This window comes from Heptranchias perlo, chromosome 36, assembly GCF_035084215.1.
Source record: "Heptranchias perlo isolate sHepPer1 chromosome 36, sHepPer1.hap1, whole genome shotgun sequence".
NCBI lineage: Eukaryota > Metazoa > Chordata > Chondrichthyes > Hexanchiformes > Hexanchidae > Heptranchias > Heptranchias perlo.
The window spans coordinates 24,295,635-24,359,549 of NC_090360.1; the positions used below are offsets into that span (position 1 = coordinate 24,295,635).

At 43.6% G+C, this 63,915-nt stretch overlaps 1 protein-coding gene across 1 annotated transcript; it reads left to right on the top strand.

The window, feature by feature from the left end:
• Window positions 1-11,562: 11,562 nt before the first annotated feature.
• Window positions 11,563-41,575, top strand: dnajc9 (DnaJ (Hsp40) homolog, subfamily C, member 9). The gene is made up of 6 exons (XM_067972771.1): window positions 11,563-11,649; window positions 23,306-23,506; window positions 29,520-29,660; window positions 33,083-33,337; window positions 38,935-39,021; window positions 39,733-41,575. Exons 2-6 carry the CDS (start codon window positions 23,327-23,329, stop codon window positions 39,847-39,849), a joined length of 780 nt encoding a protein of 259 aa, XP_067828872.1. The 5' UTR covers window positions 11,563-11,649; window positions 23,306-23,326; the 3' UTR covers window positions 39,850-41,575.
• The last annotated feature ends 22,340 nt before the right edge of the window (window positions 41,576-63,915 follow it).

The window sequence follows — 63,915 nt, forward strand, 5'->3', positions numbered from 1 at the left end:
GATTGTAATAAACTGCACACTGTGGATTGTAATAAACTGTACACTGTGGATTGTAATAAACTGTACACTGTGGATTATAATAAACTGCACACTGTGGATTATAATAAACTGCACACTGTGGATTGTAATAAACTGCACACTGTGGATTGTAATAAACTGTACACTGTGGATTATAATAAACTGTACACTGTGGATTATAATAAACTGCACACTGTGGATTGTAATAAACTGCACACTGTGGATTGTAATAAACTGCACACTGTGGATTGTAATAAACTGCACACTGTGGATTGTAATAAACTGCACACTGTGGATTGTAATAAACTGCACACTGTGGATTGTAATAAACTGCACACTGTGGATTGTAATAAACTGCACACTGTGGATTGTAATAAACTGCACACTGTGGATTGTAATAAACTGCACACTGTGGATTGTAATAAACTGCACACTGTGGATTATAATAAACTGCACACTGTGGATTGTAATAAACTGCACACTGTGGATTATAATAAACTGCACACTGTGGATTATAATAAACTGCACACTGTGGATTATAATAAACTGCACACTGTGGATTATAATAAACTGCACACTGTGGATTATAATAAACTGCACACTGTGGATTATAATAAACTGCACACTGTGGATTATAATAAACTGCACACTGTGGATTATAATAAACTGCACACTGTGGATTGTAATAAACTGCACATTGTGGATTATAATAAACTGCACACTGTGGATTATAATAAACTGCACACTGTGGATTATAATAAACTGCACACTGTGGATTATAATAAACTGCACACTGTGGACTATAATAAACTGTACACTGTGGATTATAATAAACTGTACACTGTGGATTGTAATAAACTGTACACTGTGGATTATAATAAACTGCACACTGTGGATTATAATAAACTGCACACTGTGGATTATAATAAACTGCACACTGTGGATTATAATAAACTGCACACTGTGGATTATAATAAACTGCACACTGTGGATTATAATAAACTGTACACTGTGGATTATAATAAACTGCACACTGTGGATTATAATAAACTGCACACTGTGGATTATAATAAACTGCACACTGTGGATTATAATAAACTGCACACTGTGGATTATAATAAACTGCACACTGTGGATTATAATAAACTGTACACTGTGGATTATAATAAACTGTACACTGTGGATTATAATAAACTGTACACTGTGGATTATAATAAACTGTACACTGTGGATTATAATAAACTGTACACTGTGGATTATAATAAACTGCACACTGTGGATTATAATAAACTGTACACTGTGGATTATAATAAACTGTACACTGTGGATTATAATAAACTGCACACTGTGGATTATAATAAACTGCACACTGTGGATTATAATAAACTGCACACTGTGGATTATAATAAACTGCACACTGTGGATTATAATAAACTGCACACTGTGGATTATAATAAACTGCACACTGTGGATTATAATAAACTGCACACTGTGGATTATAATAAACTGTACACTGTGGATTATAATAAACTGCACACTGTGGATTATAATAAACTGCACACTGTGGATTATAATAAACTGCACACTGTGGATTATAATAAACTGTACACTGTGGATTATAATAAACTGCACACTGTGGATTATAATAAACTGTACACTGTGGATTATAATAAACTGCACACTGTGGATTATAATAAACTGCACACTGTGGATTATAATAAACTGCACACTGTGGATTATAATAAACTGTACACTGTGGATTATAATAAACTGCACACTGTGGATTATAATAAACTGCACACTGTGGATTATAATAAACTGCGCACTGTGGATTATAATAAACTGCACACTGTGGATTATAATAAACTGCACACTGTGGATTATAATAAACTGCACACTGTGGATTATAATAAACTGCACACTGTGGATTATAATAAACTGCACACTGTGGATTATAATAAACTGCACACTGTGGATTATAATAAACTGCACACTGTGGATTATAATAAACTGCACACTGTGGATTATAATAAACTGCACACTGTGGATTATAATAAACTGCACACTGTGGATTATAATAAACTGTACACTGTGGATTATAATAAACTGCACACTGTGGATTATAATAAACTGCACACTGTGGATTATAATAAACTGCACACTGTGGATTATAATAAACTGCACACTGTGGATTATAATAAACTGTACACTGTGGATTATAATAAACTGCACACTGTGGATTATAATAAACTGTACACTGTGGATTATAATAAACTGTACACTGTGGATTATAATGAACTGTACACTGTGGATTATAATAAACTGTACACTGTGGATTATAATAAACTGCACACTGTGGATTATAATAAACTGCACACTGTGGATTATAATAAACTGCACATTGTGGATTATAATAAACTGCACACTGTGGATTATAATAAACTGTACACTGTGGATTATAATAAACTGCACACTGAGGATTATAATAAACTGCACACTGTGGATTATAATAAACTGCACACTGAGGATTATAATAAACTGCACTCCGTGGATTATAATAAACTGCACACTGTGGATTATAATAAACTGCACACTGTGGATTATAATAAACTGCACTCCGTGGATTATAATAAACTGCACACTGTGGATTATAATAAACTGCACACTGTGGATTATAATAAACTGTACACTGTGGATTATAATAAACTGCACACTGTGGATTATAATAAACTGTACACTGTGGATTATAATAAACTGCACACTGAGGATTATAATAAACTGCACACTGTGGATTATAATAAACTGCACACTGTGGATTATAATAAACTGCACACTGTGGATTATAATAAACTGCACACTGTGGATTATAATAAACTGCACACTGAGGATTATAATAAACTGCATTCCGTGGATTATAATAAACTGCACACTGTGGATTATAATAAACTGCACACTGTGGATTATAATAAACTGCACTCCGTGGATTATAATAAACTGCACACTGTGGATTATAATAAACTGCACACTGTGGATTATAATAAACTGTACACTGTGGATTATAATAAACTGCACACTGTGGATTATAATAAACTGTACACTGAGGATTATAATAAACTGCACACTGTGGATTATAATAAACTGCACACTGTGGATTATAATAAACTGCACTCCGTGGATTATAATAAACTGCACTCCGTGGATTATAATAAACTGCACACTGTGGATTATAATAAACTGCACTCCGTGGATTATAATAAACTGCACACTGTGGATTATAATAAACTGCACACTGTGGATTATAATAAACTGCACACTGTGGATTATAATAAACTGCACACTGTGGATTATAATAAACTGCACACTGTGGATTATAATAAACTGCACACTGTGGATTATAATAAACTGCACACTGTGGATTATAATAAACTGTACACTGTGGATTATAATAAACTGCACACTGTGGATTATAATAAACTGCACACTGTGGATTATAATAAACTGTACACTGTGGATTATAATAAACTGTACACTGTGGATTATAATAAACTGTACACTGTGGATTATAATAAACTGCACACTGTGGATTATAATAAACTGCACACTGTGGATTATAATAAACTGCACACTGTGGATTATAATAAACTGCACATTGTGGATTATAATAAACTGCACACTGTGGATTATAATAAACTGCACACTGTGGATTATAATAAACTGCACACTGTGGATTATAATAAACTGTACACTGTGGAATATAATAAACTGTACACTGTGGATTATAATAAACTGTACACTGTGGATTATAATAAACTGCACACTGTGGATTATAATAAACTGCACACTGTGGATTATAATAAACTGTACACTGTGGATTATAATAAACTGTACACTGTGGATTATAATAAACTGCACACTGTGGATTATAATAAACTGCACACTGTGGATTATAATAAACTGCACACTGTGGATTATAATAAACTGCACACTGTGGATTATAATAAACTGTACACTGTGGATTATAATAAACTGCACACTGTGGATTATAATAAACTGCACACTGTGGATTATAATAAACTGCACACTGTGGATTATAATAAACTGTACACTGTGGATTATAATAAACTGTACACTGTGGATTATAATAAACTGTACACTGTGGATTATAATAAACTGCACACTGTGGATTATAATAAACTGCACACTGTGGATTATAATAAACTGTACACTGTGGATTATAATAAACTGTACACTGTGGATTATAATAAACTGCACACTGTGGATTATAATAAACTGCACACTGTGGATTATAATAAACTGCACACTGTGGATTATAATAAACTGTACACTGTGGATTATAATAAACTGTACACTGTGGATTATAATAAACTGTACACTGTGGATTATAATAAACTGCACACTGTGGATTATAATAAACTGCACACTGTGGATTATAATAAACTGCACACTGTGGATTATAATAAACTGCACATTGTGGATTATAATAAACTGCACACTGTGGATTATAATAAACTGCACACTGTGGATTATAATAAACTGTACACTGTGGATTATAATAAACTGTACACTGTGGATTATAATAAACTGTACACTGTGGATTATAATAAACTGCACACTGTGGATTATAATAAACTGTACATTGTGGATTATAATAAACTGTACACTGTGGATTATAATAAACTGTACACTGTGGATTATAATAAACTGTACACTGTGGATTATAATAAACTGCACACTGTGGATTATAATAAACTGTACACTGTGGATTATAATAAACTGTACACTGTGGATTATAATAAACTGCACACTGTGGATTATAATAAACTGCACACTGTGGATTATAATAAACTGTACATTGTGGATTATAATAAACTGTACACTGTGGATTATAATAAACTGCACACTGTGGATTATAATAAACTGTACATTGTGGATTATAATAAACTGTACACTGTGGATTATAATAAACTGTACACTGTGGATTATAATAAACTGCACACTGTGGATTATAATAAACTGTACATTGTGGATTATAATAAACTGTACACTGTGGATTATAATAAACTGTACACTGTGGATTATAATAAACTGCACACTGTGGATTATAATAAACTGCACACTGTGGATTATAATAAACTGCACATTGTGGATTATAATAAACTGCACACTGTGGATTATAATAAACTGCACACTGTGGATTATAATAAACTGTACACTGTGGATTATAATAAACTGCACACTGTGGATTATAATAAACTGTACACTGTGGATTATAATAAACTGTACACTGTGGATTATAATAAACTGCACACTGTGGATTATAATAAACTGCACACTGTGGATTATAATAAACTGCACACTGTGGATTATAATAAACTGTACACTGTGGATTATAATAAACTGCACACTGTGGATTATAATAAACTGCACACTGTGGATTATAATAAACTGCACACTGTGGATTATAATAAACTGTACACTGTGGATTATAATAAACTGCACACTGTGGATTATAATAAACTGCACACTGTGGATTATAATAAACTGCACACTGTGGATTATAATAAACTGCACACTGTGGATTATAATAAACTGCACACTGTGGATTATAATAAACTGCACACTGTGGATTATAATAAACTGCACACTGTGGATTATAATAAACTGCACACTGTGGATTATAATAAACTGCACACTGTGGATTGTAATAAACTGCACATTGTGGATTATAATAAACTGCACACTGTGGATTATAATAAACTGCACACTGTGGATTATAATAAACTGCACACTGTGGATTATAATAAACTGCACACTGTGGACTATAATAAACTGTACACTGTGGATTATAATAAACTGTACACTGTGGATTGTAATAAACTGTACACTGTGGATTATAATAAACTGCACACTGTGGATTATAATAAACTGCACACTGTGGATTATAATAAACTGCACACTGTGGATTATAATAAACTGCACACTGTGGATTATAATAAACTGCACACTGTGGATTATAATAAACTGTACACTGTGGATTATAATAAACTGCACACTGTGGATTATAATAAACTGCACACTGTGGATTATAATAAACTGCACACTGTGGATTATAATAAACTGCACACTGTGGATTATAATAAACTGCACACTGTGGATTATAATAAACTGTACACTGTGGATTATAATAAACTGTACACTGTGGATTATAATAAACTGTACACTGTGGATTATAATAAACTGTACACTGTGGATTATAATAAACTGTACACTGTGGATTATAATAAACTGCACACTGTGGATTATAATAAACTGTACACTGTGGATTATAATAAACTGTACACTGTGGATTATAATAAACTGCACACTGTGGATTATAATAAACTGCACACTGTGGATTATAATAAACTGCACACTGTGGATTATAATAAACTGCACACTGTGGATTATAATAAACTGCACACTGTGGATTATAATAAACTGCACACTGTGGATTATAATAAACTGCACACTGTGGATTATAATAAACTGTACACTGTGGATTATAATAAACTGCACACTGTGGATTATAATAAACTGCACACTGTGGATTATAATAAACTGCACACTGTGGATTATAATAAACTGTACACTGTGGATTATAATAAACTGCACACTGTGGATTATAATAAACTGCACACTGTGGATTATAATAAACTGCACACTGTGGATTATAATAAACTGCACACTGTGGATTATAATAAACTGTACACTGTGGATTATAATAAACTGCACACTGTGGATTATAATAAACTGCACACTGTGGATTATAATAAACTGCGCACTGTGGATTATAATAAACTGCGCACTGTGGATTATAATAAACTGCACACTGTGGATTATAATAAACTGCACACTGTGGATTATAATAAACTGCACACTGTGGATTATAATAAACTGCACACTGTGGATTATAATAAACTGCACACTGTGGATTATAATAAACTGCACACTGTGGATTATAATAAACTGCACACTGTGGATTATAATAAACTGCACACTGTGGATTATAATAAACTGCACACTGTGGATTATAATAAACTGCACACTGTGGATTATAATAAACTGTACACTGTGGATTATAATAAACTGCACACTGTGGATTATAATAAACTGCACACTGTGGATTATAATAAACTGCACACTGTGGATTATAATAAACTGCACACTGTGGATTATAATAAACTGTACACTGTGGATTATAATAAACTGCACACTGTGGATTATAATAAACTGTACACTGTGGATTATAATAAACTGTACACTGTGGATTATAATGAACTGTACACTGTGGATTATAATAAACTGTACACTGTGGATTATAATAAACTGCACACTGTGGATTATAATAAACTGCACACTGTGGATTATAATAAACTGCACATTGTGGATTATAATAAACTGCACACTGTGGATTATAATAAACTGTACACTGTGGATTATAATAAACTGCACACTGAGGATTATAATAAACTGCACACTGTGGATTATAATAAACTGCACACTGAGGATTATAATAAACTGCACTCCGTGGATTATAATAAACTGCACACTGTGGATTATAATAAACTGCACACTGTGGATTATAATAAACTGCACTCCGTGGATTATAATAAACTGCACACTGTGGATTATAATAAACTGCACACTGTGGATTATAATAAACTGTACACTGTGGATTATAATAAACTGCACACTGTGGATTATAATAAACTGTACACTGTGGATTATAATAAACTGCACACTGAGGATTATAATAAACTGCACACTGTGGATTATAATAAACTGCACACTGAGGATTATAATAAACTGCACACTGTGGATTATAATAAACTGCACACTGTGGATTATAATAAACTGCACACTGTGGATTATAATAAACTGCACACTGAGGATTATAATAAACTGCACTCCGTGGATTATAATAAACTGCACACTGTGGATTATAATAAACTGCACACTGTGGATTATAATAAACTGCACTCCGTGGATTATAATAAACTGCACACTGTGGATTATAATAAACTGCACACTGTGGATTATAATAAACTGTACACTGTGGATTATAATAAACTGCACACTGTGGATTATAATAAACTGTACACTGAGGATTATAATAAACTGCACACTGTGGATTATAATAAACTGCACACTGTGGATTATAATAAACTGCACTCCGTGGATTATAATAAACTGCACTCCGTGGATTATAATAAACTGCACACTGTGGATTATAATAAACTGCACTCCGTGGATTATAATAAACTGCACACTGTGGATTATAATAAACTGCACACTGTGGATTATAATAAACTGCACACTGTGGATTATAATAAACTGCACACTGTGGATTATAATAAACTGCACACTGTGGATTATAATAAACTGCACACTGTGGATTATAATAAACTGCACACTGTGGATTATAATAAACTGTACACTGTGGATTATAATAAACTGCACACTGTGGATTATAATAAACTGCACACTGTGGATTATAATAAACTGTACACTGTGGATTATAATAAACTGTACACTGTGGATTATAATAAACTGTACACTGTGGATTATAATAAACTGCACACTGTGGATTATAATAAACTGCACACTGTGGATTATAATAAACTGCACACTGTGGATTATAATAAACTGCACATTGTGGATTATAATAAACTGCACACTGTGGATTATAATAAACTGCACACTGTGGATTATAATAAACTGCACACTGTGGATTATAATAAACTGTACACTGTGGATTATAATAAACTGTACACTGTGGATTATAATAAACTGTACACTGTGGATTATAATAAACTGCACACTGTGGATTATAATAAACTGCACACTGTGGATTATAATAAACTGTACACTGTGGATTATAATAAACTGTACACTGTGGATTATAATAAACTGCACACTGTGGATTATAATAAACTGCACACTGTGGATTATAATAAACTGCACACTGTGGATTATAATAAACTGCACACTGTGGATTATAATAAACTGTACACTGTGGATTATAATAAACTGCACACTGTGGATTATAATAAACTGCACACTGTGGATTATAATAAACTGCACACTGTGGATTATAATAAACTGTACACTGTGGATTATAATAAACTGTACACTGTGGATTATAATAAACTGTACACTGTGGATTATAATAAACTGCACACTGTGGATTATAATAAACTGCACACTGTGGATTATAATAAACTGTACACTGTGGATTATAATAAACTGTACACTGTGGATTATAATAAACTGCACACTGTGGATTATAATAAACTGCACACTGTGGATTATAATAAACTGCACACTGTGGATTATAATAAACTGTACACTGTGGATTATAATAAACTGTACACTGTGGATTATAATAAACTGTACACTGTGGATTATAATAAACTGCACACTGTGGATTATAATAAACTGCACACTGTGGATTATAATAAACTGCACACTGTGGATTATAATAAACTGCACATTGTGGATTATAATAAACTGCACACTGTGGATTATAATAAACTGCACACTGTGGATTATAATAAACTGTACACTGTGGATTATAATAAACTGTACACTGTGGATTATAATAAACTGTACACTGTGGATTATAATAAACTGCACACTGTGGATTATAATAAACTGTACATTGTGGATTATAATAAACTGTACACTGTGGATTATAATAAACTGTACACTGTGGATTATAATAAACTGTACACTGTGGATTATAATAAACTGCACACTGTGGATTATAATAAACTGTACACTGTGGATTATAATAAACTGTACACTGTGGATTATAATAAACTGCACACTGTGGATTATAATAAACTGCACACTGTGGATTATAATAAACTGTACATTGTGGATTATAATAAACTGTACACTGTGGATTATAATAAACTGCACACTGTGGATTATAATAAACTGTACATTGTGGATTATAATAAACTGTACACTGTGGATTATAATAAACTGTACACTGTGGATTATAATAAACTGCACACTGTGGATTATAATAAACTGCACACTGTGGATTATAATAAACTGCACATTGTGGATTATAATAAACTGCACACTGTGGATTATAATAAACTGCACACTGTGGATTATAATAAACTGTACACTGTGGATTATAATAAACTGCACACTGTGGATTATAATAAACTGTACACTGTGGATTATAATAAACTGTACACTGTGGATTATAATAAACTGCACACTGTGGATTATAATAAACTGCACACTGTGGATTATAATAAACTGCACACTGTGGATTATAATAAACTGTACACTGTGGATTATAATAAACTGCACACTGTGGATTATAATAAACTGCACACTGTGGATTATAATAAACTGCACACTGTGGATTATAATAAACTGCACACTGTGGATTATAATAAACTGCACACTGTGGATTATAATAAACTGCACACTGTGGATTATAATAAACTGTACACTGTGGATTATAATAAACTGTACACTGTGGATTATAATAAACTGCACACTGTGGATTATAATAAACTGTACACTGTGGATTATAATAAACTGTACACTGTGGATTATAATAAACTGCACACTGTGGATTATAATAAACTGCACACTGTGGATTATAATAAACTGCACACTGTGGATTATAATAAACTGTACACTGTGGATTATAATAAACTGTACACTGTGGATTATAATAAACTGCACACTGTGGATTATAATAAACTGTACACTGTGGATTATAATAAACTGCACACTGTGGATTATAATAAACTGTACACTGTGGATTATAATAAACTGCACACTGTGGATTATAATAAACTGTACACTGTGGATTATAATAAACTGCACACTGTGGATTATAATAAACTGTACACTGTGGATTATAATAAACTGCACACTGTGGATTATAATAAACTGTACACTGTGGATTATAATAAACTGCACACTGTGGATTATAATAAACTGCACACTGTGGATTATAATAAACTGTACACTGTGGATTATAATAAACTGCACACTGTGGATTATAATAAACTGCACACTGTGGATTATAATAAACTGCACACTGTGGATTATAATAAACTGCACACTGTGGATTATAATAAACTGCACACTGTGGATTATAATAAACTGCACACTGTGGATTATAATAAACTGCACACTGTGGATTATAATAAACTGCACACTGTGGAATATAATAAACTGCACACTGTGGATTATAATAAACTGCACACTGTGGATTATAATAAACTGCACACTGTGGATTATAATAAACTGCACACTGTGGATTATAATAAACTGCACACTGTGGATTATAATAAACTGCACACTGTGGATTATAATATCTGCGACCAGCAGGAGGCGCTCTGATCCTCTCTCACTGCCCCTGGGCTCCGGGTCAGAGGTGGCCGCAAGTGGCGCATGCGCTGTTCCAGAGTCGCTTGCCATGGTCACATGTCCAAATACCGCTTCCGGATCACTGGGACGCACTTCCGGTGACGTTGAAATCGATCTTTGGCGGGAGAGAGAAAATTCCAAAACTGAGGAACGTCGAGTGAGGTAAAAAAATCAAATAAATATAAATATTTATAAATATATATAGAGAGAGGGGGGAGAAATATATATACAGAGAGAGAGAGGGGGAGAAATATATATACAGAGAGAGAGAGGGGGGAGAAATATATATACAGAGAGAGAGAGGGGGGAGAAATATATATACAGAGAGAGGGAGAGAAATATATATACAGAGAGAGAGAGGGAGAAATATATATACAGAGAGAGAGAGGGAGAAATATATATACAGAGAGAGGGAGAGAAATATATATACAGAGAGAGAGAGGGAGAAATATATATACAGAGAGAGAGAGGGGGGAGAAATATATATACAGAGAGAGAGAGGGGGAGAAATATATATACAGAGAGAGAGAGGGGGAGAAATATATATACAGAGAGAGGGAGAGAAATATATATACAGAGAGAGAGAGGGAGAAATATATATACAGAGAGAGAGAGGGAGAAATATATATACAGAGAGAGGGAGAGAAATATATATACAGAGAGAGAGAGGGAGAAATATATATACAGAGAGAGAGAGGGGGGAGAAATATATATACAGAGAGAGAGGGGGAGAAATATATATACAGAGAGAGAGAGGGAGAAATATATATACAGAGAGAGAGGGGGAGAAATATATATACAGAGAGAGAGAGGGAGAAATATATATACAGAGAGAGAGGGGGAGAAATATATATCCAGAGAGAGAGGGGGAGAAATATATATACAGAGAGAGAGAGGGAGAAATATATATGCAGAGAGAGAGGGGGAGAAATATATATACAGAGAGAGAGGGGGAGAAATATATATACAGAGAGAGAGAGGGGGAGAAATATATATACAGAGAGAGAGAGGGAGAAATATATATACAGAGAGAGAGAGGGAGAAATATATATACAGAGAGAGAGAGGGAGAAATATATATACAGAGAGAGAGGGGGAGAAATATATATACAGAGAGAGAGAGGGAGAAATATATATACAGAGAGAGAGGGGGAGAAATATATATACAGAGAGAGAGGGGGAGAAATATATATACAGAGAGAGAGAGGGGGAGAAATATATATACAGAGAGAGAGAGGGGGAGAAATATATATACAGAGAGAGAGGGGGAGAAATATATATACAGAGAGAGAGAGAGGGGGAGAAATATATATACAGAGAGAGGGAGAGAAATATATATACAGAGAGAGAGGGGGAGAAATATATATACAGAGAGAGAGAGGGGGAGAAATATATATACAGAGAGAGAGAGGGAGAAATATATATACAGAGAGAGAGAGAGGGGGAGAAATATATATACAGAGAGAGGGAGAGAAATATATATACAGAGAGAGAGGGGGAGAAATATATATACAGAGAGAGAGAGGGAGAAATATATATACAGAGAGAGAGGGGGAGAAATATATATACAGAGAGAGAGGGGGAGAAATATATATACAGAGAGAGAGAGGGGGGAGAAATATATATACAGAGAGAGAGAGGGGGAGAAATATATATACAGAGAGAGAGAGGGAGAGAAATATATATACAGAGAGAGAGGGGGAGAAATATATATACAGAGAGAGAGGGGGAGAAATATATATACAGAGAGAGAGGGGGAGAAATATATATACAGAGAGAGAGGGGGAGAAATATATATACAGAGAGAGAGAGGGAGAAATATATATACAGAGAGAGAGGGGGAGAAATATATATACAGAGAGAGAGGGGGAGAAATATATATACAGAGAGAGAGGGGGAGAAATATATATACAGAGAGAGAGAGAGGGAGAAATATATATACAGAGAGAGAGAGAGGGAGAAATATATATACAGAGAGAGAGAGGGGGAGAAATATATATACAGAGAGAGAGGGGGAGAAATATATATACAGAGAGAGAGGGGGAGAAATATATATACAGAGAGAGAGGGGGAGAAATATATATACAGAGAGAGAGGGGGAGAAATATATATACAGAGAGAGAGAGAGGGAGAAATATATATACAGAGAGAGAGAGAGGGAGAAATATATATACAGAGAGAGAGAGGGGGAGAAATATATATACAGAGAGAGAGAGAGGGAGAAATATATATACAGAGAGAGAGAGGGGGAGAAATATATATACAGAGAGAGAGAGGGAGAGAAATATATATACAGAGAGAGAGAGGGAGAGAAATATATATACAGAGAGAGAGAGAGGGAGAAATATATATACAGAGAGAGAGAGGGAGAAATATATATACAGAGAGAGAGAGAGGGAGAAATATATATACAGAGAGAGAGAGGGAGAAATATATATACAGAGAGAGAGAGGGAGAGAAATATATACACAGAGAGAGAGAGGGAGAAATATATATACAGAGAGAGAGAGGGAGAAATATATATACAGAGAGAGAGAGGGGGAGAAATATATATACAGAGAGAGAGAGGGAGAGAAATATATATACAGAGAGAGAGGGAGAAATATATATACAGAGAGAGAGAGGGAGAGAAATATATATACAGAGAGAGAGAGAGGGAGAAATATATATACAGAGAGAGAGAGGGAGAAATATATATACAGAGAGAGAGAGGGGGAGAAATATATATACAGAGAGAGAGAGAGAGGGAGAAATATATATACAGAGAGAGAGAGGGGGGAGAAATATATATACAGAGAGAGAGAGGGAGAAATATATATACAGAGAGAGAGAGAGAGGGAGAAATATATATACAGAGAGAGAGAGGGGGAGAAATATATATACAGAGAGAGAGAGGGGGGAGAAATATATATACAGAGAGAGAGAGGGAGAGAAATATATATACAGAGAGAGAGGGGGGAGAAATATATATACAGAGAGAGAGAGGGAGAGAAATATATATACAGAGAGAGAGGGGGGAGAAATATATATACAGAGAGAGAGAGGGGGGAGAAATATATATACAGAGAGAGAGAGGGAGAGAAATATATATACAGAGAGAGAGGGGGGAGAAATATATATACAGAGAGAGAGAGGGGGAGAAATATATATACAGAGAGAGAGAGGGGGGAGAAATATATATACAGAGAGAGAGGGGGAGAAATATATATACAGAGAGAGAGAGGGGGAGAAATATATATACAGAGAGAGAGAGAGGGAGAGAAATATATATACAGAGAGAGAGGGAGGGAGAAATATATATACAGAGAGAGAGAGGGGGAGAAATATATATACAGAGAGAGAGAGGGAGAGAAATATATATACAGAGAGAGAGGGAGGGAGAAATATATATACAGAGAGAGAGAGGGGGGAGAAATATATATACAGAGAGAGAGAGGGGGAGAAATATATATACAGAGAGAGAGAGAGGGAGAGAAATATATATACAGAGAGAGAGGGAGGGAGAAATATATATACAGAGAGAGAGAGGGGGGAGAAATATATATACAGAGAGAGAGAGGGAGAGAAATATATATACAGAGAGAGAGGGAGGGAGAAATATATATACAGAGAGAGAGAGGGGGGAGAAATATATATACAGAGAGAGGGAGGGAGAAATATATACAGAGAGAGAGGAGAAATATATATACAGAGAGAGAGGGGGGAGAAATATATATACAGAGAGAGAGAGGGGAGAGAAATATATATACAGAGAGAGAGGGGGGAGAAATATATATACAGAGAGAGAGAGGGAGAGAAATATATATACAGAGAGAGAGGGGGAGAAATATATATACAGAGAGAGAGAGGGAGAGAAATATATATACAGAGAGAGAGGGGGGAGAAATATATATACAGAGAGAGAGAGGGAGAGAAATATATATACAGAGAGAGAGGGGGGAGAAATATATATACAGAGAGAGAGAGGGGGAGAAATATATATACAGAGAGAGAGGGGGAGAAATATATATACAGAGAGAGAGAGGGGGAGAAATATATATACAGAGAGAGAGAGGGGGAGAAATATATATACAGAGAGAGAGGGGGAGAAATATATATACAGAGAGAGAGAGGGGGAGAAATATATATACAGAGAGAGAGAGGGGGAGAAATATATATACAGAGAGAGAGAGGGGGAGAAATATATATACAGAGAGAGAGAGGGGGGAGAAATATATATACAGAGAGAGAGGGGGAGAAATATATATACAGAGAGAGAGAGGGGGAGAAATATATATACAGAGAGAGAGAGGGGAGAAATATATATACAGAGAGAGAGAGGGGGAGAAATATATATACAGAGAGAGAGAGGGGAGAAATATATATACAGAGAGAGAGAGGGGGAGAAATATATATACAGAGAGAGAGAGGGGGAGAAATATATATACAGAGAGAGAGAGGGGGAGAAATATATATACAGAGAGAGAGAGGGGGAGAAATATATATACAGAGAGAGAGAGGGAGAAATATATATACAGAGAGAGAGAGGGGGAGAAATATATATACAGAGAGAGAGAGGGGGAGAAATATATATACAGAGAGAGAGAGGGGAGAAATATATATACAGAGAGAGAGAGGGGGAGAAATATATATACAGAGAGAGAGAGGGGGAGAAATATATATACAGAGAGAGAGAGGGGGAGAAATATATATACAGAGAGAGAGGGGGAGAAATATATATACAGAGAGAGAGAGGGGGAGAAATATATATACAGAGAGAGAGAGGGAGAAATATATATACAGAGAGAGAGAGGGGAGAAATATATATACAGAGAGAGAGAGGGGAGAAATATATATACAGAGAGAGAGGGGGAGAAATATATATACAGAGAGAGAGAGGGGAGAAATATATATACAGAGATAGAGAGGGGGGAGAAATATATATACAGAGAGAGAGGGAGGGAGAAATATATATACAGAGAGAGAGGGGGAGAAATATATATACAGAGAGAGAGAGGGGAGAAATATATATACAGAGAGAGAGAGGGGGGAGAAATATATATACAGAGAGAGAGGGGGAGAAATATATATACAGAGAGAGAGAGGGGGAGAAATATATATACAGAGAGAGAGAGGGGGAGAAATATATATACAGAGAGAGAGAGGGGGAGAAATATATATACAGAGAGAGAGAGGGGAGAAATATATATACAGAGAGAGAGAGGAGGGAGAAATATATATACAGAGAGAGAGAGGGGGAGAAATATATATACAGAGAGAGAGAGGGGGAGAAATATATATACAGAGAGAGAGAGGGGGAGAAATATATATACAGAGAGAGAGAGGGAGAAATATATATACAGAGAGAGAGAGGGGGAGAAATATATATACAGAGAGAGAGAGGGGAGAAATATATATACAGAGAGAGAGAGGGGAGAAATATATATACAGAGAGAGAGAGGGGAGAAATATATATACAGAGAGAGAGAGGGGGAGAAATATATATACAGAGAGAGAGAGGGGAGAAATATATATACAGAGAGAGAGAGGGGGAGAAATATATATACAGAGAGAGAGGAGGGAGAAATATATATACAGAGAGAGAGAGGGGAGAAATATATATACAGAGAGAGAGAGGGAGAAATATATATACAGAGAGAGAGGGGGAGAAATATATATACAGAGAGAGAGAGGGAGAAATATATATACAGAGAGAGAGGGGAGAAATATATATACAGAGAGAGAGAGGGAGAAATATATATACAGAGATAGAGAGGGGGAGAAATATATATACAGAGAGAGAGGAGGGAGAAATATATATACAGAGAGAGAGAGGGGGAGAAATATATATACAGAGAGAGAGAGAGGGAGAAATATATATACAGAGAGAGAGGGGAGAATATATATACAGAGAGAGAGAGGGAGAAATATATATACAGAGAGAGAGGGGAGAGAAATATATATACAGACGATAGAGAGGGAGAAATATATATACAGAGAGAGAGAGGGAGAGAAATATATATACAGAGAGAGAGAGAGGGAGAAATATATATACAGAGAGAGAGAGGAGAAATATATATACAGAGAGAGAGAGGGGGAGAAATATATATACCGAGAGTGAGAGGGAGAGAAATATATATACAGAAATATACAGAGAGAGAGAGGGAGAGAAATATATGCAGAGAGAGAGGGAGAAATATATATGCAGAGAGAGAGGGAGAAATATCTCTGCAGAGAGAGAGGGAGAAATATCTCTGCAGAGAGAGAGGGGGAAATATCTCTGCAGAGAGAGAGGGGGAAATATCTCTGCAGAGAGAGAGGGGGAAATATCTCTGCAGAGAGAGAGGGGGAAATATCTCTGCAGAGAGAGAGGGGGAAATATCTCTGCAGAGAGAGAGGGGGAAATATCTCTGCAGAGAGAGAGGGGGAAATATCTCTGCAGAGAGAGAGGGGGAAATATCTCTGCAGAGAGAGAGGGGGAAATATCTCTGCAGAGAGAGAGGGGGAAATATCTCTGCAGAGAGAGAGGGGGAAATATCTCTGCAGAGAGAGAGGGGGAAATATCTCTGCAGAGAGAGAGGGGGAAATATCTCTGCAGAGAGAGAGGGGGAAATATCTCTGCAGAGAGAGAGGGGGAAATATCTCTGCAGAGAGAGAGGGGGAAATATCTCTGCAGAGAGAGAGGGGGAAATATCTCTGCAGAGAGAGAGGGGGAAATATCTCTGCAGAGAGAGAGGGGGAAATATCTCTGCAGAGAGAGAGGGGGAAATATCTCTGCAGAGAGAGAGGGGGAAATATCTCTGCAGAGAGAGAGGGGGAAATATCTCTGCAGAGAGAGAGGGGGAAATATCTCTGCAGAGAGAGAGGGGGAAATATCTCTGCAGAGAGAGAGGGGGAAATATCTCTGCAGAGAGAGAGGGGGAAATATCTCTGCAGAGAGAGAGGGGGAAATATCTCTGCAGAGAGAGAGGGGGAAATATCTCTGCAGAGAGAGAGGGGGAAATATCTCTGCAGAGAGAGAGGGGGAAATATCTCTGCAGAGAGAGAGGGGGAAATATCTCTGCAGAGAGAGAGGGGGAAATATCTCTGCAGAGAGAGAGGGGGAAATATCTCTGCAGAGAGAGAGGGGGAAATATCTCTGCAGAGAGAGAGAGAGGGGGAAATATCTCTGCAGAGAGAGAGAGGGGGAGAAATATATTTGCAGAGAGAGAGAGAGGGGGAGAAATATATTTGCAGAGAGAGAGAGAGGGGGAGAAATATATTTACAGAGAGAGAGAGAGAGAGGGGGAGAAATATATCTCCACCGAGAGAGAGAGAGAGAGAGAAGGGGGAGAAATATATCTATCGAGAGAGAGAGAGAGGGGGGGGAGAAATATATATATCGAGAGAGAGAGAGAGGGGGAGAAATATATTTACAGAGAGAGAGAGAGAGGGGGGAGAAATATATATATCGAGAGAGAGAGAGAGGGGGGAGAAATATATATTTACAGAGAGAGAGAGGGGGAGAAATATATGGAGAGAGAGAGAGGGGGAGAAATATATATATAGAGAGAGAGGGGGAGAAATATATATATCGAGAGAGAGAGAGAGGGGGGAGAAATATATATTTACAGAGAGAGAGAGGGGGAGAAATATATATATCGAGAGAGAGAGAGAGGGGGGAGAAATATATATATCGAGAGAGAGAGAGAGAGAGGGGAGAAATATATTTACAGAGAGAGAGAGAGAGAGAGAGAGAGAGAGAGGGGGAGAAATATATATATCAAGAGAGAGAGAGGGGGAGAAATATATATATCAAGAGAGAGAGAGGGGGAGAAATATATATATCAAGAGAGAGAGAGGGGGAGAAATATATTTACAGAGAGAGAGAGAGAGAGAGGGGGGAGAAATATATATACAGAGAGAGAGAGAGAGAGAGGGGGGAGAAATATATTTACAGAGAGAGAGAGAGAGGGGGGAGAAATATATATACAGAGAGAGAGAGGGGGAGAAATATATATACAGAGAGAGAGGGGGGGAGAAATATATATATCGAGAGAGAGAGAGAGGGGGGGAGAAATATATATATCGAGAGAGAGAGGGGGAGAAATATATATATCGAGAGAGAGAGAGAGGGGGAGAAATATATTTACAGAGAGAGAGAGAGAGGGGGGAGAAATATATATATCGAGAGAGAGAGAGAGAGGGGGAGAAATATATATACATCGAGAGAGAGGGTGGGGGGAAGAAATATATGTCGAGAGAGAGCGGGGGAATATATATAGAGAGCGAGAGAGGGGGGAGAAATATATATAGAGAGCAAGAGAGGGGGAGAAATATACATAGAGAGAGAGAGAGAGGGGGGAGAAATATATGTTCAGAGAGAGAGAGGGGGAGAAACATATATACAGAGAGAGAGAGCGAGAGAAATATATATACAGAGAGAGAGAGGGGGGAGAAATATATGTTCAGAGAGAGAGAGGGGGAGAAACATATATACAGAGAGAGAGAGGGGGGGAGAAACATATATACAGAGAGAGAGAGGGAGAAATATATATACAGAGAGAGAGGGGGGAGAAATATTTCTGCAGAGAGAGAGAGAGAGGGGGGAGAAATATTTCTGCAGAGAGAGAGAGAGAGGGAGGGAGAAATTTGTGTGCAGAGAGAGGGGGAGAAATTTGTGTGCAGAGAGAGGGGGAGAAATTTGTGTGCAGAGAGAGGGGGAGAAATTTGTGTGCAGAGAGAGGGGGAGAAATTTGTGTGCAGAGAGAGGGGGAGAAATTTGTGTGCAGAGAGAGGGGGAGAAATTTGTGTGCAGAGAGAGGGGGAGAAATTTGTGTGCAGAGAGAGGGGGAGAAATTTGTGTGCAGAGAGAGGGGGAGAAATTTGTGTGCAGAGAGAGGGGGAGAAATTTGTGTGCAGGGAGAGGGGGAGAAATTTGTGTGCAGGGAGAGGGGGAGAAATTTGTGTGCAGGGAGAGGGGGAGAAATTTGTGTGCAGGGAGAGGGGGAGAAATATATTTTCAGAGAGGGAGAGGGGGAGAAATATATTTTCAGAGAGGGAGAGGGGGAGAAATATATTTTCAGAGAGGGAGAGGGGGAGAAATATATTTTCAGAGAGGGAGAGGGGGAGAAATATATTTTCAGAGAGGGAGAGGGGGAGAAATATATTTTCAGAGAGGGAGAGGGGGAGAAATATATTTTCAGAGAGGGAGAGGGGGAGAAATATATTTTCAGAGAGAGAGAGGGAGAGAGGGAGAAATATATAGAGAGAGGGGGGGTCGAAATGTGGTGAGAGAGGGGGGGTCGAAATGTGGAGAGAGAGGGGGGGTCGAAATGTGGTGAGAGAGGGGGGGTCGAAATGTGGTGAGAGAGGGGGGGTCGAAATGTGGAGAGAGAGGGGGGGTCGAAATGTGGAGAGAGAGGGGGGGTCGAAATGTGGAGAGAGAGGGGGGGTCGAAATGTGGAGAGAGAGGGGGGGTCGAAATGTGGAGAGAGAGGGGGGGTCGAAATGTGGAGAGAGAGGGGGGGTCGAAATGTGGAGAGAGAGGGGGGGTCGAAATGTGGAGAGAGAGGGGGGGTCGAAATGTGGAGAGAGAGGGGGGGTCGAAATGTGGAGAGAGAGGGGGGGTCGAAATGTGGAGAGAGAGGGGGGGTCGAAATGTGGAGAGAGAGGGGGGGTCGAAATGTGGAGAGAGGGGGGGGGTCGAAATGTGGAGAGAGGGGGGGGGTCGAAATGTGGAGAGAGAGGGGGGGTCGAAATGTGGAGAGAGAGGGGGGGTCGAAATGTGGAGAGAGAGGGGGGGTCGAAATGTGGAGAGAGAGGGGGGGTCGAAATGTGGAGAGAGAGGGGGGGTCGAAATGTGGAGAGAGAGGGGGGGTCGAAATGTGGAGAGAGAGGGGGGGTCGAAATGTGGAGAGAGAGGGGGGGTCGAAATGTGGAGAGAGAGGGGGGGTCGAAATGTGGAGAGAGAGGGGGGGTCGAAATGTGGAGAGAGAGGGGGGGTCGAAATGTGGAGAGAGAGGGGGGGTCGAAATGTGGAGGAAGAGAGAGGGGGGAGGTGGGGGGGGAGAGAGAGGGGGGAGGTGGGGGGGAGAGAGAGAGGGGGGAGGTGGGGGGGAGAGAGAGAGGGGGGAGGTGGGGGGGAGAGAGAGGGGGGAGGTGGGGGGGGAGAGAGAGGGGGGAGGTGGGGGGGGAGGTGGGGGGGGAGAGAGAGGGGGGAGGTGGGGGGGGAGAGAGGGGGGAGGTGGGGGGGGAGAGAGGGGGGAGGTGGGGGGAGGTGGGGGGGGAGAGAGAGGGGGGAGGTGGGGGGGGAGAGAGAGGGGGGAGGTGGGGGCAGAGAGAGGGGGGAGGTGGGGGCAGAGAGAGGGGGGAGGTGGGGGCAGAGAGAGGGGGGAGGTGGGGGGAGAGAGAGGGGGGAGGTGGGGGAAGGAGGGAGAGAGGAAGGGGGGGATGGGGGAGGTAGAGGTTGGGGGAGGTGGGGGAAGGAGGGAGAGAGAGGAAGGGGGGATGGGGGAGGTAGAGGTTGGGGGAGGGAGGGAGAGGGGAGGGTGGACGTCGAGAGAGGGAGGGAAAGTGCGAGGGAGGGAGAGAAAGGGCGGGATGGAGAGAGAAGAGAGAGTTGGGGGGGTATCGAGAGAGAGAGTTGGGGGGGGTATCGGGGGGGGTATCGAGAGAGAGAGTTGGGGGGGGTATCGAGAGAGAGAGTTGGGGGGGGTATCGAGAGAGAGAGTTGGGGGGGTATCGAGAGAGAGAGTTGGGGGGGGTATCGAGAGAGAGAGTTGGGGGGGGTATCGAGAGAGAGAGTTGGGGGGGGTATCGAGAGAGAGAGTTGGGGGGGGTATCGAGAGAGAGAGTTGGGGGGGGTATCGAGAGAGAGAGTTGGGGGGGGTATCGAGAGAGAGAGTTGGGGGGGGTATCGAGAGAGAGAGAGATGGGGGGGTATCGAGAGAGAGAGGGGGAGATGGGGGGCTCTGGGGAGGGGGGGATGTGGGGGGATGGGGGGGCTCTGGGGAGGGGGGGATGGGGGGGCTCTGGGGAGGGGGGGATGGAGAGATGGGGGAGGGACGGAGAGCAGTGGCGGGGTGAGAGGGGAGTGTGTGGGGGGGAAGAGAGCGATAGAGGAGTGGTGAGGGAGTGCGAGAAGGGGAGGGAGGGAGAGGGGAGGTAGGGAGAAGGGAGGGTATGAGATGGGGAGGGGCAGTGAGGGGGAAGGGGAGGGGGACAGAAGAGGAGGGGGACAGAAGAGGAAGAGATGGGGAGGGGGGAGAAGAAGTGGGGGAGAAGAAGTGGGGGAGAGGAGGGAGAGGGAGGGAGAGGGAGGGAGGGAGAGGGAGGGAGGGAGAGGGAGGGAGGGAGGGAGGGAGAGGGAGGGAGGGGGAGGGAGGGGGAGGGAGGGAGAGGGAGGGAGAGGGAGGGAGGGAGAGGGAGGGAGGGAGGGAGAGAGAGGGAGGGAGGGAGAGGGAGGGAGGGAGAGGGAGAGGGAGGGAGGGGGAGGGAGAGGAGATGGGGATGTGGGTGGAGGGGGAGAGATACATACATTGAGGGGGAGGGATTGTGCGTGATGGGGGATAGTGCGTGAGGGGGAAGGGGAGAGATGGTGGTGGGGAGAGAGGTTCCACCCGGGGACAGTGACAGTGGGAGGAGGGAGCCACGGACTGTGGGATGAGGCAACGAAAGGCTCGATGGCAGGGCCTGGAAGCAGAGCCGGATTGGGTCTAAGGGAGGCGGGGTAGGGATGGAGGGGATGTTGGGGAAGAGGGGCGGGGGTCTGGGCTATACTCAGAGGGGTGGCTGTGCCTGGTATCTGAGTATTGGGTTCGGGGGGACTGCCTCTGATCCAGTCTGTGCTGTGTTGACAGGTGCCTGGACCCCGCTCGGTTATGGGGTTGCTGGAACAGTGTGAGGAGGCGTTCGGTACCTCAGACCTCTACCAGGTGTTGGACGTCAGGTCAGGGGCCTCAGAGGGAGAGATCCGGCGGGGATATCGGAAAGTTTCTCTCCAGGTTCATCCAGACCGGGTGACGGAGGCAGAGAAGGAAGGAGCCACTCAGAAATTCCAGGTAAATGCTGTAACCCGGACACTGGATCCAGAGACAGCAGTGGTTGTGGGACGTCGAGGTCAGGAGGTGACAGAGAGATGGGTGAAGGTTTCAGCTCTATTTGGACAAGTTGTAAATAATAACACAAGTCGCGAGAAGCTCAAACCCACTATACTGAGAATTACACTGAAATCGGCTGAAAGGTCGGTCATCGGGCTGAAACGTTAACTGTTTCTCTCCCCACAGATGCTGCCTGACCGGCTCGGCGTTTCCAGCAATTTCCTTTTTTACTTTAGATTTCCAGCTTTTTATTCGGTTCATAAGGAATTCAAATAACCATTTTAGAATCATAGAATCTTACAGCACAGGAGGAGGCCATTCGGCCCATCGTGCCTGTGCTGGCTCTTTGAAAGAGCTATCCAATTAGTCCCATTCCCCCTGCCCTTTCCCCATAGCCCTGCAAATTTTTACCCTTCAAATATTTATCCAATTCCTTTTTGAAAGTTACTATTGAATCTGCTTCCACCGCCCTTTCAGGCAGTGCATTCCAGATCATAACAACTCGCTGCGTAAATTTTTTTCCTCATATCGCCTCTGGTTCTTTTGCCGATCACCTTAAATCTGTGTCCTCTGGTTACTGACCCTTCTGCCACTGGAAACAGTTTCTCCTTTTTAACTCTATCAAAACCAAACATGATTTTGAACACCTCTATTAAATCTTCTCTGTTCTAAGAACATAAGAAATAGGAGCAGGAGTAGGCCATACGGCCCCTTGAGTCTGCTGCACCATTCAAGAAGATCATGTCTGATCTTCTACCTCAACTCCACTTTCCCGCCCTATCCCCATATCCCAGCTTCTCCAGTCTCTCCACATAACTGAAGTCCCTCATTCCTGGTACCATTCTAGTAAATCTCCTCTGCACCCTCTCTAAGGCCTTGACATCCTTCCTAAGGTGCAGTGCCCAGAATTGAGCACAATACTCCAGTTGGGGCCTAACCAGTGTTTTATAAAGGTTTAGCATAACTTCCTTGCTTTTGTACTATGCCTCTTTTTATAAAGCCCAGGATCCTGTATGCTTTTTTAACCATTTTCTCAACTTGTCTTGCCACCTTCTAAGATTTGTGTACATACACACCCAGGTCTCTGTTCCTGAACCCCCTTTAAAATTGTACCCTTTAGTTTATATTGCCTCTCCTCCTTCCTACCAAAATGTATCACTTCACACTTAGAATCGCAGAATCTTGCAGCACAACCTTTATAAAACACTGGTTTGACCACAACTGGAGTAGTGTGTTCAATTCTGGGCACTGCACCTTTGGAAGGATGTGAAGGCCTTAGGGTGCAGAGGAGATTTACTGGAATGATTCCAGGGATGAGGGACTTAAATTACGTGGATAGACTGGAGAAGCTGGGGTTGTTCTCCTTTAATCCCATGTGCTTCTATTTTCAAAATAAGTCTGTTACGTGGTACTTTATCAAATGCCTTTTGAAAGTCCATATACACAAAATTTACTGCACTACCCTCATCAACCCTCTCTGTCACTTTATCAAAGAACTCAAATGTCCAATTTAGTCCCACTCCCCAGCTTTTCCCCATAACCCTGCAGATTTGTCCTCTTCAAGTACGTGTCCAATTGCCTTTTGAAAGTTCCTATGGAATCTGCTTCCACCACCCTTTCAGATAGTGCGTTCCAGATCTTAAACTTCTGGGTGAAAAAATTTCTCCTAATTTCCCCTTTAGTTCTTTTGTTAATTATTTTAAATCCATGACCTCTGGTTACCGACCCACTTGCCAGAGGAAACAGTTTCTCCCTATTCGCTCTATCAAAACCCCTCATAATTTTGAACACCTCTATCAAATCTCCCCTAAACCTTCTCTGCTCTAAGGAGAACAATCCCAACTTCTCCAATCCGTCCACATAACTGAAGTCCCTCATCCCTGGTATCATCCTGGTAAACCTCCTCTGTATCTTCTCTAAGGTCTTGACATCTTTCCTAAAGTGCGGTGCCCAGAATTGTACACAATACTCCAGCTGAGGCCTAACCAGTGATTTGTAAAGGTTTAGCATAACTTCCTTGTTTTTGTATTCAATGCCCCTATTTACAAGCCAAGTATCCCATCCACTTTCTTAACCGCCTTATCAACTTGCCCTGTCACCTTCAAAGATTTGTGAATGTGCCCCCCCAGGTCCCTCTGCTCGTGCACCCCCCTCAAAATATTACCATTTAGATTATACTGTCTCTCCATGTTTCTCCCAAAGTGCATCACTTCACATTTATCCACATTAAATTGCATCTGCCATGTGTCTATGCATTTCACCAGTCTGTCTATGTCCTCCTGAAGTCTGCTACTATCCTCCTCACTATTTACTGCGTTGCCAAGTTTTGTATCATCCGCAGACTTTGAAATTGTACTTCATGTACCCAAGTCCAGGTCATTTATATATAAAACAAGAAAAGCAATCGTCTTAATACCAAGCCCTAAGGGACCCCACTGCATACTTCTCTCCAGTCAGAAAAACATCCGTGCACTGCTACTCTCTGCCTCCTATCCCTTAGCCAATTACGTACCCAAGTTACCACTGAACCTTTAATACCATATTATTCTATTTTCTGAATAAGCCTGTTTTATGGTACTTTATCAAGTGTCTTTTGAAAGTCCATATATCCAGTAGACTGCACTACCTTCATCAACCCTCTCTGTTACTTCATCAAAGAGCTCAATCAGGTTAATCAGACGCGATTTGCCTTTAACAAATCCTGGCTGGCTGTCCCTTATTAACCCATGCTTCTCCAAGTGAGAATCAATTTTGTCCTTGACACTGGTCCCTAGTGGTTTTCCCACCGTTGATGTTAGACTGATTGGCCAGTAGTTATCAGGTTTATCCCTCTCTCCTTTTTTGAACAGGGATGTAACATTTTCAATCCTCCAGTCCTCCGGCACCATTCCCATATCCAAGGAGGATTGAAAGATTGTGGTCAGAGCTTCTGCTATCTCCACCTTTGCTTCCCTCAGCAACCTAGGATACGTCCCATCTGGACCGGGTGACTTGTTAACTTTGAGTGATGCCAACCTATTTAGCACCTCCTCTCGATCTATTTTTATCCCATCCAATATCTCAACTCCCTCCTCCTCTACTGTGACATTAACTTCATCCTCTTCTGTGAAGACAGATGCTAAGTTCTCATTCAGTACCTCAGTCATGCCCTCTGCCTCCACAAGAAGATCTCCTCTTTTGTCCCTAATCGCCCCCCCCCCCCCCTCCTTTAACTATCCTTTTACTTTTTATATGTTTATAAAAGATTTTTCAGTTCCCTTTTATGTTACCCGCTAATCTTTTCCCACATTCTCTCTTTGCCCTTCTTATATCCTTTTCAGTGTACCCTTGTACTCTTTTATTCTGCCTGGTTTTCTACTGTATTCTTTACCTGACATTTGTCATAAACCTTTTTCTGTTTTATTTTAACCCTCTCTCCTTTGTCATTCAGGGAGCTCTAGTTTTGGATGCCCCATCTTTCCTCCTTATAGGAATATACTTGGTTTGTGCCTAAACTATCTCCATTTTGAAGGCTTGCCATTACTATTATGATCACTATTACCCAGATGTTCTCCCTCTGGAACACACTCCACTTGCCCTACTTCATTCCTCAGAACTGGTATTGATTAAGGAAGTTCTCCTGTACTCATTTTAGGAATTCTTCACCCTCCTTGCCCTTTACACTGCTTTTCCCCAGTCTATATTAGAGTAATTGAAGTCCCCGACTATTACTGCTCGATTATTTTTACATTTCTCTGAAATTTGCCTACAGATTTGCTCCTTTATCTCCTTCTCACTATTTGGGGGCCTATAGTAAACACCCAGCAATTTAACAGCTGCTTTTCTGTTCCTTAGCTCTAAACAAATAGATTCAGTCTTTGAACCCTCTAGTATATCGTCCCTTCGTAGAACTGTAATATTATCCTCGATCAATACTGCCACCCCCCTCCTGTCTCTTTCCCTTCCCTATCCCTCCTGAATACATTGTAGCCGGGAATGTTTAGTTCAGTTCCTGCCCATGTTTAAGCCAGGTCTCCGTTACAGCCACTTTATCATAAACCCATGCGGCAACTTGTGCCTGCAGCTCATCCACCTTATTTATAACACTCCTCACATTCACAGACATGCATTCCAACACCATGATAGTCGGCTTTGCTTTCTTCCTCTCTCCAATTCCTCCTCTTTCTACACTTCTTTATTCTGTTGCTGTTTGCCCCTCCCCCACAGGACTAGTTCACCTTCCTGCGAGGACATTGGTCCCAGCCCTGTTCAGGTGCAACCCTTCCGGCTTGTACAGGTCCCTCCTGCCTCATGACTGGCATTTCAATGTGTTAAATTTCATCTGCCATGTGTCTGCCCATTTCACCAATCCGTCTATATCCTCCTGAAGTCTGTTACTATCCCCCACATTGTTTACTACATTTCCAAGTTTTGTGTCATCTGCAAACTTTGAAATTATACCCTTTATACCCAAGTCCAGGTCATTAATATGCAGTGGTCCTAATACTGACCCCTGGGGAACACCACTGTATACTTCCCTCCAGTCTGAAAAACAACTGTTCACCACTACTCTCTGCTTTCTGTACTGCAGCTACTGTCCATTTAATCCCATGGGCTTTAATTTTGCTAACAAGTCTATTATGTGGCATTTTATCAAACGCCTTTTGAAAGTCCATATACACAACATCAACTGCACTACCCTCATCAGCCCTCTCCGTTACTTCATCAAAGAATCAAGTTAGTCAAGCATGATTTTCCTTTAACAAATCCGTGCTGACTTTCATTTATCGACCCGTACTTTTCCAAGTGCAAATTAATTTTGTCCCGTGTTATTGTCTTTAAAAGTTTCCCCACCCCTGGCGTTACGCTGACTGGCCTGTAATTGCCGGGTTTATCCCCTTCCCTTCTTTTGAACAGGGGTGTGACATTTGCAATCCTCCAGTCCTCTGGCACTGCCCTCATATCCAAGGAGGATTGGAAGATTGTGGGCAGAGCCTCCGCAATTTCCATCCTTACTTCCCTCAGTAACCTAGGACTGGATTGCACCTGTAGCTCATCCGGACTGGGTGACTTTCCTACTTTGAGTACAGCCAACCTTTTAAGTGCCTCCTCTATCTTTTTATCCTATCCACTGTCTCTGCTACCTCCTCCTTTACTGTGACCCTGGCAGCATCCTCTTCCTTAGTGAAGACGGCTGCAATGTATTTCTTTCTTTTACAGTTGGATGAACCTCCATTTGTAGTCTTTACAAGGCCGCTTCCTACCTAATGATGTGAACCATGGTTTCACGGAGTTCAGTCCCCTGCCAGTACTGAGGGATCGTTTGTTTGTACGTACACAGTCAGAATGGCTCTAGAATTGTAGCAGTCGAGCACGATCCAAGACAATGGGGGTGATCTCTGCATAGAATGTTCACATTCATTGGGGTCAAACCGGCCGCTTGTAGCGTGACCTTGTACAATTCAATCAAAATCTTGACCAGACCCCCATATCCTTATTTCCAGATAAATCAGCCTGGTCAAGTCCCGTAGACCGGCCTCTAGCCTGCATTGTGGTGAAGAAACACAGCTTCCATTGAAACAAGAGAGAGAAATCTTCCCGCGTAGTCTCACGGCCCTCCGGTCTGATCCAGGCGGCAAATGCCAATTGGCTGTTTGCCATCAGTGCAGTGCCCAATCATATGGCATCTTGATCTTTGCATTTTCCAGTTGCTGAATAGCTGCCTGCAGTCCCCCCGAGTGAGCAGCACTAGTCAGGCCAGCAGCTCGAGCTGTGATTCACTGGACGATCCACTGTGTGGATGAAGCAGGACAGGGCCGCACTCTGTGGTGATTGGCACTTACTGTCTAGACTCTCATGGAGAATAACCGTTGTTAGTAACTGACACAGCTAAAGAATGGGGCCAAGGGGGAGAACATACCTGTTAAAATGTACCTTCTAACCCCTGAGTCCTAGTTATGACTTGCATGTTAATTACAGCCTGTACTTCCTACAGATCCTTGGGAAGGTATATGCGGTGCTGAGTGAGAGGGAGCAGCGAGCAGTGTACGATGAGCAAGGTATTGTGGATGAGGAAGCTGATGTCCTGAAACAGGACCGTGACTGGGAGGAGTACTGGAGACTGCTCTTTAAAAAGGTACCAGCAAGAGACTCAACAATCAATATGTCCAACCAACGCAAAGCAGTAATGGCCAGTGTTAACTATCATAAAAGTCAGCCATGATCTGACCGTGCAGTACTCGGGTCACTCTGCACCTTGAGCACTGTGCCCAGTTATGAGCCAGGAGGCTAGTCTTTCCGATCTGAGTTAAGAGGAAAGACTGGAGAAACTTGAGCTTTTTAGCCTTGTAAGGAGGCGTGTGAGTGTCGTCATAGCTTGTTGGTCTAAAACTGCGGCCAGGATCTGGTATCATTTATCTGGATTAGTTCCTGGGAGTACAGGATTTATGAGGCATTGTTCGAGTGTTAGTCTCGGCTCTCCAAATTCTTAGCTTCCACTTGGTCACATTGTCACCAGTAATTGCCACTCCAGCTCTTGCTTGATTTCGGGTACACCAGTGTTCTTGTTCGAGGTCGGTGTCTGGAGGGGCCCAGGTTCCCCATGGTCATCGGCATTTCCTGCCATTTTGTTTCTCTCTGACCTCCTGTAGTGATATTTTGGGGTAAGGGATTTTCAGAGGCTAAGCTGTTTTTGGACTTCAGCCTGTGGTGGTGGGATGTGTGCAAGCAGAAGCTGTCTCAGATCAGACTCCTGTTCTTGTCTCTACATTTTACAGAAGGCCTCTCACTCACTGACCATGCAATCCCCACTAGACAGTACAGCAGCAGTGTGGGAGTCTGTTTCAAGGTTTCTGTGGTGATCCTACAGGATTGATTGAGTTCAGTCTCAGGGTTGTGTGCCTGGATCGAGCGTGACCCTACTGTGGCCCAGTGCTCCGCAACCGAGGAACAGGGCGAGACTGGTCGCTCTGTGCTTTGGGGTCAGCTCTCTATTTGGTGTTGGCCAATTCCCAGAGTTGGGGGGGGGGGGCAGGGGCCGGTGGGGGGGGCTCCCCAGGGATACACTTTTTCAGTCTGATGTGACACCCGGATACACTGGATACTCGTCGTGCTGGAGGATTGTGACCCCCCACATTATCTGGAGATTCTGCTTGGCCTGATGGTGTTTCAGATGGGTGGTTCCTACCTGTGTCTGGCCAGGGTTGGTGTGAAGGACCACGTGTGATCAAGTTTTCCAAGTAAACTCAGTCAGTTTGGATGTGCTGATGGTTCTCGTTTTTGTTTGGGTAGCGATGCAGAGATCATTTACAGAGATGACTTTGCACGTTGGGGAGTTCTGGTTGGTCCATTGTTTAGACATTACACAGGAGGGGTGCCAGCACTGAGCCCTGGGCCAATCACTCCGATCAGTGGCTTTTCTGACCACCCATCTCGACAAAGTAATGCTGACTCTGGAGTGGGGGGGTGGGGTGACCTGGACCATCTTGATATTTCTCAAAATTCTTGCATGATTCAAAAATAAGAGAATGATGGTTCAGTGTCACAAGGTTTCAAAGCCAGCTTTCATATATTGAGTTAGGTTTGCAGCTTGTTCACAGCATGACCGTCCTGGGAGGGCGCTACCTCGGACACTGGTTGGGCACAGAGTGGACGCTGCCTTGGCCATTAGCTCGCTGCCCTGCCACTATTCTGATGGATGGCAGTGCATTGAGCAGTGAGGGTATTGGACAGTAACTCTGCAGATTTGGGGTTTTATGTGGTTTGAGTGTAGCGTATACATCCGAGGTGATCTAGAGGCATACAAGATAGTAAATGGCATGTAAAAGGGAAAGTGGCATTGTTTTTCAGACTGGAGGGAGGTGTACAGTGGTGTTCCCAGGGGTCGGTGCTGGGACCACTGCTTTTCTTGATATATATTAATGACTTGGACTTGGGTGTACACGGCACAATTTCAAAATTTGCAGATGACACAAAACTTGGAAAGGTAGTAAACAGTGAGGAGGATAGTGATCAACGTCAAGAGGACATAGACAGGCTGGTGGCATGGGCGGACACGTGGCAGATGAAATGCGAAGTGATACATTTCGGTGGGAAGAACAAGGAGAGACAATATAAACTAGAGGGCACAACTCAAAGGGGTGGAGGAACAGAGAGATCTGGGGGTTTATGTGCACAAATCATTGAAGGTGGCAGAGCAGGTTGAGAAAGTGGTTAAAAAAGCATACGGGATCCTGGGCTTTATAAATAGAGGCATAGAGTTCAAAAGTATGGAAGTCATGATGAACCTTTATAAAACACTGGTGCGGCCACAGCTGGAGTAGTGTGTCCAATCCTGGGCACTGCACTTTAGGAAGGATGTGAAGGCCTTAGAGAGGGTGCAGAAGAGATTTACTAGAATGATTCCAGGGATGAGGGATTTCAGTTACGTGGATAGACTGGAGAAGCTGGGGTTGTTCTCCTTGGAACAGAGAAGGTTGAGAGGAGATTTGATCGAGGTATTCAAAATCATGAGCAGTCTAGAGAGAGTAGATAGAGAGAAACTGTTCCCATTGGCAGAAGGGTCAAGAACCAGAGGACATAGATTTAAGGTGATTGGCAAAAGAACCAAAGGTGACATGAGGAAAAACTTTTTTACCCTATGAGTGGTTAGGGTCTGGAATGCACTACCCGAGGGGGTGGTGAGGCAGATTCAATCATGGCCTTCAAAAGGGAACTGGATAAGTACTTGAAAGGAAAAAATTTGCAGGGCTACAGGGAAAGGGCGGGGGAGTGGGTCTAGCTGGATTGTCCTTGCATTGAGCCGGCGCAGACTCGATGGGCCGAATGGCCTCCTTCCGTGCCGTAACCTTTATATGATACTATGAAAAGGGAACCAGAAAATTATTTTTTCTGTGAATTGTGTGAATAGCACATAGGGTCAAACCAGCGAATGGTAAATTTAGGCCTGATATCAGGGCTCTTCGCAGGGTGCGATCAACACACTGTGCGCCTGGAAAGAGTAGTGGAGGCAAAAACTCTGGAATCATTTAAACGATCTGCATTGGGGGGGTCTTTAAGGCCATTATAGATGGGTGGACTAAGGTGGGCCGAATGGCTGCCTTCAGCTTGTGATCTTTTGAAACAGCTTCTGAGAACGTTACCTGAAACAAACTTGCACTGTAGTGTGAAAGCGATTGACGAGTTTCAAGGTCATAGGGGGTTGCAGGTAATCCCAGTGGGCTGATTTCTGTATCGGATGTATTTATTTTCTAACACATTATTGCTGCTGTGTTCTGTTGATAGCAGTTTTCCTTTGAATAGCTGGCACTGTTTTTGAGAATTTAGGATGGGTCCCTTGAGATGTTAATATTCCTGTCCACAGACAGTTTACAGAAATGTCTGTCTGAAGGAGGGAAGGGAAGTAAAATGAGTACATGATGTAATCTGACCCCTTAATTATAATGTCCTCTTGTAACTGGGCCCTAGGTATCTTTACTATGGACTTGCATGTCCTCCACGGTCTTAAGTGGCTTTGGTTTGCTGCTATGTAATGGGATCTCGCTTTTCCCATGTGCCCAGGTCACGGTGGCTGATATTAAGGAGTTTGAAGACAAGTACAAAGGATCTGAAGAGGAGACGGCAGACATAAAACAGGCGTACATGGACTTTAATGGGGACATGGACAGGATCATGGAGTCGGTGTTGTGTTCGACATCTGGGGATGAGTCACGGATACGGGAGATCCTGGGGAAAGCCATTGAGGCGCAGGAGCTCCCAGCCTACACGGCATTTACCAAGGAGAGCACGAACAGACAGAGAGCCCGGAAGAGGAGGGTAAGGAAACGGAAGCATTTGTATTGGCCCACTAACCATACAATATATTTTGTCATAACCGTTGTACTGAAGTGTTGAGATGTGTCTGCTCTGAGCTTTTAGATCAGTGAAAAGTGTTTCATTGACAAGGCTGATGACCAGTGACGTGGGAGGTGAGGTAGAGGCCCAATCAATATGAGGGTATATAAAAAAGGCACCCACTGTTCTAACCCTCGGTCTCACACAAAGAATCTGCAGTACTGGATATCAGGATGCAAAATATTAAACTTCAGGTGTTTGGGGCAGATTTTGTTTGTCATTGACTTCGGCAGAATCCTGGGCACAAAGTTAAGGGACTAGGGGCCGTGATGCTGGGTCTCCACCCCCTTTAATGTTACCCTGGGCTTTCCCCGGGGGAGAATGTCCCTCTTCCCCCTCGCCTCCTCTTCAGGATCAAACAGTCCAAGTATGAGCAGTACTGAGGGTGAGCGAGTTCCAGTCCCTGCTCAGATCAGAGGGTCTAATAAACGGGAGCAGGAAGATGGAGCCAGTAAAAGGCTGAGTCCTCAGCTCCATTGTTGGTGGTTTTGGACAGACCCGCAGCCAACGGCCGTTACTGCTCCTGCATTCAGATCTGCAGTGGCTGGATTTACACCCTGTATCTAGACTCCACAGAGCACCTGGTGTATGACCTGAATCTGCAAGTTCAGGTGGGGTGAGATCAGATCAGGCAGTGGAGTTCAGGTGTGCTCTGATGGACTTAACCCCTTGATCTGGGACCATGGACTCAAATCCCTTTTCAGATCAGTGAGATTTTAAAATAAATTATAGCTGGAAGCTGTGTCTGAGCATTCGTGTTACTGAAGGGAACCAGAGGACACAGGTTTAAGGTGATCGGCAAAAAGCCAGAGACGACATGAGCAAACGTTATTTTACGCGGTGAGTTGTAACGATCTGGACTGCGCTGCCTGAAAGGGTGGGAGAAGCAGATTCAATAACTTTCAAAAGGGAGTTGGATAAATACTTGAAGGGAAAAAATTTACAGGGCTATGGGGAAAGATCAAGGGAATAGGACTAATTGGATAGCTCTGTCAAAAAGTTGGCACAGGCATGATGGGCTGAATGGCCTCCTCCTGTGTTGTACCTACTATGATACTGTATGTCTGCTCTCTAGCCCTTCCCTATGCTTTAGGCTTCAGTCAGCCTGATGGCAGCGCTGCAGGTGGACTGTTCTTATAAGAACATAACAAATAGGAGCAGGAGTCGGCCATTCAGCCCCTCGAGCCTGCTCCTCCATTCAGTAAGATCATGGCTGATCTTCGACCTCAACTCCGTTTTCCCACCCGATCCCCATATCCGTTGATTCCCTTAGTGTCCAAAAATCTATCGATCTCAGCCTTGAATAGACTCAACGACCGAGCATCTACAGCCCTCTGGGGTAGAGGATTCCAAATATTCACAACCCTCTGAGTGAAGAAATTCCTCCTCATCTCAGTCCTAAATGGCCGACCCCTTATCCTGTGACTATGCCCCCTAGTGTTAGACTCTCCAGTCATGGGGAAACAACCTCTCAGCATCAAGTCCTCTAAGAATTTTATACATTTCAATGAGATCACCTCTCATTCTTCTAAACTCGAGAGTACAGGCCCATTCTACTCAACCTACCCTCAAAGGACAACCCTCTCATCCCAGGAATTAATCTAGTGAACCTTTGTTGCACCGCCTCTAAGGCAAGTATATCCTTCCTTAAGTCAGGAGATCAAAACTGTACACAGTACTCCAGTGAGGTCTCACCAAAGCCTGTACAACTGTAGTAAGACTTCCTTACTCTTGTACACCAACCCCCTTGCAATAAAGGCCAACATACCATTTGCCTTCCTAATTGCTTGCTGTACCTGCATGTTAACTTTGTGTTTCGTGTACAAGGACACTTAAATCCCTCTGGACACCAACATTTAACAGTTTCTCACCATTTAAAAAAAAATGTTTTTCTAATCTTCCTACCAAAGTGAATAACCTCACATTTCCCCACATTATACTCCATCTGCCACCTTCTTGCCCACTCACTTAATTTGTCTACATCCCTTTGCAGACACTGTGTCCTCCTCACAGCTAACTTTCCCACCTAGCTTTGTATCATCAGCAATCTTAGATACATTACACTCGGTCCCTTCATCTAAGTCATTAATATAGATTGTAAATAGCTGAGGCCCAAGCACTGATCCTTGCGGCACCCCACTAGTTACAGCCTGACAACCTGAGAATGACCCTTTTAGCCCTACTCTGTTTCCTGTCCGTTAACCAATCCTCTGTCCATGCTAATATATTACACCTAACCCCATGAGCCCTTATAGAAACATAGAAAATAGATTTGGCCGTTTGGTCCTTCGAGCCTGCTCCACCATTCAATATGATCATGGCTGATCCTTATCTTGTGTAACAACCTTTTATGTGGCACCTTATCGAATGCCTTTTGAAAATCCAAATATACTATATCCACTGGTTTCCCTTTATCTACCCTACTAGTTACATCCTCAAAAAACTCTAATAAATTTGTCAAATACGATTTCCCTTTCATAAAACCATGTTGACTCTGCCTAATCATATTATGATTTTCTAAGTGCCCCGTTACCACGCCCTTAATAATGGATTCCAGCATTTTCCCGACGACTGATGTCAGGCTAACTGGCCTGTAGTTCCCTTTTTTCTCTCTTCCTCCTTTCTCGAATAGCAGTGTTACATTTGCTACCTTCCAATCTGCTGGGAACATTCTAGAATCTAGAGAATTTTGGAAGATCACAACCAATGCATCCACTATCTCTGCAGCCACTTCTTTTAGAACCCTAGGATGTTGGCCATCGGGGCCAGGGGATTTGTCGGCTTTTAGCCCCATTATTTTCTCCAGTACTTTTTCTTTACTGATATTAATTACTTTAAGTTCCTCACTCTCATTAGACCCTTAGTTCCCCACTATTTCTGGTATGTTTCTGTGTCTTCTACTGTGAAGATAGATACAAAATATTTGTTTAATGTCTCTGCCATTTCCTTATTCCCCATTATAATTTCTCCTGTCTCAGTCTCTAAGGGACCCATGTTTACTTTTTCTACTCTCTTCCTTTTGATATACTTGTAGAAGCTTTTATATTTCTTGCTAGTTTATTCTCATTCTATTTTGTTCCTCTATCAATTTCTTGGTCATCCTTTGGTTTCTAAAACTCTCCCAATCCTCAGGCTTACAACTCTTCTTCGCAACATTATACGCCTCTTTTAATCTAATACTATCCTTAACTTCTTTAGTTAGCCATGGATGGATCAATTTTCCCCTGGAGCTTCTATTTCTCAATGGAATGTATATTCGTTGAGAATTATGAAATATTTCTTTAAATGTTTTCCATTGCTTATCTACTGTCGTATGTTTTAATCTAATTTTCCAATCTACCGTAGCCAACTCGCCCCTCATACCTATGTAATTGGCTTTATTTAAGTTCAAGATTCTAGTTTCGGACTTAAGTACGTCACACTCGAACTCAATGTGAAATACTATCATATTATGATCACTCTTCCCCAGAGGATCCTTTACTATGAGATTTCTAATTAACCCTATCTCATTACACAAGACCAGATCTAAAATAGCCTGTTCCCTGATTGGTTCCACAACGTATTGCTTTAGGAAACTGTCTCGAATGCATTCCATGAACTTGTCCTCCAGACTACCTTTGCCAATTTGATTTGTCCAGTCTATATGAAGATTAAAGTCCTCCACAATTATTGCATTACCTTTGTTACAAGCTCCTATTAGTTCTTGATTAATACTCTGTCCAACAGTATAGCTATGGTTCGGGGGGCCTATAAACTGCTCCCACCAGTGTTTTCTGCCCTGTTATTTCTTATCTCCACCCATACTGGTCCCAGCCCAGTTAAGTGGAACCCGTCCCAATGGAACAGCTCCCTCTTTCCCCAGTACTAATGCCAGTGGCCCATGAATCGAAACCCGTCTCCCGCACCACTCTGTGAGCCACGCATTTAACACTCTGATCTGTTTGTCCCTATGCCAATTTGCATGTGGCTCAGGTAATAATTCAGGGATTATTACCTTTGAGGTTCTGCTTATTAATTTAGACCCTAGCTTCTCAAACTCCCTCAGCAGAACCACATTCCTAGTTCTATATATGTTGTTGGTTCCTATGTGGACCACGACAACTGGATCCCTCCCCCTTATGCTCCAAGTTCTTTTCCAGCCGCAAGGAGATGTCCTTAACCCTGGCACCAGGCAGACAAAACAGCCTTCGGGACTCCCGGTCGCGGCTGCAGTGATCAGTATCTATCCCCTTGACTACGCTATCTCCTACCACTACCACATTCCTTTTCGCTCCCCCCATTCCTGTACCACAGTGCCATGGTCAGTTTGCCCATTCTCCCTGCAGTCCTTGCTCTCATCCATACAAGTAGCAAGTACCTTGTACCTGTTGGACAAGGTCAAAGGCTGAGGCTCCTCCACCACTGCATCCTGGGTCTCCATACCTGCCTGACTCAGTCACATTCTCCTGTTCCTGATGTTGACCGGAGGTCACCGGTTACAGTTATTGGCTTAGTACAAAGAGGAGAAGAGTCAATTCTCTCTTAACTCTCAATTTGCTTTATTCACGCTGTTAGATCATATACATATAGCTTATACATCTGGTTAGATATAGACATGCAGTTTGCACCAGGTTATACAGTTTTATACCCAAACTAGGATCTAAACGCACACCCACTAGGTTTCTCTGACACTCCGAGTGGTCACAGAATATAAAGGATAATACCCGAAAAGGAGAGCTGACGCTGGCCAGGCGTTCCGTTCTCTCTCTCTCGACGTCGTCTCTACGTCCCTGACGTAGGTTCTTCCACTTCTGCGATGGTTGGTCTCCGGAGTCTTCGCTCTGGCTCCACGCCCCAGATTCTTCATTCTTATTCCGAATCTTATCTCTTCAAGCTGTGCTGTCTCTCTCTCCCCCGTTGGTTTAGGCTTGCTCGCCTAGTCTGTGTCTGCTCCTCATTGGCTCTGTCCCAAGGACTTAGGTAGCATTACCTTATTACTCCTTTTCTAAATAAGGACTTGTGTCTTATCACATCTCCTTTGTCTTTCACAAAACTTAGCTAATTCAAACCGGTTCCAGCCAGCTCAGGCCAGCGACTGAACTCAGGTTACTTCAGTTCAAAAGTTGCTTTTGCCTGTGTGTCAGCAGCTGGGAATCTCAGGTTACTGCAGCCCCTGGCCAACACTGACCACTGACCAACTCTAAACCACTACCTAACCTGCCTTCTGGATCAAAGTAACTCCCTCCCTGATGCACCGCAATGTCTGCAGCTCGGATGCCAGCTCAACAACTCTGAGCGAAGTTCCTTGAGTTGCAGACGTTTACTGCAGATGTGTTTGCTCAGGAACTCACTGGTCTCCACAAACACCCACATGCTGCAGTTACGACACCACCTGCCCTGCCATCCCAATCTAACCTTGTTTTACATATTTAATTATTTCAAATTTTTATTCACTTGATTATTTTTAGTTTTATTAACTAATTAGTTTATCTAGTTTGTTATTTATTTATCTCTCACTAACCAGTTGCGCTTCACATCAGGGTGAGAAAGAGGCGAAAGAAGCAGAAGCAGCGAGACGGGAGCTTGGGCTGGAGGACGGGACTGACTCTCTCAAAACACTCATCCAGGTAAGAGGGCCCACAGGGAACGCTCGTAGATACTGAGGACCCGACGAGCCTGAAATACATTCCATGAGAGAACAGTCTGGGATTTGTCTACTGTAACTGCAGGCTACCGTACAGAGTCTGTCCATCTTTCTCCCCTCTTCAAAGTTGGCCTGGATGCTGAGTGCAAGCAGGCTGATGGAACATTATAACCCGTTTCTCCCCGCCCGCAATAAATGCCTAGATGATGAATGTTAACATTATAATCAAACCTGGTGTTGTCCTCCACTGAGATCCATACGTTGTGCTTTCCCGCCGGAGTCCTACATGATGAGCAGGTGCAGGAGGCCTGGCTTCTCCCCCTGGCCTACGTGGATTGGGCTCAGTTGTAATGTCCCAACTCCTAACTCAGCACAGACCAGGGATCAGACCCCTCGTCTGTGCGTCCTTGTGCCCCGCCAGGCAGCCCCGGGCCCCCTCCCCATCAGGCAGCCGCCCTGCCCCGGGCCCTCCCCTCCCCGCCAGACAGCCGCCCCGCCGAATATCAGGTGAGCTTGAATAAAACCTCGTCCTTGTCTCACATTTTGTTCTCTCCGCTGAGGTGGTCTGTGTTTCTCATTGTAAATTTCATCTGGATTGAGAGCTAGTTCTGGTTACTGTGGGGTAAATGTTGAGTTTGGGTAAGAGCGACTTTGTGTCTTGGTTGAGTTGCTGATTTGACCATTTTATCTTCAGAAAAAGCAGAAGGACCGGGAGAAGGAGATGGACAGTTTCTTGGCCGCAATGGAAGCCAAGTACCGCGGAAATTCCCAAAAAGGTGGGAAGAAAGCTGCCAAGAAGGGGAAAAAGTAATAATCCAATTTTGAACTCGCCACACTTGAAAGTGGATCAGCACAGGCTCCAGAGTTGGGCCGTTCTGAAGCCAAGGTATTGACACGATGACCATTCTGCTCCGATTTGGGCATCTCACCTTTTTCTTGAAGAAACTCTATTGTCCTTTGGTCTTGCTATCTTGTTTAAACTATCCTGTTCCATCCTCTCTCTGGAGTACATATGTGTTGTGTAACGGGAAGGGGCTACTGACTGATTTTTGTAGCAGTCGTGTGTTTCAAGGAAATAAAGTTATTTTTGGATAAAGTCTTTTTTTAATGAAAGCATCAATTTAAAATCATCTCATTTTGCCTAGAAGTAGTACCCATTCAGTGAACCCCATTTTGACACTCGTATCTTTTTTTCTGAGTACCCCCATCTCCCTGCCCCCCCCCCATTTTGAAGAGGAGCAGGGGAGGTCTCAATATTTATCCCCCAACCGACATCACTAAAACAGGTTATCTGGTCATTATCTCCTTGCTGTTTGTGGGACCTTGCTGTGCACCAATTGGCTGACTCACGGGGGTACAATTCCACGGGCGCTGACTCTCACTGGGGTACAGGCCCACAGGCGCTGACTCTCACTGGGGTACAGGCCCACGGGCGCTGGCTCTCACTGGGGTACAGGCCCACGGGCGCTGGCTCTCACTGGGGTACAGGCCCACGGGCGCTGGCTCTCACTGGGGTACAGGCCCACGGGCGCTGGCTCTCACTGGGGTACAGGCCCACGGGCGCTGGCTCTCACTGGGGTACAGGCCCACGGGCGCTGGCTCTCACTGGGGTACAGGCCCACGGGCGCTGGCTCTCACTGGAGTACAGGCCCACGGGCGCTGGCTCTCACTGGGGTACAGGCCCACGGGCGCTGGCTCTCACTGGGGTACAGGCCCACGGGCGCTGGCTCTCACTGGGGTACAGGCCCACGGGCGCTGGCTCTCACTGGGGTACAGGCCCACGGGCGCTGGCTCTCACTGGGGTACAGGCCCACGGGCGCTGGCTCTCACTGGGGTACAGGCCCACGGGCGCTGACTCTCACTGGGGTACAGTTCCACTTTATGGAACTGTTTGTGGGATCTTGCTGTGCGCAAATTGGCTTCCACAACTCCTACATTACACCAGTGACTACACTTCAAAAGTACTTCATTGGCTGTAAAGCGTTTTGTCCTGAGATGGTGAAAGATGCTATAGAAATGCAAATCTTTTTCTTTCTTGGCTAAAAGTCTAAACTCCTGCATTGACACAGTGCAGATCCATTATTTCCAACGACCATATATTGTGAAGAATACCCAGCATCAATACTTTTAAAGTGAAGGATTCTGAGATTCTCCTGCAGTGTTTGCCCTCGAGATGGGAGTGAAAATTTGGCGATTTTGATGTTGCTTCCCATGATCTGTATCAGACCTTGACCTAATGGAAGCCGTCAGAGAATCGCACATTCAGCAAACCCCAGGAGTAAAATATCCAGTGCATTAAATTGCAGAAAGCTATTCTGTTCCCAGTAACTTACGCATAAATGCAGGAGTGCTGGAAACCCCTTTAATTAAAGACTTTTCAGATCCTCAGTGACTCTTGCACACTTCTATTGTAACATTTCCAAATAATCAGCAAGACCGCGAAGACTTGGATGGCAGAGTTGGAAATTCTGGGGTTCTGTGTGGGGTACGGACGTTTGACTGACAATGTTTAGTTTTATTAAAAGGATGTTCCACAATTCAGTGCCATTTCTTACTTTTCACAAGTTTTCTGTACGTAAGGGGATCACGGTTTTGACCATTTGTAATAAAATTCCTACCTTGTCACCTGTTAATGGATGAGAGTTGCGGTCAGATTGCTCCACAGTGGCTGTGTCAGTAACCGCTTTGTGTCTGGGGTGATACACTGCTGGGGGTGGCTGGGTAAGTGGGGCAGTGCTGTGAACTACACTTAGCCCGTGTTAAGGGGGAGTAAAATCATCCCAGAATTCCTCACGTTAACACTGAATTGGTGAGGGAGGAATGGGGGGGGGCGGGGGGGGAAAGACAGATACAGAGGGGGAGGGAACAGTGAGCTCCATCTCTGCCTAAAGCTTTTCTTACTACCTTAAAATTCCAACCGTGACTGGACAATGAAATGGAGGGCTGCTGGGAGGTTCGAGGTCCAAGGATGAGCTTCCCCCAATGGTTTGACTAGTGAGGAAATGTTTCACGGGATCTTCACTCACTCCCTCCCTCCCCAGGTTTCGTTCCTCAGCTATGCCACTGTGGGCTGGGGCAGCATTTGGGCCACTATAGATTGGCAGTGTCCCTGGCATAGGATGCAGTGATTTAAGTGGTGCTAAGCTTGGGTTTTAAAAGCCGAAAGATTGAAGCAAGCAAGGAGTCTCAACATTTTGAAGTTCTGGGAAGGAATTAGTTCGAGTGGTAGACTACAGTAACTTTTAATTTGATTACTGAGAATGCAGCAGGGGAAGGAGGAGTGTGACGGACAGTGGCTCATCCTATCTGGTATCCTGTGCAGGTGGTGTGAGAGGTGTTGATGGAGGTTTGGAAACTGAGTGGCTCTTCGGCCATGGGGGGTCTGTGGGGTAAAGGCTCAAAAGGGGTGCAAATGTGGAGAGGGAAGTTAAACTAACAATACCTTTTGGTGTTTTAAGTCATGTAGAAATTAAATCTTCAAAAGATTTCCCAACACACATGATGGTGTTTTTCTAGGGCATTGACTAGTGGTTTTGGGGTATGGAACACTCTTCTATTTGGGCAATTAGTATCTGCATCTGTGATAAACCAATCCCCCGATATACAACTTTAAACTCTTCCATCGTTCCTTTAAATTGACCCTTACAAAGAATTTAGCTGGGGAAGGTGCACTGGAACCTGAGAATATGAGGATTAGCAAGTGCCAACTAAACAAATATGATCTTACATGGGTTAACAGGGCAACGCAAAGTGAAATAAGTAAGACGAATAAGCTCGACAAAGCTTCTCCCCTCTGTAGGGTGAAGGGAATCAACAGGTTGTGGTCCATGTTGGAACCAATGACATTGAAGGAAAAGGGTTGAGGTTCTACAGACAGAGTTTCAAGAGCTAGGAAAAAGATTAAAGAACAGGACCTCAAAGGTGGTAATTTCTGTATTATTCCCAGTGCCATGTGCCGGTGAGTACAGAAACAGGAAGACAGTGCAGGTGAATGCGTGGCTGGAGAAGTGGTGCAGGAGGGAGGGCTTCAGATTCCTGGGCACTGGGACCAGACCTGGGGCAGGAGGGACCTGTACAAGCCGGACGGGTTGCACCTGAACAGGGCTGGGACCAATGTGCTTGAGGGGAGGTTAACCAGAGTTGTGGGATTAAAGATTAAAGCTGTTCTTTAATCTTTTTCGTAGCTCCTGGAACTCTGTCTCTAGGACCTCAGCCCTTTTCCTTCCTGTGTCAGTGGTTCCAACATGTTGTGGGGGATGGGCACCAGGAGGTAGCAGCAGAGAGGAGAGAAACAGCAACAGAATAAAGAGGTGTAGAAAGGAGGAATTGACTCGAGGAAGAAAGCAAAGCCAACTATCATGGTGTTGGAATGCATGTCTGTTAATGTGAGGAGTGTTATAAATAAGGTGGATGAGCTGCAGGCACAAGTTGCCGCATGGGTTTATGATAAAGTGGCTGTAATGGAGACCTGGCTTAAACATGCGCAGGAACGGAACTAAACATTCCCGGATACAATGTATTCAGGAGGGATAGGGAAGGGAAAGAGACAGGAGGGGGGTGGCAGTATTGATCGAGGATAATATTACAGTTCTACGGAGGGACGATATACTAGAGGGTTCAAAGACTGAATCTATTTGTTTAGAGCTAAGGAACAGAAAAGCAGCTGTTAAATTGCTGGGTGTTTACTATAGGCCCCCAAATAGTGAGAAGGAGATCGAGGAGCAAGTCTGTAGGCAAATTTCAGAGAAATGTAAAAATAATCGAGCAGTAATAGTCGGGGACTTCAATTACTCTAATATAGACTGGGGAAAAGCAGTGTAAAGGGCAAGGAGGGTGAAGAATTCCTAAAATGAGTACAGGAGAACTTAATCTGTGTTTCTAGCCCAACGAGGAAGGAAGCAGTGATGGATCTAGTTCTGGGGAATGAAGTAGGGCAAGTGGAGTGTGTTCCAGTGGGAGATCATCTGGTAATAGTGATCATAATATAATTGGGTTTCAAGTAGTTATGGAAAGGGACAAAGAAAAATCAAAGATGAAAAAACCTACTGGAAGAGAGCCAATGTCAGTGATTTGAGAAGGGATCGAGCACAGGTGGACTGGAAACAAAGATTGGCCAGGAAAACAGTAAATGAGCAATGGCAGGCTTTCAAGCATATTCCTATAAGGAGGAAAGATGGGGCATCCTGTAACTACAGCCAGTCAGTCTAATGTCAGTGGTGGGAAAACGACTGGAGACCATTGTCGAGGACTAAATTAATTCTCACTTGGAGAAGCATGGGTTAATGAGGGACAGCCAGCATGGATTTGTTAAAGGTAAATCGTGTCTGACTAATCTGATTGGGTTTTTTGATGAAGTAACAGAGGGTTGACGATGGTAGTGTAACAGATGTAGTATATATGGACTTTAAAAAGGCATTTGATAAAGTTCCACATAACAAACTTATTTGGAAAATAGAAGCTCATGGGATTAAAGGGACGGTGGTAACTGGGTATGTAATTGGCTGAGGGACAGGAGGCAGAGAGTAGTGGTGAATGGATGTTTTTCTGACTGGAGAGAAGTATTCAGTGGGGTCACCCAGGGGTCAGTATTAAGACCATTGCTTTTCTTGTTTTATATATAAATGACCTGGACTTGGGTACAGGGAGTACAATTTCAAAGTTTGCGGATGATACAAAACTTGGCAACATAGTAAATAGTGAGGAGGATAGCAGCAGACTGGAGAAATGGGCAGACACATGGCAGATGCAATTTAATGTGGATAAATGTGAAGTGATGCACTTTGGGAGAAACATGGAGAGACAGTATAATCTAAATGGTGCTATTTTGAGGGGGGTGCACGAGCGGAGGGACCTGGGGGGGCACATTCACAAATCTTTGAAGGTGACAGGGCAAGTTGATAAGGCGGTTAAGAAAGTGGATGGGATACTTGGCTTGTAAATAGGGGCATTGAATACAAAAACAAGGAAGTTATGCTAAACCTTTACAAATCACTGGTTAGGCCTCAGCCGGAGTATTGTGTACAATTCTGGGCACCGCACTTTAGGAAAGATGTCAAGACCTTAGAGAAGATACAGAGGCGGTTTACCAGGATGATACCAGGGATGAGGGACTTCAGTTAAATGGCAAGATTGGAGAAGCTGGGATTGTTCTCCTTTGAGCAGAGAAGGTTAAGGGGAGATTTAATAGAGGTGTTCAAAATTATGAGGGGTTTTGATGGAGCAAATAGGGAGAAACTGTTTCCTCTGGCAAGTGGGTCAGTAACCAGGGGTCATAAATTTAAAATAATTTTCAAAAGAACTAAAGGGGAAATGAGGAGAAATTTTTTCACCCAGAAGTTTAAGATCTGGAACGCACTATCTGAAAGGGTGGTGGAAGCAGATTCCATAGGAACTTTCAAAAGGCAATTGGACACGTACTTGAAGAGGACAAATTTGCAGGGTTATGGGGAAAAGCTGGGGTGTGGGACGAAATTTTTTTTTTATTCGTTCATGGGATGTGGGTGTCGCTGGCGAGGCCGGCATTTATTGCCCATCCCTAATTGCCCTTGAGAAGGTGGTGGTGAGCCGTCTTCTTGAACCGCTGCAGTCCATGTGCTGTTAGGAAGGGAGTTCCAGGATTTTGACCCAGCGACGATGAAGGAACGGAGATATATTTCCAAGTCAGGATGGTGTGTGACTTGGAGGGGAACGTGCAGGTGGTGTTGTTCCCGTGTGCCTGCTGCTCTTGTCCTTCTAGGTGGTAGAGGTCGCGGGTTTGGGAGGAGCTGTCGAAGAAGCCTTGGCGAGTTGCTGCAGTGCATCCTGTGGATGGTACATACTGCAGCCACTGTGCGCCGGTGGTGAAGGGAGTGAATGTTTCGGGTGGTGGATGGGGTGCCAATCAAGCGGGCTGCTTTGTCCTGGATGGTGTCGAGCTTCTTGAGTGTTGTTGGAGCTGCACTCATCCAGGCAAGTGGAGAGTATTCCATCACACTCGTGCCTTGTAGATGGTGGAGAGGCTTTGGGGAGTCAGGAGGTGAGTCACTCGCCGCAGAATACCCAGCCTCTGACCTGCTCTCGTAACCAGAGTATATGGCTGGTCCAGTTAAGTTTCTGGTCAATGGTGACCCCCAGAATGTTGATGGTGGGGGATTTGGCGATGGTAATGCCGTTGAATGTCAAGGGGAGGTGGTTAGACTCTCGTTGGAGATGGTCATTGCTTGGCACTTATCTGGCGCGAATGTTATTTGCCACTTATGAGCCCAAGCCTGGATGTTGTCCAGGTCTTGCTGCATGCGGGCTCGGACTGCTTCATTATTTGAGGGGTTGCGAATGGAACTGAACACTGCAATCATCAGCGAACATCCCTATTTCTGACCTTATGATGGAGGGAAGGTCATTGATGAAGCAGCTGAAGATGGTTGGGCCTTGGACACTGCCCTGAGGAACTCCTACAGCAATGCCCTGGGGCTGAGATGATTGGCCTCCAACAACTACTACCATCTTCCTTTGTGCTAGATATGACTCCAGCCACGGGAGAGTTTTCCCCCTGATTCCCATTGATTTCAATTTTACTAGGGCTCCTTGGTGCCACACTCGTTCAAATGCTGCCTTGATGTCAAGGGCAGTCACTCTCACCTCACCTCTGGAATTCAGCTCTTTTGTCCATGTTTGAACCAAGGCTGTAATGAGGTCTGGAGCTGAGTGGTCCTGGCGGAACCCAAACTGAGCATCGGTGAGCAGGTTATTGGTGAGTAAGTGCCGCTTGATAGCACTGTCGACGACACCTTCCATCACTTTGCTGATGATTGAGAGTAGACTGATGGGGCAGTAATTGGCCGGATTGGATTTGTCCTGCTTTTTGTGGATAGGACATACCTGGGCAATTTTCCACATTGTCGGGTAGATGCCAGTGTTGTAGCTGTACTGGAACAGTTTGGCTAGAGGCGCAGCTAGTTCTGGAGCACAAGTCTTCAGCACTACAGCCGGGATGTTGTCGGGGCCCATAGCCGTTGCTGTATCCAGTGCACTCAGCCGTTTCTTGATATCACATGGAGTGAATCGAATTGGCTGAAGACTGGGGATATCGGGAGGATGCCGAGATGGATCATCCACTCGGCACTTCTGGCTGAAGATTGTTGCAAACGCTTCAGCCTTGTCTTTTGCACTCACGTGCTGGACTCCGCCATTATTGAGGATGGGGATGTTTGCAGAGCCTCCTCCTCCCGTTAGTTGTTTAATTGTCCACCACCATTCACGACTGGATGTGGCAGGACTGCAGAGCTTTGATCTGAACCGTTGGTTGTGGAATCGCTTAGCTTTGTCTATAGCATGTTGCTTCCGCTGTTTAGCATGCATGTAGTCCTGTGTTGTAGCTTCACCAGGTTGGCACCTCATTTTTAGGTACGCCTGGTGCTGCTCCTGGCATGCTTTTCTACACTCCTCATTGAACCAGGGTTGATCCCCTGGTTTGTTGGTAATGGTAGAGTGAGGAATATGCCGGGCCATGAGGTTACAGATTGTGCTGGAATACAATTCTGCTGCTGCTGATGGCCCACAGCGCCTCATGGATGCCCAGTTTTGTGCTGCTGGATCTGTTCTGAATCTATCCCATTTAGCACGGTGGTAGTGCCACAGAACATGTTGGATGGTGTCCTCAGTGCGAAGACGGGACTTCATCTCCACAAGGACCGTGCGGTCATCACTCCTACCAATACTGTCATGGACAGATGCATTTGCGACAGGTAGATTGGTGAGGATGAGGTCAAGTAAGTTTTTCCCTCGTGTTAGTTCGCTCTCCACCTGCCGTAGGCCCGGTCTGGCAGCTATGTCCTTCAGGACTCGGCCAGCTCGGTCAGTAGTGGTGCCACCGAGCCACTCTTGGTGATGGACATTGAAGTCCCCCACCCAGAGAACATTTTGTGCCCTTGATACCCTCAGTGCTTCCTCCAAGTGGTGCTCAACATGGAGGAGGACTGATTCATCAGTTGAGGGAGGACGGTAGGTGGTAATCAGCAGGAGGTTTCCTTGCCCATGTTTGACCTGATGCCATGAGATTTCATGGGGTCCAGAGTCAATGTTGAGGACTCCCAGGGCCACTCCCTCCTGACTGTATATCACTGTACCGCCATCTCTGGTGGGTCTGTCCTGCCGGTGGGACAGGACATACCCAGGGATGGTGATGGAAGAGTCTGTGACGTTGGCTGAAAGGTATGATTCTGTGAGTATGGCTATGTCAGGCTGTTGCTTGACTAGTCTGTGGGACAGCTCTCCCAATTTTGGCACAAGTCCCCAGATGTTAGTGAGGAGGATTTTGCAGGGTCGACTGGGCTTGGTTTGCCGTTGTCGTGTCCAGTGCCTAATGGTCCGTTCGGTTTTATTCTTCTTATGACTTTTCGTAGCGAGATTTTACAACTGAGTGGCTTGCTTGGCCATTTCTGAGGGCAATTAAGAATCAACCACATTGCTGTGGGTCTGGAGTCACATATCGGCCAGACCGGGTAAGGACGGCAGGTTTCCTTCCCGAAAGGACATTAGTGAACCAGATGGGTTTTTACGACAATCCGGTAGTTTCATGGCCTCCATGCTAGTATTTTAATTCCAGATTATTAATTTAATTAATTGAATTAATTAATTGAATTTCAATTCCCCAGCTGCCGTGGTGGGATTTGAACTCATGACTCTGGATTATTAGTCCAGGCTTCTGGATTACTAGTCCAGTAACATAACCACTATGCTACCGTACCCAGTTAGACAGCTCTTTCAAAGAGTAGGTACAGGCACGAAGGGCTGACTGGCCTTCTGTGCTGTAAGATTCTATGATTCTAAGCACTGGGAAGAATACACCAACCTCACAAAAATGCAGGCAGAGAGGCACAGTGGGAACTAGCTCCAGAAGCCAAACAGAAAGGAGCCCCCTAGGATCCCTGCAGACCTTCTGGTGCCAAAGCTGGCCCTGACATGAATTTTCAATGAGTACGCCTCCGATAGGGCATCCAACGAGCTGAGTTAAAAGAAGTTGAGGCGAGGTCCATGAAATCCCAGGGCAGTGCAATGGGGACCTGATGTAATGGGTCTCCACTCCACCTTGCTCTTCCCTGTGGCTGGGGACTGCTGATTATCTAAGAAAAAAGGAAAATATAGCCTATTTTCTCCCGGCCCCAGTCCTGCCTTCCTCCCTCAGAGCCTTAAGAACTGAGGTGTCGGTTTACTGGCAAAGATGACAGATCAGGCCAGGGGATGCTGCGTTATTGTGGGAGGCACCAAGAAGATGACAGGTGGGCCAGGGCTGGCAAACAGCACCCAGCTCAATGATGGACTAGCATGACAGGGTGACAGGTTAAGGGAACAATACGTTTCATTTTCAGAATGCAGAGACATGGGGGAGAGCAAGACAGAGACCATCTTTTTAAGCTTTAATAGTCCATTCTGCTTTCTTTTTCTTGCACACTTTTTTTTAAATAATGCCCTTTCTATATTTTTAATAGCCTTATTCTCATCTCTCTTTCTCTCCCATGTGCTCTCTTGTTCAATAGCCCCTTTTTTTTGCTTTTTTTCCCAACTTTTTCTTTCATTTTTATCTACCACATTTTCCTCTCTTTTTCCAACCTTTTTATTTAATTAGCCTCATTCTGCTTTTTCCTTTTTGCCCAAATTCTCTGTGTGGTTTTTAGTAGTCCCATTCTCTTCTGTCGTTCTGGGCTCTCTATAATTTCTAAAAGCTGGATTCCCTTTCAGTTTTTATCCATGCTTTCTTTTCGCTGATTCCATTCTGTGCTTTTCTTTCTCCTCTCTTCTTTAAAAATCCTATTCTACTTAGTAGAAATCTTAATAAGAAAACCCACTAGTTAGTTTTAAAAATAGCCACACAAAGCTGGTTGGGAGGGCAGAGGCAGAGATCAGCTGCAGAGCAGTTTTAGAAAAACAAAGCCCAAGAAGAATGGATAGAAAGCAAAAGCCAGGTTATGGAATAGCATGTTCAAATATTGCCATAAATTCCATTTGTTTTATGAAATTTACAAAGAACTGTATCAGAGGAACAAAATACAGGAACCAGTCTCATTAGTTTTGTCTCAATTAAGAAATGAACAGTGCATTTGTCTCTTTGGTGCCATCCATGACATATACAGAATGATGCTGTTGGTGGTATCTGCAAAGTACATAAGGCAGAGACTGTCAGTAATGATAGTCATGATTACTACATGCACTGCCCGGAGCATTACTCATTTAAGCCTCATTAGTAACATAGTTGTCACAAGATAAACAATAGAATATATTAAATTCCCATCACTTAAATCTAGTCATAAGAACCCTGAGATGTCCCAAGATTAACAGCAACATGTTGCTGAAATCATGCACTTGCTTTGAAATTAGTACGTGAATGTTACATTAAGATGACTTGGGATTTTATTTCAGAAACTCAAGAGATGATGGATCAAAAGATACTCAAAAGTACAATCATATCATTCAGTATTATAATGCTTTGAAATCACAGGGGTAGATTTGTGTCTGCACCGCCTGGACTTAAAGTATCGACTTGGCAGGGTGCAAAGAAGAAGATTCATCAGGGAGCATTATAGGCCTGTAACGTTACAACTGTTTGCTTAAACCTGCTGAATGTTCATGTATATCATTGGGAAGAAGCAGCCTGCACAGAGTGATAGATAAATCCCTGCATGTAGTTGATGTCACTTGCACTCGCAGTACAAGTGTTTGTATGCACTGCAGACATCACTGCAAAACCTCAACTCCACGGCAAGTCAACAAAAGTTATGACAGGGCCATATTTTTCCGTTTGATCATTTGTAGGAAAAATGCATGCATAAACAGGATACTGGTAGAAAGCACTATTTTTAAAGCAAGCTTCATGATTGGCCTGCATTAAAAATGGTGCTTTCTGCCAATATTGTAATATTCCTGTCTGGTTCCTTGTGAGGGGCTGAAGGAAAGAGGTATAAATGAAACATGGGTTCAGAACTCCAGGTCTGAACGGATTGAAGAGTACAGTTTTGAAGTATCGCAACAGCACTGACAGAAGTGAACGGTACAGAGGAGTTTTCCAGTGCATAACATGAATTCAGGATGCCATTGTTGGATATGTCATTGTGCAGCAGGAGCAGGATAGAGAGGAAAGTCCAGGAGCACAGAGGGAATAGGAGGTGCATGACTTACAGGACTTCAAGAAGTGGATCTAATGAAAAAGTCAGCTACCTTGTATGACAGAGGAGCAACACATGAAGAGGTTCAGGCACAGGTTCAGCAGGGAAGCTGCAACCGAGAAGTGCCACCTGGTTCATAAAGGGACAGCTAACCATCTGCACTGCAGTACTAATGGCAGTCCAGATCACCACAGCCTCCAACTACCTGTAGAGGACATCACAGCAAACAGTTGCTTCTCCGTGCATCACTACAGTAAGGAAATAGCTGAAGCCCTGGTTTGCTATCTACCCACTTCAGCAGCAGCGGAGACCGCATAAGTTGTCCTAATTGGTGGCTTCTCCAAGTTTCAAAGTGCTGTTGACAGTACCTGTGTAGCTATTCAAGTGCCAACCGACAATCTTTTGCATACCTAAAAGGAAGGTCTGTTGTTCTATTACTGTGCAAATGGCCTATGACCCCCACCAGAAAATTATGCACCACAGTGGGTTGAATGCATGATGATTTCATTTTGAGGTCATTAAAAGTGTTAGAACTTTTTGGAAGGATAGGAATGAGGGATGGCTAAGTCCTTGGAGGTATGGGCTACATGATGCAAGCATAGCTGATGGTTCCTTTACATAACTATCACACCCCAGCAGATACAACGAGGCATATGGGCAAACCAGAACCCTTATTGAGCAGGTGTTTGTAGGTATATTTGATTCTTTTTGAGATAACGATTAAAGTGCATCAATTTCTGTTCATGAGTATCATCTGTCAATTAAACCAACAGGTGCATCTGGGTTTCCTTTGTTCAGATTTGTGCCTTATGAATTTGAAAATCTCACCAGGCAGAAATCACTGATAGTAATTTTTTTACACTAGTTAACCAGTACTCCAGAATGAAATGTGCAGTGAGGAGGTCCGAATGCACAAATAATGACCGTTCCTACTGTTCGCACGTCCCGGTTTTTTGATTGCAATCTCGATGTCCTTCTAGATAGGATCCAGGAAAATGTGTATTACTTTTTTGGGACCAACTAACTAAGCTCCAGTCCAGGATACCTGGACATTGATTGCTGAGTGTATCAATGTCCAGGTTGGTTGGAGTCTGGAACTCACTGCCTGAAAGGGTTGTGGAGGCAGGAACCCTCACAACATTCAAGAAGCATTTGGATGAGCACTTGAAATGCCATAGCATACAAGGCTACGGACCAAATGCTGGAATATGGGATTCGAGTAGACAGGGCTTGATGGCCGGCGCGGACACAATGGGCCGAAGGGCCTCTATCCGTGCTGTATAACTCTATGACTCTATGAGCACTTCCAACAACAGCTTGCTTTTATATACCACCTTTAACATATTAAAATATCCCTAGGCACTTCACAGGAATGTAATCACTCAGAAATTGACACCAAGCCATAGGAGATATTAGGATGGGAAACTAAAAGCTTGGTCAAAGAGGAAGGTTTTAGGGAGCGTCTTAAGCAGGAGAGGCAGAGAGGTTTAGGTAGGGTGGAGAACGGGAGGCCAGACAGAAGAGCATTGGAATAATCGAGTCTGGAGGTAACAAAAGCATGGATGAGGGTTTCAGCAGCAGATGGGTTGAGGCAGGGGTGGAGACAGGCGATATTATGGAGGTGGAAATAGGCAGTCTTGGTGATGGAGGGGATATGAGGTCGAAAGCTCATCTTAGAGTCAAATAGGACGCCAAGGTTCAGCCTGGTCTGGTTCAGCCTCAGACAGTGGCCAGGGAGAGGGATGGTATTGGGAAGACTGACAATGGCTTCAGTCTTCCCAGTATTTAGTTGGAGGAAGTTGTGACCCATTCTTATCTATCCAGTCGTAGCCAGAGAATCACCTGCAATGGCTTCTCTTCCCGCTCCCGCACCGTTACCTCTGGAGTCCCCCAAGGATCTATCCTTGTCCCCTCATTTCTCATCTACATCCTGCCCCTCGGTGACATCATCCAAAAACACAACGTCAGGTTCCACATGTACGAAAGCTGTACCTCACCAACACCTCTCCTGACCCCTCCACTGCCTCTGATTTGTCAAATTGCTTGTCCGACATCCAGTACTGGATGAGCCACAATTTCCTCCAGTTAAATATTGGGAAGACCGAAGCCATTGTCTTCAGCCCTTACTGTAAACCCAGTTCCCTCACCACCAACTCCATCCCCCTCCATGGCCACTTTCTCAAACTGAACCAGATTGAACATAAGAATATAAGAAATAGGAGCAGGAGTAGGCCATAAAGCCCCTCGAGCCTGCTCCACCGTTCAATAACATCATCGCTAATCTTCGACCTCAAGTCCACTTTCCTGCCTGATCCCCATATCCCTTGATTCCCCCAGAGTCCAAAAATCCATCTATCTCAGCCTTGAATAAACTCAATGACTGAGCATGCAAAGCCCTCTGGGGTAGAGAATTCCAAAGATTCACAACCCTCTGAATGAAGAAATTCCTCCTCATCTCAGTCTTAAATAGTCTCAGAATAGGGGGTTCCCTATTCTGAGACTATGACCCCTAGTTCTAGACTCTCCAGCCCTGGGAAACAGCCTGTACCCTGTCAAGCCCCCTCGGCGTCCTATTTGACCCTGAGCTGAGCTTCTGACGCAAATCCGCTCCATCACAAAGGCAGCCTACTTCCACCTCCGTAACATCGCCCGTCTCTGCCCCTGCCTCAGCTCATCTGCTGCAGAAACCCTCACCCACCCTTTTGTTACTTCCAGACTGGACTATTCCAATGTTCTCCTGGCCGACCTCCCATCTTCCACCTTCCATAAACTGGAGCTCATTCAAAACTGCTTCCCGTATTCTAACCCGCACCAAGTCCTGTTCACCCATCACCCCTGTGCCCGCTGACCTACATTGACTCCCAGTCCACCAACGCCTCAATTTTAAAATTCTTATCCTCATTTAAATCCTTCCCTATCTCTGTAACCTCCCCTACAACCCTCCGAGAACTTTGCCCTTTTGTGCATCCCCCACTCTCTTTGCCCCACCATTGGCGGCTATGCCTTCAGCCATAAAGCTCTGGAATTCCCTTCCTAAACCCCTCTGTCCCTCCACCTCTAAGACCCTCCTTAAAACTTAATTCTTTGACCAAGCTTTTTGTCACCTCTCTTAATATCTCCTTTGGCTCTGTCAGTTTTTGTCTGATTACCTACCTGTGAAGCGCCTTGGGATGTTTTACTATGTTAGTGGTGCTTTATAAATGCAAGTTGTTGTTGTTTTTGATGGCATGAAGACTTGACCACACCGTGTGGGCCAGTCTGGGCAGGGATGACAGTACCCCCTCCCTGATGGGCGTTAATGAATCGGCTGGGTTTTTACACCAATCCAGCAACTCCCATGGTTATTTTTCTGGTGCCAGCCCAAAGAACACTAGATGTACTGAATTCAAATTTCACAACTTGTCGTGGTGGGATTTTAACTCATGACCTCTTGGTTGCTGGTCTAGTTTTATAACCACTCGGCTGCTGTACCTGCTGAGCTTTGCTTTTTTTTCCACTCCAGGACCCCTTTCTTTAACTCTTTATTGCCCTTTTCCATTATTGTATTGAAGCTAACTTGTGTTGTGGTCTCGATTTCTCAATTGCGCTCCTGCTCTCACATCAGTTATTTGTCCCACTTTGTTTCCCAGATTTAAATCAAGCAATGCTTCTTTCCCGCTGGACTACAAACAGGAAGCAGTCCTGGATCCATTCTAAAAAGCTTTCCCCACTTTGACGACACGCATTGCCTTTATTCCCGATCTCTCCATCTCACTTCCCATCGTTCGGTGCCTATAATTGTAACTGAGCATTGTACCATTTCCCTTCCTATTTTTTAACACTATCCATATAAATTTGGTCTTAATGCAAACACCCTCAGATCTTCTTACATGCTAGCACTGTGATAGAATCCTGTACTAACACTCCACCCCACCACACTTATTCCCTCACCATCTTGCTTTCTCCTCTGAGTATTTTCTCACTATTTATTTCCGCCAGTCGTGGCTTGTATTCCAACAGTTTTATTAATCCTGCTCTCCCTCTCAAGTCTCAGACTACAACACTTCCCACACCTGCTATATTAATTTAAATTCTTCCCCATTGCTCTGTTTACCCTCTCTGCAGTTCAGGCGAATGCCGTCACATTCCAGGAATTGCCCCAAGAGTGTGACCCCCTTCCCTTCCGCACCAGCCCTGCAGCCACACATTGACCTTCCTAATTTCCTTCTTAATCTGTCCAGCTCGTGGCATAGGAACCAGTCCGGAGATTACCCTCCCTTGAGGGTTTTTCAATCTAGTGCCTAACTCCTTAAAAACTCCTATCCAAGTCCCATTTGCTCATCACCCTTGTCCTTGGGGATTTGGTTCCGCAATGCTTCAAATTTAAAATTCTCATCCTCATGTTTAAATCCCTCATGGGTTGCCCCTCCCTATCTCTGTAACCTCCTGCAGTGTAGCAACCCCTCCCCCAGACTCTCCAACCTTACTCTGGTCTCTTGTGCAGCTCCCATTCCGTGTCCCACCATTGGCATCCGTGACTTCAGCCACCTAGGCCCCACATTCCGGAATTCCTTCCCTAAACCCCTCTACCTCTCTCTCCTTTAAAAGACTTCTAAAACCCATCTTTTTGACCAAGCTTTCAGTCACCCCACATAATATCTCCTCCAACATTTTTAAAATAATTCTTCTGTGAAATAGAAATAGAAATTGTTAACTGCAATTCTGTTTTCTGTTGTTTAATCAACTCGTTACCCATGCTGCCACATTCACTTTAACACCATGTAACTTAATATTTATCAATAAGCCTCCTATGTGGCATCTAATCAAACGCCTTTTTAAAATCCATGTACACAACATCCACTGCATTGCCTTTATCAACACACTCTGTTATTTCCTCAAAGAATTCCATAAAATTTGTCAGACTGAACTTGTCTTTTGCAAATCCTAATTAACCCATACCTTTCTAGGTGAGTATTAATTTTACCCTGTATTATGGTCTCTGGAAACTCACTCACTACTGACATTAGGCTGACTGCTCTATAGTCACTGGTTTAGCCCTTTCTCCCGTTGAACAGGGTGTTACGTTAACGTCCTCCAGGCCTCCGGCACAACTTTCAGACCCAAGGATGTTTGATGTTTAAGGTCAGAGCCTCTGCTATTCCCTCTCCGACTTCCCTCAGTATTCCAGGGCTCGAGCCCTTTCCCACTTTGAGTTCCACCAGTTTTTTCAGAGCCACTTCCTTATCCACAGTTACCCTGTCGAATTGCCCCTCTCCTCCTCTTGTACCCTTTCATTCCCACTACCCCACTCTCTGAAAACTGAGGCAAAGTCCTCATTTAGTATCTCCGTCTTTCCTTCATTATGAGGAGATTTTCTTTGTCATCTCTAATCGGCCCCACCCTTTCTTTGACAATTCTACTTTTTATGTGGTTATAAATCCTTTACTATTTCCTGTTATGTTCCATGACAGTCTTTATTCAAACCGTCTCAGCCTTTTTCAACTTCCTCTTCATATTTTCTATATCTGGCTTGATTTTCTTTTGTGCTTCTAGCCCTAGATTTGCTATCTGCCTCTACGTCTCATTTTAATTTTCTGCTCACCCAAGGAATTCCAGCTTTTGCTGCACTCCTTTACTTCTTTTCGGGATTTGTCTGATCGATATCATCTACAGTTTTGAACATTTCCGACCGTGTGCTGGTGTGTTTATCTGGACTGGTTCCCTTTTTATCTCATTCAAATTAGAAAAAGAGTGAAAAACAACAGAATGACAGCGAATCAGACAAAACAGAGAAAGACATTAGAATGAGAGAAACAGAGGAGGGAGAACAGGGAGAGCGACAGATAGAAAAAGCAGTGAAAGAGAACTGGAAGAATCAAAAAAACAATAGAAAACTAGAATAGGGAGCAAGAATATACTGAAATGTGAAGAGAAAGCAGAGAAACTGAGGGTGAACAGAGAGAAAAATAGTGATACTGTGAAGGGTGAGGGAAATGACAATGTATATGAGCTACATCAGGCCTGGCTGGAGGTTGCCTGATGGATCAGATGGTCTGTTCCCTATAGATATATATATATATATATATATATATGTGTGTGTTCCCGTCTTTTCCTATGTTCATATGTCAGCCTCTATTAGTTAATCAAATTCTTGAGTGGGGCTTAAACCCACAACTTGCTGACGGATAAATGCCAACCTAGAAAACTAGCAAAAGCTGACTGCATAGACTGTCCTGAATATAATCCTCATGACACATAAAGGCATGGATTACACTGAAGGTGCAGTGGGACACGGGCTTGTCATAATTTACGCTGGAGGAACACCCAACATTGAATCACCTTCACAAGGAAATAAACCGAAAGCCACAAAAGCACGATTCTGAGCAGTGGTGAGTTTTGAAATTCCTGAGGGGGATGTGAGTGCTGAAGGCAGGACATTTATTTTCTGTTGGGATTTGGGGGCATTAGGAAAGTTTTGAGTTTTCACACTATTATGGTGCACTTGCTGGTATTTTAGAGCCTGCTGTAATTCTGCCTTTTTAGGCAAAAATAATTTCTGTGGACTGGCTACAGATATTTTAAACATGACAGTAAACATAACTTCAAAACCACTTTACAGGGTAAAGTTTAAAATAAGCAGTTTAATAGTGGATGGGTTAATAAATGAAAGTGCTGATTACTGACGCAGTATTGCTGCTAAAAGGCCTTTGGAGCCTGTTTCGAACCTGCCAAAAAGGTTTATTTTCACTGGAAATAAAAATTATTACACACTGTTATTGTCATTGTTACACACTGTTATTAAGAGAACAAAGTGTACATAGTGCAGCATGTAGGGACAGGCTCGGGGAGCTGGGAGATCCGACCAGTCTAGAGTTGCAATCTGTTCTACTTTTATGATTATTGGTGTCACTCCTCACATTGCCCCGTGCCCTCACAGGGACATTGCGAACTCTGCACAGTAATGAAACACTCACCAACAAACTGAAAACAGCTTTCAAAGTTACTGAACATATCACGGGACTACAACTCACACGCAAACAGGTCAACAGCCTGTATCACACATTGCCGTAAAACCTTACGTATGGGGATCTATTTCATTTTTAAAAATTAAGTGAATCTCATCACCACTCCAATGAATGCAGAAAGAAAAGAGAACAGAAAGAAAACAATTGAAAATAGAGTAAAATAATAAAATGAGAAAGGAAACAATAGAAAGAGAACAGAAAAAAGAAAGTAAGAAAGAACTTGTGTTTGTACAGGCCCTTTCACAACTTCAGGTTGTCCCAAAGTGCTTCACAGCCAAAGAAATACAAGAAAAACAAGAGACGGAAACAGAAAAAATAGAGGGAGGGAAACAATAGGGAAATATAAAGCCAGTATGGAAAGAGCAAACAGACCCGAGATAAAACAATACGCTGAGAGAGGAAAACAATAGAGAACTGGGAAAACAATAGAATATCTGAATTTCACATCTCAGGAGGAAGCCATTCGGCCCATCGCGCCTATGCCAGTTCTGAAAGAGCTCTTCTCTTAGTCCCATTCCCCTTTCCTTTCATCTATTTCTTTTTAATATTTTCACTTTCAAATATTTACTGATTTCCCTTATAAAAGATATTAGATCATGGTTCTCACCACTGCTTTCAGTACATTATGTCCTAACGACCCTCTGTAGCAGATTTTGTGTCAAAATAGCACCAAGACTGCACTTCCACTGGTCAGTGTAATTCTTCCCAGAACCAGCCCAATGCACCTTCATTACGTATTGATAGCAGATTCCTGGTGCTGTTAGTTCCCTCTGTAGGTACATCTGTCTTGGCAGCAGGTGAGACCCAGTGTTCCTGCAGCAGCTGGATGGGCCACGGCAGCCATTTTGTGTCCATGACAATGCAGCTCACTGCTGTATCTGGGGTCGGTGCTCCCAACCCACAGATTTACAGACTCTTCAGTCAACAAGGCTACATAAAGAACAGCACTGGCAGATTCACCAGAATGGCACCGGGGCTAAAAGGGTTAAATTATGAGGACAGGTTGCATAAACTAGTCAGCCACCTGAGAGCCTCCCGCTGAGGGAGACATAGGAAGCCAGGGCCAAGGGCACCTAAAGGCACCGCGGAGGCTTTAAACAGCAGGACGGCTGTCAGATTTGCTGTTAGTGAGATATTCTTGTCACTGACAGGTTTTGTGCAGAATGTTCTGAGACAAGGTGGCAGCATGCCTGTGCAAGGGAGTGACAGACTGTGGAGGAGAGCTCATTGTCACCAAGGGACTGAGTTGAGCTTGTTGCTAAATGGGGACTGTCCTCACATTGGACTCGCATCTTAGTCAGCTGATGGTCTGCCGTATGAACTCTGCCTGCAGCTGGCACCACTCAGTTACTGCTTCATCAGGAAGGGGCAAGCTTCTGAATCATTGCCGAGGGATCACAGTGAAGTTTCCTCGACTGGATCTGTAGCAGTGAGTTGGAGCTGGAGGCCGCTGACTGTACATCCTGGTATTGCTGCAGTGTGTTGTGGCAGTGATCCACATTCCCTGAATAAAGGCTCAAAACCCTCAAGTCAGATCAACTTGACAGATATTATTGGTCGGCACACATGAATAATAGAAGCAAGCGATGTGTCTATATACTCACCAGTAGGAGACTCATCAGAAGCTAGGAACATCACCGGTGGAGGCTGTTCCTAATGCTAAATATACCTAACAGAGGGTTTAGCTACATCTTTATATCTTTTCTGGAATCACACAGACTTGTACAGTTTCTTTGTCTGCAGCTGTCAGTAATCCTCACTCAGCAGATGTCACATGACTGGTTTCAGTGCAAAGATAAGGGCCGCAATTCTTATCTATACCGTTCCACAAGGCTGCTGAATCATTCCCCAATATTATCTATGCTACACTTTACACTAACTATCCTCATTCTGTTTGATTTCAGTCTTCATGTTGTGCTATACTGTACATCCACCCTTTATTCCTTCACATTATATGCTAACTATCCCATCATGGTAGACTATCCTACGCAGAGCTCCCCCAGATCAGCCTCCTCAAACGTCTGAGGGAGGCCTTGTTGGTTCCTGAGGCCTAGTCCACAAGATAAAACTTTAAAAAAAACTGTAAAACAACCTTAAAAATAATTAGAAAAATCGTAAATATACTTTAAAATTGATTAAAGAAAATTCAAAAAAGGAAAGTAAAAAACCCAACTCTTTAAAAACTTAAGTTTTCTTTAAAGAAACACGTAATATAAAAGTTGTTGAAGATTTACCGGCAGGTTTCTCCGAGGCCCATGTTGCCTTTCTCTTGGAGGTGGCCTGTCACACCTCAAGTAGCCCCATTGCTGGCCTGTAGAGGTGGTGTTTCTCACTGGCTGCAGGTCAGTAGGGGAGGGAAATGGGGCCCAGAAGCAAGGCTCAGCCATGCACTGGCCGTCTCTGGGAAGCCCTCTCCCTTCATTCTTTTGAAAGACTTGCATTATATAGTGCTTTTCACGACCTCAGGGTGTCCCAAAGCGTTTTTCAGCCAGTTAAGTATTTTTTGAAGTGTAGTCACTGTTGTAATGTAGGAAACGCAGCAGCCAATTTGTGCACATCAAGATCCCACAAACAGCAATGTGATAATGACCAGATAATCTGTTTTAGTGATGTTGGTTGAGAGCTAAATATTGGCCAAGACACCAAGGAGAACTCCCCTGCTCTTCTTCTCTCTTACATCCACCTGAGAGGGCAGACGGGGCCTCAGTTTAACGTCTCATCTGAAAGACAGCACCTCCGACAATGCAGCACTCCCTCAATACTGCATTGGACTCAGCCTAGATTTTGTGCTCAAGTCTCTGGAGTGGGGCTTGAACCCACGACCTTCTGACTCAGAGGCGAGAGAGCTCTCCACTGAGACGCGGCTGACACACTTGGTGAGAATCTTAAATTTATTCCTTCCAGTTAATGACTTGCCAAAAGTAGAAATAGTTTTTCCTGATTTATCTTCATCATTTTGAACCCCTTGATCAGATCTCCTCGTAATCATCGAAGGGAAAGCACCCCAGTTTCTCATTTCTCCTGATAACTAAAGCCTCTCATCACTGGGATTATCTTACTGAATCTCGTAAGTACCTTCTCCAGGGCTCTGACATTCTTCCTAAAGTGCCAAAAACTGGGCACAATCGCACCAATATTTCTGGGCACAGAAGCAGTTCAGCACATCTAAAGTGACTGGCAGCACCGGTAATTGGAGCCGTTGCTCATTAGTCTGGGGGTCTGCACCCTGTAGAGGTGGTGGGGCTCCTGCCCATTGAAAGGAGAGGAATTCTGCACTCTGCCCTCACCCGCAGGATATAAGTTGCATTAAAGGCCAAACTTCCTGGAAGGGAGCACTTGGTTTAGAGGTGATCGTTGGGCCTAGTTGTGGTCATGATCTGGACGGTGGACCCTGTGTCTGATGGAAAGTATACCAGCTCTGCAATAGTTGATAGTATTGGTGCTAGAAGCAGGACGCTTGCTTTGATAGAGGGAGAGGGGGGAGGTGGGCCCTTCACAACTTAAGGATATCCAAAGCACTTTACAGCCAATTAATTATTTTTGAAGTGTAATCAATGTTGTAATGTAGGAAACGCAGCAGACAATTTGCGCACAGCAAGATCCCACAAACATGACCAATTAATCTGTTTTAGTGATGTTGGTTGAGAGATAAAAATTGGCCAGGACACCAGGAAGAACTCCCCTGCTCTTCTCCGAATAGTGTAGTCGGATCTTTTATGGCCGCCTGAGAGGGCAGACGGGGCCTCACTTAACGTCTCATCCAAAAGACGGCACCTCCGTCGGAGCAGCACTCTCAGTACTGCACTGGAGTGTCAGCCTCGATTATGTGCTCAAGTCCTGAAGTGTGTCACACACTCACAACCATCAAACTCAGAGGCTCCACAGAATCAAGGCTGATACCTTCACCATGGCCACTGATAGTAGTGTGCAAAGCTCAGTGTGAATATCTCAATCCAGAGGGCGTGGACATGGTTACAGAAAAAATTCCACCATCTCATGAGGAGGGCCAAGGCACGTGGGTGACAATTTACCCGCTCCTTTCAGCCGTGCACCAACTGGAACAAGCATCATTGTGGGCATCTCACCCCTTCAATTCTCTTTCTCTGCATTCACTGGCCAAGGAGCGACACCATGTATGTGCCACCACCTCCCTTGCCCACTTGCTCTTCTTCTACACAAGGAGTGCAGGGCAACTCACGCACCCCTCGTCACTGCACCCCATCAATACCTCACACACCCCTCGTCACTGCACCCCATCAGTACCTCACACACCCCTCGTCACTGCACCCCATCAGTACCTCACACACCCCTCGTCACTGCACCCCATCAATACCTCACACACCCCTCGTCACTGCACCCCATCATCACCTCACACACCCCTCGTCACTGCACCCCATCAATATCTCACACACCCCTCGTCACTGCACCCCATCAATACCTCACACACCCCTCGTCACTGCACCCCATCAATACCTCACACACCCCTCGTCACTGCACCCCATCAGTACCTCACACACCCCTCGTCACTGCACCCCATCAATACCTCACACACCCCTCGTCACTGCACCCCATCAGTACCTCACACACCCCTCGTCACTGCACCCCATCAGTACCTCACACACCCCTCGTCACTGCACCCCATCAATACCTCACACACCCCTCGTCACTGCACCCCATCAATACCTCACACACCCCTCGTCACTGCACCCCATCAGTACCTCACACACCCCTCGTCACTGCACCCCATCAATACCTCACACACCCCTCGTCACTGCACCCCATCAGTACCTCACACACCCCTCGTCACTGCGACAGACTTGGTTTATCTCATTTAGTGTTATAGTTGATTTAGTTAACCTCTGTGGAAGGTGGGAGTGGAACTGCTGGGGGTGATTCGAACAGGAAAGCAGGGAGGTCTGTATGTAAAAGGAGCTTTTATCCCACCATCACATTGCAATTCAGACATGAACGACCTTCTGCAGACCCATCCCGGTTGGGTGGTCCATAGAAATGATTGTGGCCGCATGGAGATGAGTTCCCTGGTCTTGGGGACCGGACCCTCTTGGACCAGCCCGGCGACACCCTTTCCCGAAAGAGGCGAAAGGACTGGTTTCGACCACCATCGAATCACTCGTCCAAAAAGGTGCCCTGAGGACCATAGCGTCCAGATATAACTCCCTCACCTGGCCTGTTCCATAGCTGGATGGATGGTGGAGGCTCACTCTGGACTATAGGGAATTAAATAAACACATCCTGGGTGGCTCCAGCTATTGCCTCATTGCCTGAGACGCTCGTAAAGGTATCTGCACATTCGTCCGCCTTCACTGTCTTGGATATTTCGAACAGGTTCTGGTCAATAGATATTTGCATTCACCCTTAAGGCTCAGTGTCCCTGGCGGTGCCTTCCCCAGGGATTCCACAAAGCCCCTCCCATAGTCCACACATTGTTAGGCCAGGCACTGACCCCCCAGGCGATTGTAGAGTGTGTGGGTGACCTGATATTATATACTGAGACTCCAGGGGAGCGCCTCTCCCTCCCGGGAGAGTTACTGAGCTTGTTACATTTAAAAGGACTGAAAGCGAACAGATAGCCCAGAGTGAGGTCTTCTCTCTGGGGCTGAGGGGGAGACAGTTGTGGCGGAGAATAAATCGCAGCTTCACAGGACCTCTTGCTGCCTCCAGTCCTCTCTGGACCTGGTGGGTTATTGCTGGGATTTTATGGAGAGCTCCTGAGAA

Coding starts and splice junctions, on each gene's coding strand:
- dnajc9 (XM_067972771.1), top strand. CDS start 23,327: ATGGGGTTGCTGGAACAGTGTGAGGAGGCGTTCGGTACCTCAGACCTC. Junction 29,661..33,082: donor GGAGACTGCTCTTTAAAAAG/GTACCAGCAAGA, acceptor CCATGTGCCCAG/GTCACGGTGGCTGATATTAA. Junction 33,338..38,934: donor AGAGAGCCCGGAAGAGGAGG/GTAAGGAAACGG, acceptor GCTTCACATCAG/GGTGAGAAAGAGGCGAAAGA.